We start from the raw sequence: 69,059 nt of genomic DNA, 5'->3' as shown, positions 1-69,059 counted from the left end.
TAATAGATCCAGTATAAATTCCGAATCTATAGATATTAATAATACCTTTTCGATTACTTCGAATAAATCGAATATTAAAGTAATTCTTCCGAAATTTACGGATTCCGAACGAAATAAATTCGTTAAATATAACGAATTATTCGCCGATATCTCGTATTATTTAATTATCGAAAATTCAGGCTATACGGAACCGAAAATAATAAAATAAGCATTAAAAAGCCTTAAAAAAAAATAAAACCAGGCTATATACGCTAAATTATGGCAATTAATTTAAAAAGGACTTTTTAAGCCATTGATCGAAATAAAATCTAAAAAGCCGGTAAAATCCCATTATCCGTAAAATAGGTATTTAAAAGGAAAACCGATAAAAACGGAAATATCGATAAATATAAAGCTAAATTAGTTATACGTAAATTCGAATAATAATATAAAATCGATTATTTTGAAACGTTCGCTATGGGAATAAAATCTATTATTTAAAAGCTTTTATTAGCCTTAGCAGCCTATTACGATTAAGAAATCAAACAAATTAATATAATCGGTGCCTTCCTAAACGGGGAATTATACGAAAAAATATATATTACCCCTATAAACGGATTATCCGAATTCTTATCCGAAAACCCGGATTTAAATAATTTCGGATAGAAAATCAACGAAAAAGACTCCCAGGTAATCCAGCTCAAAAAGGCCTTATACGGTCTTAAACAAAATCCACGCCAATAGCAAATTACGCTAAAAAACAGCCTGAAAAAGCTTGGATTTAATCCATTTATTTCAAACGAATTAGCTTATTATAATAAAAAATCTAATATTTTTATTATAATTTACGTAGATAATTTCCTGATTTTTGGCCCTAATTTACGTAAAATCAACTAATTAAAACAGGATATTTCGAAAAAATTCGAAATAAAAAATCTAAAACCAGTCTTTTATTTTCTCGGTATATAAATTAAAAAAAATCGAAAAAATAAAACCATTCGTATAAACCAAGCAATTTACCTTAAAAAATTATTAAAAATTAATAGATTTTCCGATATAAAACCGGCTAATATACCACTTAGCCCTGGATTCCCAAAATCGTTATATACGTCAAAAAATAAAAATAACGAAAAACCGGTTTTAAAGGAATTTATCCATTTATATTAGCATTTATTAAATAGATTAATATATGCTATAATCTAAATTAAGCCCGACCTAGCTTACCTTATAACATATCTAGCCAAATATATACAAAACTTATCGAAAACCACGATAAAAAGGGTAAAAAGGGTATTTAATTATTTAAAATCCTATTACTACCTTAAAATTACCTTTAACGGGAAAATAAAACCCGGATTAATAGGTTATTCCAATGCCGATTTTGCTAATAATTACGAAACCCGTAAATTAACGTCTAATTATTTATTTATTTTAAATAACGGGCCGATAAATTAGAAATCGAAACGGCAATTTACGATTTCTTTATTAACTACCAAAGCCGAATTTAACAGGTTAAAGCAGGCTACCCATAAAACAATATAATTAAAAAATCTCCTTACGGAAATCGGAATTAATATAAACACCATATTAATTAAAAAAAATAATACAAAGGCCATAAATTTAGCATATAATCCGGAATATTATTAACGTATTAAATATACGGCTATACGGTATTTTTACGTACGATAAAAAGTTAAAAATAAAAATATTCGAATCGAATATATTTTAACTAACAATATATTAGCAAACGGCCTTATAAAGCCACTTTTTAAAAATAAATTTTAAAAATTTATTAAATTATTAAATTTAACCGATATTATTTAATAAAAAGAGTATTGCACGGATATTAATATAGCATCGTATAATATATAAAATTAGCTTTATAACGCATATTATATCGTTATAATAGCTATAAAACCTATCGAAATATCGTTAAATAACAATATATAGGAAATTAATAAAATTTACCCTATACTGACTTATAATTAATATAGCACCATTTATAGCCACTATTTACAATGCTATATAGTTAACAAGTTATTATAATTAACTATTATAGCCACTATGGCTATTGGAACCTATTGGAATCTAATAAAACGTTCCACTAGATCCAGCCCCACTAAGTGTGGCTAATGCACCTGGCCATAGTGGTCCTAAGGTTATAAAATAACCCATACCATAGAAATCCATAGATTTCAATAATTTCTTCGATTATAAATCAACCTTATTACTAATTAATTTGATTTATAATCCAATTATTAGTAATATATTCCAGAATATTCCTTACGGTTAATTTTATAAGTATAAAAAATAGTTATTCCTCCGTAATTAGTTATTTTTTCCTTAAGCTTTAATAAATTAATTATATAGCCTTATAACTACCCTCCACGGCCTGATTCTACGAATCATATAAACGCTTCCCTGTGCCTAAGCTTATAATCCACCAATCATACCTTAGAACAATTAAGCCTTAATAAAATTAAGTCCGCTTATTTATTTATTTTTTATTATATTTTTATTATTATAGGCTTTAATAAATATTATAATTTTTGCGTTATTTATTTTTAATATTACCGATAATAAAAAATTTAAAGGATTTTATTTTCGAAAAATAAAAGCTAAAGGATGCTTTTATAAATATAACCGCTTATAAAATTTATTTTAATTATACGATATAATTTATCGATTAGCTTCGATAATGCGATAATAATACTATTTAGCGTTTATTCGAAAAAATTACAATAAAATATTTTTTTTAATATATTACCGATATTAATACTCCTAAAACACCCCTAAATATTTTTATTTAATTTTTAATTAATTTTTTTTATATTTTTTAAATATTTTTAAATTATTTAATTTAGTAATATTTAAATATATCCTTATATATTTTTAAATATTTAGCTATATATTTATTAATATTTAGCTATATATATTTAAATATTTAATAATATATTTATAAATATTTAAATATATAAATTTAAATATTAGGCGATATATTTTTAAATATTTAGCTATATATTTTTATATATTATTTATATAATTTATATTAAATTTATTTTTTTAATACGTTTAACGTTTTTTTATTTTTAAAGTTTTTAGAAAAAAGGGAAAATTTTGGCTAAGCGATATAATTTTTATACGTATTAAGCCGTGCTATATTGCCGCTTTATATTTATTTACCCTAAAACTCAATTTTATCGCCGTTTTAAATAATACGGCTTATTAGCAATATCGCCCGCTAAATAGCCAAGGTCTTTTTAATTTATATTTTTTTAATAGCAAAAATATTGCTAAAAATATATATTTTAACTATTATTATAATATATTTAAAAAAATATATAGCTTTCGCGCTAATATATTTATACGTTATAATATTTAAGCTTAATATTTATTAATAATACAAAATATTTAATAGCTATTAAAAATAATCCTAAAGTTTTAAAATATCCTATTAAGGCTTAGCGCAAAAATATACGATTTATTAAATATAAGCTTTAATTACAACAACTTTAAAAAAAATTCGACCGTAAAAATAAAGCTTATATAAAATAAATAAATAAAAATAAAAATAAATAAAAATAAATAATAAATAAAAAACGAATATATTTGTTATTAGTTAAAGTAATACGTTAAATATATAGCTTAAATAAAATTTTCCTATATTAATAATTATAAAAATATAAAAAATTATTTTTTGCAATTAATAATATTTATATTTATAAATACGCTTATTAAAAGGCGTTAATATATTTCTTATTATTATAATAAATAACGTATATAAATATTAATTTTTATTTAATAATATAATTTTTAAATTATAAAATAAAATTATGGTTTTATAAATAGATTTAATTTTTTATCCGGTGTTTTAATAATACGAGGCTAATTATAATATAAAAAGTCTAAGCTTTTTTATTATTTAGAATTTAAATTTTTAATAATATAAATTAAATTATATTTTTTAAATTTTAATTAAGGTTTTTTAAATTTAATTAGCCTTAATTTATTTTTTTCCTTTATTTTTCGCTATATTTTTTCTTTTTTTAAAACGTTATTTTAAGATAAAGCGTCGCTATTTTTAATATGCTTTATAAAATCCCGAAGCTTAAATTTGCAAATATTGCGACGCCGAGCTTATTATTTAAATCGACGACGAAAATTTACTTACGCTTTTTTTTTTTTAATTTTAATATTTTTAACCTTTCGTCGGATATTTATTTCCACCTTTTTAATCCCCGGAAACGCTTGCTTTATATTTTCCGGCTTTTTTATTAGTACGATACGGCTTTTTAAACGCCGGGGATTTTAAATTATAATAACGTTTTAAATTTTAATTTTTACTTAATGCGTTTTAGGGGTAATTTAGTATAAAACTAATTTTTAAAAAAGCAATAAAATTTTAAAGCGCCTTTTTTTTTTACTTTTAGCGATTATTTTAAAGTCGATTTTTAAATTGCTTTTTAGTATAATATTTATAAGCTTATAAAGCCTAATAAACGTATTATAAGATTTTTTTATAATGCCGAATATTTAAATATTATTTATACGAAAAAATTAAAAAAAACTAAATTATATTTAAAGCTAATTATTTTAATTATTATAAATATATTTACGTATTATTTTAATAATTTAATTTTTTTATTATTATAAATCGATTTAAATAGTAATTTATCGTTTTTATAAAGCTTATTAAAAATAAAAAAGGCAAATTTAAAAAAAAGGCGATTATTCGCTATTTCTTTTAAAATTAAAAGCGGCTAATTATTATCGAAAAATTACGTATAGCTTATATTAATATAAAAATAATAACGCTAAGCCTTAGGAAAAATATAAAGCTTTTAAAAATTCGCTTTTAGCTTTTTATTATTATATTCGTTAATAAGCTAAATATTAAGCTTTTTTTGCTTAATACGCTTATCGATAAATATATAAAAAAATTAAATAAATTTTAGGACCGCGTTTTTAATTAATATATTTAAGCGGCCCGTACCCGCGCAGGTTTATCGGCATTAAAAGGAAATAAAAAGAAATGGTTTATTATTAAAAAAAAATAATTAAAATTTATTAAAACGGAAAAACGGATAAATAAGCTAAAAGCCGAAAAATATTTTTAAGGCGTAATAGCCGCTAATAAATTTGCTTAAAATTATAAATATATTTTAATTAATAATAATAATAATAATAATTTTATAAAAGCAAATTTATTATTATTAAAAAATATAAAAAAAGGAAATGCTATAATTATAAATAAAAATAATAATAAAAAGCGGAACGAAATAATAAAAAAAGCTAAAAGCGAAAAATAAAGATATTTATTAGCATTTATAATAATACGCGTTATTAGCAAAAGATAAATTTAAATTAAAGAAAATTAAATAAAATAAATATAAATATTTTTATTTACGTTAAAATAAAATTAATTTATTTTTTAAAATGGAAAAAAGGAATTATTAATGTTTTTTTTTTAATATTTGCAAATTTTTTTTAAATTATTTATTCGTATATTTTTTAAGGTTTATTAACGCAAAATATTTTTTTATATATTAATAAATATAAATTAGGTTTAAAAAAAATTTATTATTATTATTAATATTATAAAAGATCGCAAAATATTTAATTAAATTTAATCGTTTTTAATTAAAATAATTTAATATTAATTAAATTAAAGGTATATATTTTTATTTTAATATTTTAATCGTTTTAATAAGCGATTTACCTTATTTAAATTAATACTTATTTTATTTATACGTTATCGAAATTTATCTTATCCGCTTAAATTTTTATTTAATAATTTTAAATAAGGTTTTATCTTTTAATTTGCGTATTTTTTTAGCTATTAACGCAAATAAAGATATTCGCTTAATAAAAGTTTATTTTCGCGTCGATAATATAAAAGGGAATAAACGAAATCTTTTATTGCGCTTTAATAAATAAATATAATATAATCCGGAAGATATAAAACAAAATTAATGCCGTCGGCCGTTATTAGCTTTTTTATTTATTTTAAACGGTTTTAATTTATATTAATTTTGCATTTAATAGCGCGAAGGTTATTAATTTAGCGATATAAAATATTTAGCTAGCCGCTTACGATATATCCGCGGTTTTTTTAAAAGGCTATTATATAAGAATTTTATTCCGTAATAAAAATATTTAGCTTAAATCGGATTTAAAGCATAAAAATATATAAAAAAGCAATTTAGTTTAATATATTATATATAAATTATTATCCGTGCCTAATTAATATACGGAAATAATTTTATTATTTTATTAATTTTTAAAAAATACTAAAATATAATATTTAAATATATTTGCTAAAAATATAATCGTTTTTTGTTAAGTTAATTTTATTATAATTTTATTTATTAGTTTACGGTATTTTTTTTATAATACTAAATATTTTTAATTTTTAACGGTTTAAATCGCTATTATAATAAAGCGTTTAAATCGAATATAATAGGATTAATCGGGACGTATTTTTTATCGTAAATATAAAATTCGATAAATTTATTTATATTACGACGCGGCCGTATTTTACGTATATTTATAATACTAATAAATAATTAATAATATAGCTTTGCGATAATAAACGTTTTTATACCTTAATTAAAGCGTATTATTATTAATATAACCTATATTTTATTAATAGCTTTAATATATTATACGGTAATAAATTACGCTATTAAAGCTAAAAAACTATAATAGCTTTATATAATAAAACGTAAATAAGCGTCGATACTAATATAAATTTTAAAATTATATTACGCTAGTTTTAGGTAGCCGTCGATAAATTAAATATAATTAAAGCCGGGGACCGTTTATCCGCCGCGTCGGTGCAAAATTTATTAATAACGCTTAATAATTGCTTTTTTTTAATATTTATAGTATAAAGGTATTAAAGTATAATATAAAAGGTAAAAATTAGCATACGTTCGAAAATGCCTATATAGGCTTTGCCGAAAAAGTTTATAAAATAAAATAGCGGATTAAAAATCGCCGAAAAGGAATTGCCGTACGTTTTCGGTTTGCTGCTTATATTATTTATTATTAAAACGTCGAAATAAATTAAGGCTTTTCCGAGTTTCGATTACGGTAATTCGCGATATATAATAGCCGTTTTCGGTTAAAGCCCGATAAATTTATTTATCGGAGAATTATGCTTAATAAAAATAATGCCGAATATCGTTATCGAATCCTGGTTTTTAAATAATTTTAGGATAAATTACGTTAATTTTTTATTTTTTAATATATCGCTATAAAGTCTAATAATAAATTAAATAACCTAATTTTATTTTAATAATATTAATAATAATATTAAAAGATATTTTATTGCGGTAAGCGTTAATAATTTTATTTTTTAATAGTTTAAAATTAAGCTATAATCGTATTATTATATAATAGGTAGGCAGGAAGCAAAAAGGTTAAGTATAAAAAGAATAATATTTAATTAAATTTATTTAAATTTAAATAATTTTAATTAAATTTTTTTAAACGCGTTATAAAAATATTAGCTTATTTTTAATTTAGTTATTTAATTTTAAATTAAAAAGCTAAAAAAAAAAGGGGAAGCTTTATTCGCAAATTTGGAAAAACTCTTTTAATTTTAATAATGCGGCATTAATAAAAATTAAATAATTATTAGCTTAGGATAAAAGTTATAGGTTCGGATTTAAATTATAGGATAAAAAGAAAAAATACCGCATAATTAAATATTTTAAATATAAAACGCTTATATAAAAATTCGGATAAAAAAATTGCTTATATATTTAGAAATATATTTTATAATTTATTATTTTATAATTCGTATTAAGTATTATTATAATGCCTAATTTTTATTATATGCCGTTTATATCCGTATTATTAATGCTATAATAATGTTAACGCTATATAAATGCTTATATTATAATTATATAATTTTATTTATTTTCCGCTTAAATATATTTAAATATATTTTTTTTTAAAAGGCGAGCCTATTTGCTTATAACTTTTATTATATTTTTCTAAAATAAGGTCGTATTGCTTTTCGAGCTTTCCTCTCGGGCATTTGCTTAAAAACTCTCGAATAAAGCTATTAAATCTATTTATAATTATATTTTTAGTAGTTTTTTCCTTTTATTTAGCGCTTAATATTATCAATAAATATTAAAGTTAAATATTATAAGCCGTAAATATATTAAGGCAAAGCGTGTATTTTATTTTTATGCCGCTATAATAATAATTAAAATATAAATTTTTAATAATATTTACGCCGGCCGAAATGCATTTAATCGTTAATTTTATATTATTCGTTTTTTAATATTAATTATAATAATTCTAATTATTATTAGCGATATATTCGTTTAAGGGAGTAAATAAATAATACGCTATAATTATAGCGTATTTAGCCTTAGTAAAATGTATTTTAATAATCTTATTTTTTTTAATTCGCTTATTTCGCTTAATTTTAAATATAAAAAAACGCTAAACGTATTAAAAGAGATAGATTTAATATAAATTATATAAATAATATATAAAAATATATAGCTAAATATTTAAAAATATATCGCCCGATATTTAAATTTATATATTTAAATATTTATAAATATATTATTAAATATTTAAATATATATAACTAAATATTAATAAATATATAGCTAAGCATTTAAAAATATATAAGGATATATTTAAATATTATTAAATTAAATAGCTTAGAAATATTTAAAAAATATAGGAAAAATTAATTAAAAATTAAATAAAAATATTTAAAAGTGCTTTAAAAGCATTAATATTAGTAATATATTAAAAAAAGAAAAATATATTTTACCGTATATTTATTAAGCAAATATCGAATATTATTAAATTTATATTATTAAAGCTAATCGATAATTTATATTATATAATCGAGGTTAATTTTATAAGCTTCGAAGCTTATAAAAGCTTTAGCTAAAGCTATATTTTTTTATTTAAAAGCCGAAAAGGGTTTAACGTCGTTTTTTAATTCCGGTATATTCGCGGTAAATATAACGGTAATTACTAAATTAAATTAGGTTTAAAATAAAAAAGACGCGCGGAAAAAATTACCGATAAAAATAGGCCTTTTTAATAAGGCTTAATTAAATTTAAAAATTTTTAATTAATATTTATATAAACGCGTATATATTTAAATAAAGTTCGGAAATAATACGGCTTACGCACGGGATAAAAATAATATATAATATAAAAGAAAAATATAAAATAATATTAGCGGTTTATAACTAAATAAAAAAAGTATAATTAATTTAATAAATAAAATTTATAGGCTATAAACGCGATTAGGGAAAAAAGGATTATATATTTACCGAAATTTCGGGACCGGGTAAACCCGTGTCCGTTAGGACCGCGGGGTCTATGTAGTAAAGGCAGGTAGGGCAAAATTCATTTTGTTACAAACTGAGCTCTGAACCGTCGTAGCTATAGAAAAAGAGGTCGAGCGCCAGACTCGCTTAAATGCGGGGTATTTGGCTCTTGGTTCACATGGCATGTTGCCATTTCATCACCGTCACATTCAAGGCTCTGTTGCTATAGCCAATACTTTATGCAGAGAAAAATTAGGTGTAACTGCGAAAATGTATGATGGAAATGGTACAATAATTGTTGTATGAGTTGAGTTGTTCACATCCGACAGTGGTTAGATGGTCACTTTGACTTACATCTCTCGTTTCGGCCCGCATCCAACTAAAAAGCCCAGGATGATATCAGACAAGATCAATCCCATTCTCGTTTCTATTCCGCCCTCTTTTAGCCCTTGCTCTCTTTTCAGACTTGTATATCATTAACAGAGCCCAAACTGTAATAGTAAGCACCATCATTGGCAGGCAGATCCCCAGGAAAACCAGAAAGAGTTGATTTTTGAATGACCATGAGCTACCTACAGCTTCATCTACAAAAATCGGTGTATTGAAGAAGGTCTGGGTGTGCTAATTAATAAAGGGGATCTCAAATGACTCCAGGATGGAATGAATCTTACAGCAAGGAATGTCCCAGGTAGGAATATCAACGTGAACAGGGTGATGACGTTCATGGAAGCTGGGTCCTCGGCCGTGGTCTTTGCAATGTCATACATTCCCTTCGCTGTTTTGGCCATCCACTGCGAAGTAGTTACCATTCTTTCCGAAGAGACCTGTGTATTCATAGGAAATAATTTTTCTATCCCTCTATTCTCAACTTAAAGTATCGTGTTGTACTTGGAACAGATTGAATACACATATCCCACCTAACTCGTATGAAAAACCATGCTTGTAAAAACCAATACACCAAGAGTGATGCGCCTTGGCTAATACGAAGCATTTTTTGCCAATTAATCGCGCTCAGGACCTCTCTTGGCTCATTTCTGCTCGCGGCGCCCCAATGGCAACCACAAACGTGAATTTCGACTTGACTTGGAGGATTGCTCCGAAGCAGCCGCTGAAAATGGACTGTGGCTGCCGCCAGGACTCCCGCGACTATCATCACTGATACTTGCACCGGATCCACTGGTGGGAATGGATTCCTTAGAACGGTCCTTGCTCGGCCAGTGCCGTGGCAGCCGCGTGGAACGACCGAAGATGACAGCGGCGTCGCCTAAGACGCTATGATCTGCCAGATCGATACCTGGATGCGTTTTGCGGCCCAGAGTAAATTCTGGAAGAAGTACCTGGACCCTGTCGCAGTTCGCTCCAGAAGTACTAGCGACGCAGCCGCAATCCTCGAAAAGCTGATGGGGTTTATGCCAGTAAATACCGTTCGCCAATTTCAATGGTGTGGCCGATGGATCCCCGTATACATCGGAGATCTGCTTTAGTAATTGTAGGCGGACTGCTAGGTAGTCTATGCCACGAGGGACCTGAGCCCAATTGAAGCAGCTGCTTTCCTCATGTATCGGTTTGATAATCTCGCCAAAGTCTCTTGCCAGAAATGTTACAGCCTGGATAGCACGAGTGAAGTCGACCCAGCCTTTTCCACTTGAGGTCAACTTCACTGATCGTGCCTGGAGTACTGGTTCGCTCAAGAGATCGACAAAGGACCACCCTTCCAACATCCCACGATCAAAGCGCAACTCAATCCCAGGTGATGACTTGAGTTTCTCTTGGTGATCATGCATCTGCTCGAAAACGTCCCAGAGATCCTCAATCATGCCTTGAATAGTCCAGTACGTGACCTTCTCTGTATCCCTGACAGCTCCAGGTGGACCCTCGCCTGCTTCACTGAGACTCTCGAAAACCCTCATTCTTCGAAAGTCGATGTTTAACAATGCTTCCATAGAAGCAGCCGGCCCGCCATAGCCCTCTGAGTATTTGAACGCGGATGGTTCAAACAAACGGCTTTTATCGTAGGGCGGCTTCGTCAACTGACAGCGCAATGCGTGTAAAACAGCACTGGCACCGTCTATAAGCCATCCTCTGTGGTCAAGATCGTCATACAAAACCACATACATTCTGCTTAGACTGTAAATCTTCCTCTCAAATGGACCCTCTCTTTTCAGTCGCAGGCTGTTTGCTCGTTCACTCAAAAGGAAGCTAGCCCCGCCACTGATGTATTTTGATACGGAGAGATTGATACCGCTAAGTGCAAAACGAGGACCAGATACGGTTTCAGAGCGGGACCTTGTTATGTCGGCGTATTTCGCGTTTCTTGTTCCTGCAATGTGGTAAGCAAAGATTTACATCAGCAGTCAGTGATGGATCAGTGATTCACCTGCTTCTTGAGCCGCAGCTGGCGTCCAGCCCAAGAAATGTCGCTTGTCTTTCATGTAGCTCAAATCCAGTTCTTCTGTATGAATCGACTTTGCAGCGGAGAACGGAATTCTCGAAAGGTCGGCACTTTCAATATAGTGCCAAGTGATCGACAAATCGTCGCAGCTGACAGCAACCAGAAGACTTGAAAATCCCTTCAGTACGATTTTATCATCGAAGGTAGTGACTCGCTGTGCACCAGCTGACTGTGCCATTACTTCGAGAGCAATCTCCATACCTTTCTGTCGAGCGGTCCGGTTCGCGATTGGAAACCCGGTCACGATATTAGAGGATCTGAGGAGAAGTTTCCAACAATCATGGTTTGACGGGCCCAAGGGAGCGATCCGCTTTCTTTCGATATTTACTTCAAAAGAAAGAGTTGGTTGATGATCGTTGCGAAACTCACCATCATTGGAAAGACCACGATGAATCAAAAAAGCAGATGAAAGTAACCATTCGTCGTCTGCAGGAAACTGACACACGGCAGCTATCCAGCAAATCTGGGCACCAACATCGCATAATCGTAGCTTAGGAGCACAGACTAACACGGAGGTTGTCTCCTTCTCCACCCGGAGTCGTATCGTTCCTCCGTCGAAAGAATCTGGTATTGGTAAGTAGAGTCGGAGTGTTGAGCAAATATAACATACCCTGGGCATCATGTGTTTGATTTCGTTGGTAGGCATCCAGGCCCTTCTGTAAAGCGGTGAGTGTGGCTTCGCCACTTGATGGCCAAGTCTGGCGCATGTATTGTCGGCAACTAAGCATTTGGTGATTGTCTTCATTTCTGACGACTACCAAGACGTCGCCGAGATTGCAAGCTGCTGCATCACCAAAGTATTCTTTAAGAAAAAGGTCTAAACGGCCGCTGATGACAAAATCAGCAGACGCGACTTGCTTTGGGCTCGCACGTCTGTCAAACTCGGTGATAATGCAGTGGTTCAAGATGGAGACATTCTCAATCCCCGCAAGCTCCATAGTAGCCGTCAACTGGTCGATGAGCCACCGGAAGGCGTCGCTTTGAGTGATAAACACTCTCGATTGTTCAAAATAGTGACTTTCGTCACTTCCTAACGGAAGATTGTCCTCTTCTATGAGTTGAGGCCATTGTGTCTGATCAGAAAGCCAATTCATGATCTCGTCTGACCCCATACCTTCATGCGTGGATTGGTTTACAGGTGTTGAGTTGCCCGAACTCTCGATAGACCCCTCAGTGCTCCGAGCACCAGTCAATATTTCCCGTGAAATGCGCCTGAGTTATATGAGCATAACTGACCGACTTTTACATAAATGCGACATTGGACATACCGCCTCTGCTGTCTCAGGAAAAGAACACCTTGTCGTTGAGATTTGGATTCGGCAATTGGTTCCAGCGTCTCAGCAACCGTTTTCAAGAGCGCTTCCACTGCATACTCCAATTTCTCCCCTTGCTCAACGCCGTTCAATGTAGTTGGGGCAAGACGACTTGTTATCTCGTCTACAAAAGCCCGAACAAGAGCTATCTTGATGTCGACGTCTCCCTCAATTGTTTCAACCGAGGATCTGATGGTAAGCCTGTCGGTGTCTGTCATTCTCTGTACTGTGGTTGAAATTGTCGGAAGTGAGGCGTAGCCAGAGTCAGACGGGATTGTGCCAGCAGCTGTATGGCCACTGCTGCCAACATAGAAGCTTTTGTGCGGTGGACCGTCTCGGTGCTCCAAGTTGAATGGTGAATATGGACTCGGTGATGCAAGGGAACTTGACGGGCCCCATTCGGGTTCGGCGGGCGGGGCAGAGAAACCGCCAGAGAAACCGCCAGCAAACGGTGGAGTGTTTGATACACGCTGCTTCTTGAGCTTAAGGATAAGCTTCTGAAACGCAGCTCTATTATCCATGGGACTCGGGCTGCCAGTAGGAGCAACCGCAGCAGTATCAGCGGCGACATTTGCACCTCCAAACTGAAGCAAGGGGTTGATCTCCTGGGCTGGTTGAGGAGCTGCTGCGGGTGTTGACAGCTCCATCTGTCTACCATATTGTGAGGCGAAGAAGCTAGCAAACGTTGATCCTCGTGGTGTAGAGGCCTGTGATCTTTGGTCCGAGTCGACTACATCCAGAGCGATATGATCTGACCGTTCCCCTTTTCTAGAGCCATCGATCGACGAGGGTGACTGCTCCAGCGGTCTCGGTACAAGTGATGTCGGTACGTTGAGCCATTCTCCAGAGCGAAGACCCTTGACATCGTCTTTCTGAGCCTAATAACACCGCGTGAGATGAACAACGTCAATTATCATTGCAGGTAAGCATTGGAAAGATTTATACCTGAGTCAAGCCACGAGGTAGCACTACGGCATAGCTATCGTTTCCATTGTCCTGGGATAAAGTCAACAAGAAGATAATTCACATTTTCCTTGTCGCCGGGAAAGTGGTGTGAATACTCACACGCAAGTGAATGAATGTGCTGGGGAATTGTTCTTGTAGGTACTGCTTCAGCTTATCCGAGGGCAAATTGTACGAGCGTACATACTCCACAGGCATGATGAACGTTATTGCCGGCTAAGTACCTAATAATGGCCCCAATGTGTATAGATTTGAACGCTGGGTTATTTCCGACCAAAATCTTCAACACTCGCTTAGGCACATATTTGGCCATGAAATCTAGCAGTTTCGCACATTCAGCACTAAGCAGAAGGCTCTACAAAAGGTATTGTCTGAGCTGCGAGGGAGTATTTATAATGGTCCGATAATGCCATACTGACAGGGCGGGGCAGGCTGCGATGATCTGGACTCTGCACCCATGGCATGCGAGATGCACGGCTTGCATGGGATGGATGTGGGCGAGCATCGTGGCACATCTATTCGCCAAAGCATATTTCACCAGGGCGGCAGGGTTGAGGGAGTACTTATCATGCACTTAAGTCAGCTTGATCTATCGGGTTTTATTGGTTGCGCCTCCTTGTGGTACCGCAGAAAGAAGAACTGTGGAACTAGAATAGGACAGAACAGAGAATTCCAAAAAAGAGGCGGAGTGAGTGTATTGATGATGGGAAGGGAAGATTTCCCTGTGGTGCCCAGGTAGCTCTAATCGGTGCCCCTCTAGCTGCTAGAATCGCACCTTCCAACATAGAGAACCTCCATATTCGCCATCTCTGACCACCCCATTGGCATCGGCAAACAGTTCGATAGCAGCACACACAACAAGGCAGGCTGGGAGCCCGACGTTCATTGATCACAGCGCCCGAAACTCGTTATTGAGCTACAGAACAAATGCCAGGTCTTTGTCGTACAAATTGTGGCTGTGACTTTTCTGCCTGGGAAAGAGTCCACGCAGCAATATCTGCTCGTCGCAGATACAAACCCAGTGTACCATCACCGACGTAGCCGTCAACCACCTTCATCGGCGGTCCATTTGCCAAGAAACCGACACGAAACAAGGTCCAATCAATCTGATCGCCTTCCTCCCCAAACACCTGAGAGACACCGACGACAGTCTTCCAGACCTTATTCGCCATTGCCCAGAGCGCGGTCACGGCAAGCCATCGCGAAAGGCTGAATTGATCATTCGGATCTTGGACGCTAAAGGTGCTGAGTGCGATGATTCGTTTCACGCCTTCGCGGCGCATGGTTGACAAGATGAGCTTATACGCAGGCACGAAGACTTCTGTTGCGGTGGCGGTAATCCCTGAAGGGCCGACGAGGGAGATAATCACGTCCTGTCCGCTGATCGCAGTACACAGGGACGGTTCATCGTCGAGTGCGCCTTCAAAAGTCTTTCCAAAGAATAAGTCAATGCAACGTTTTATTGTACCCGATAATGGCGAGGCTGCACGTACCGTGATGTCGGCGTTGTTGGCGTGTTCTGGCAGCGTCCGTCTCCCATAGGTGGTCACCTGCCAGCCTTTTTCTAGTGCCTGCTGTACAACAAGCTGACCAGTGGCTCCTGTAGCGCCAAGTACAAGGAGTCTCCCACGGGCCATTCTGGACTGCTGTTATCGCTGTTATTGCTTACTGGTCTGTCTTTCCTTGTGATTGATGCTACATGAGATGAAGAGATTCTCCAATTGCCAGAAATGCCAGAGATGCGCCCAAGATCAAGACGACTGTGCCTCATTGCTGGCATTGTTAGCCAAGCCTGATTACCATGGGCTCGGTGGATCCAGGGCATAGCATAACCAAAATCAGTCACCCGTTCTCCATTCTACAAGGACATTCCGAAGAAACACAATTCCAGAAAAAATTGAAAAGAGTGATACGAGATATAAAAGATACCAGTATAATGATCAAGAGAACCCGCCCAGTGTCGAGGCGAAACGCTGTGGCATTGAGATGCCTTCCTTAATGCATGCTATCGCTTCCTGGGTGATGACAGTTTAGAGCGCTGCAGGGTTCACACCCTTGAAGCTGCCATTGTTGCCCGCCAAACCGCCGCCCCTGCCAGAAGCCTAATTCCCCGACAGTGGCTGGTCCTAACCCAACCCTTGCCTGACAACGCCGCGCTCACCTATTTCTAGATTCGCTACATGCAATGGCCGTTGGTGCAAATCGTGCCATGGATGATCAAATGCCATTCTTGAGCGCCCAGGATTTAAAGACCATGAAGCTGCCTAGATAGTGGCCTTCTCGCCGGTTGCTAGCCCTGGCCCGACAGTCGCAACATACTCTTTTACAGTATCACCGAGCCCTACCATGCAAATCGTCGCCCAAGCAGCAACACCTATGCGTGGCACGACACCACGGAAGAATCCACTTATACCAGAAGACTGGAAAATGTGCTTGGCAGTCGTGGCCATGGTAGGTGCTTGACCGACGGACGGGTCACGCTTGAGTGATTGCATCTCGACTCGCACCACCTCGAACGGCTGATTCCAGCAGCTCAAAGCTCCTCCAACGGTCGAGGCTACTATCTTTTCTGCAGTGCTCAGCTTGGTGTCGGGTGATTTTCTACTGAATGAGCGAATAGGTCCCTCTGCGAGTCTGGAGATGCCGATTCTCGACGACCATCCCGTGATTTGCCTTAATGCGACGGCATTTACGCCGCGGTTTACTCCTCGAATACCCTCTTTTCGAATAATTGATGCGAATATCTCCAGTGTACCCGGAACTGCCACTCCAGGTGTAGTTACTTTGGGTCGTGTCACCTCTATCGTCTTCATACACGTGGTTAATCCTGGGCGCTGCGTTAGTTGATGGCACCAACACTAAAAGGGATTATGGCATGTACCCATGGTCAAGTAAGCTTGGGCGGCACCTCCACTAATCCCACCCAACACTCCAGCCAATACTGGGCTAGCATTCAAGTATGTCCTGGACATGTGATCGACTTCATTCGAAGTGAGGAACAGTATGGAGCCTTTGGTCAATGCTTCAAACCACGCCTGGAATGTCCATTAGTTCTGTGTATACTCGTGCTTGTCAAGTCAAGCAGATATCATGTACTGACCCAAGGGATTAGACCTTGATAAAAGGCACCAATTCCACCTCTACCCCAAGTAAACTTGACTGCATCTCTCAATGAGTGTCCACGCAACCTGTTCTAGTGTCAGATATCACTCAAAGTAGAATGGTGTTGCTGTACCCACGTGAGTCTTCAAAACTTCCATCGGTTGTCCCAAAGTGGTGACTATGTTGAAGGGAGTATTGTCAATAATTTGTAACAACGTTATTGAATCAAGAAGTGTATACCTTGAAAGACGTTCATGAAGGCGCCCACTGCCAGGTTCCGCCATGGTGTTCGCTTGTGCCCTTGCACATTACGTTCAGTAGCCGCCATGTTGAATGCGCTGCCCAGCAAATCAATTTCAAAAGGGATGGAAAGCTGTATGCTGGAATACTATCATATCCTAGGTTTTGAAATACCCCAAGTGTTCTTCTACCTACTGGCATGCTTTTAGCAATGAACCACAACAGGCAAGTCAGCAACAGTGACGGATCCATCCGCTGACGCTAAGACAGCACCCGGGCTCATTTACCTGTGCCTAAGCAAGCCATCGGTTCTATCCGACAGCCATTCTGGCCAATCCGCTTGGAGGTCATGTCATCAACGGACTTGAGATTGCTCAATTTCAAAATGTGTATTTTATTCGAAATTTCAGTCAATTGATGATTCTCCTTCATTTACTTGTGTAATCTGCATTTGCAGCGTCAAACATGACTATCGTCAAGGTTCTGCAGCGTGTCGCGAGACAACGACCACGGCATGTCGTGTCACTGAGGCGCGGGCTCGCTAGCGTCTCTACAGCGCCCATTGAGGCCCCGTTGAGTCGCTTTGAACCTGACCTCAAGGTTGACTATACCGCCTTCACCAACAGAGTTGCAACTCTGAGAAGACAGTAGGCTCTTCTTGTTCATAATTCGCGAAAATTGCTAACCTGTATGCAGACTTGGCCGGCCACTGACATATGCGGAAAAAGTTTTGTTTTCTCATTTGGATAGCTTGGAGTATGACCGCATTGACCGTGGAAAGACGCAACTATCCCTCAGACCCAGGCGCATAGCCTGCCAAGATGCCACTGCACAAATGGCCTTGATCCAATTCATGTCTGCTGGACTAGATGCGACATCAGTACCCACAACCGTACATTGCGATCACTTGATAGTTGGCAGAGACGGCCAAGACAAAGATTTGCCCAATGCCCTCACAACGCATGGAGAAGTTTATGACTTCATGTCAAGCGCATGTCGGAGATACAACATGGGCTTTTGGAAGCCTGGCGCCGGAATCATACATCAAACCGTTCTTGAAAATTATGCATATCCCGCAGGCATGATGGTTGGCACGGATTCTCACACGCCAAATGCAGGCGGACTTGGTATGATCGCTATAGGCGTCGGTGGTGCTGATGCCGTCGATATTATGGCGGGCCTGACATGGGAACTGACTGCTCCCAAAATCATTGGTGTCAAGCTGTCTGGCAAATTGTCCGGCTGGGCGACACCTAAAGGCTAGTCATTTGCTTGCAATTGATTGGTTTCCCTCTGCTAACCCGGATACTAGACATTATCAACCAGCTAGCGAGCATACTCACTGTAAAGGGGGGAACTGGTTCTATAATCGAGTTTTTCGGAGAGGGTACTGCCAGCTTATCCGCGACCGGAATGGCTACTGTGTGCAATATGGGTGCAGAAACTGGGGCGACGACCTCAATCTTTCCATATTCGCAGGCCATGTCACGGTATCTGGAGGCCACTGGACGCCCCGAGCTAGCCCGTTGCTCTCAGGCCCTGTCTTCAGAGCTTCGTGCCGATGCAGACGCCCAGTATGACAGGATCATTGAAATTGACCTGTCTACTCTGGAGCCCCGTATCAACGGCCCCTTTACCCCTGATCTCTCGAACCCGATATCAAAATTCAAATCTGCTGTCCAGGAGAATGACTGGCCCCAGAAGCTGACCGCCGGGCTAATTGGTTCATGTACAAACTCGTCGTTCGAAGACCTATCCCGGGCAGCCAGTCTTGCAAAACAAGCCTTGGCAGCTGGATTAAAGCCAAAGATGCCACTGCTACTATCGCCAGGAAGCGAAAAGACTCGAGTGACACTCGATGATGCAGGTATCACGCAGGTCTTTGAAGAATTGGGCAGTACAACGTTGACGAATGCTTGTGGACCTTGCTGCGGATCCTGGGATCGCCAAGATATGAAGAAGGTGAGTTGAAGAAAAACGCGAATACTGTTCTTCAGACACTGATAAAAATCAGGGAACACCAAACTCCATCATCACATCGTATAATCGCAACTTTACAGGACGTCTCGACTCCAACCCCCAAACTCACATCTTTCTTTCTTCACCCGAGGTAGTGATGGCCAAGATATTCTCTGAAGACCTTGGCTTCGACCCGACTAGGGACTATCTTCAAAGAGAGGATGGAAGTGAATTTCGATTTAGTCCTCCATCTGGAGATGCATTGCCCAAAGCCGGTTTTGCAGATACGGACTATGTATACACAGGACCATCTGGTGATCGGCAATCAGTAGAAGTCCAGATATCACCCTCGTCACAGCGCCTGTCGCGACTTCAGCCCTTTGCGCCATGGTCGGGTTCAGACTTTGTCAACTGCGCCGTTTTGATCAAGGTCAAGGGGAAGTGCACAACTGACCATATCACTCCGGCTGGACCATGGTTCCGTTACCGTGGACATCTAGAAAACATCTCAAACAACACTCTTATTGGCGCCGTCAATGCCGAGACTGGAGAAGTCAACAATGTTCGGAACGTCCTCACTGGAGAGGATGGCGACGTTCCTGGCACGGCCAGATACTACAAGCAGCGTAATCAGCCGTGGGTCGTTATTGCAGACCACAACTACGGCGAGGGCTCCTCGAGAGAGCATGCGGCCCTGCAGCCACGATATCTGGGCGGTGTGGCCGTCATTGCCAAGAGCTTTGCCCGCATTCACGAGACTAATCTCAAAAAGCAAGGCATGCTAGCTCTGACATTCAAGCATGAGAGCGACTATGATAGACTGAGCGGTTCCGACCGCATTGATATCCTAGGGCTGAAGGAACTGGCCCCCGGCCAACCTGTGCGCATTAGAGTCACACCCGCTGCTAAAGGTAGTGAGCCTTGGGAAACCGAGTTGAATCATTCGTTCACGTCGGAGCAGGTGGAGTTTTTCGAGGCCGGGAGCGCACTCAATTTGATGGCATCTCGCCTCAACGTAGGGTAGAGAGAGTGTAGTCGCAGTTCCAAGGCCGTTATAATAGTATCAATAAAAGATTATAAACATCTCAACGACTTTTGTAAGCTTGTTAGTCCGTGAGAAGTCCAGCTTTACAAATACTTCATCCTTCAAGATATGTATTGGTTTGAAGCCCTTGTGATATGAAGTTTTATTTCTTTCGCAGAGTAATGGAATATTCTTTGTTGATTTGGGCGGTGATTTTCTTCTGTTTCACTGCAACTTGTTGTAACATACACTTTTCACGATCCTATTCGGGAATATTTACACATTTGAGGACTAATCCTGACGGGCTATTTCCAGAATACCCTACCCTCCATCAACCTCCGAGCGGTCCGAAATACACTTGCCACTTCAATCTCACCGTTTGCATTATATTTTGCGTCGACGTCTATAGACCCACTGGCATGTTGAATCGTCAATCCAGTATCCCCAACCTCTTGCCTCATGCACTCAGCTACTGTGCTACCTGGCAACTTTGCCGCCGCCGCCACGGCAAGCGCCACGGTAACGGGAATAGCTTTGTGCGGTTGGCCGACCGACATGGCACGAACAACCAAAGGTCCATTCGCTTCCTTATTGGGGGAGATTATTGCGATTTTTGGAACGCTCCCAGGCGCTTCTTCTGGTGTTGCTGCAAGGCCCATATTGACGGCCGCCTGTCGGCGAACTCGATCCAGAGTGTCCTTGAGCGTAGGATGATCGTCAATCTCCTGAGGTGTCAAGTCGCCTTTGACGCCAAGGTCAGATGCCAGAACAAAACAGCACGGGTTGGCTACGTCGATACAAGTAGCACTGATTCCGTCAAAGGTGTCTGTAATGTTGCCGGTGGGCAGCAGCTTTCCAGTGCGAGAGCCAGCTGGCTCTACGAAGTCAAGCCGAATAGGAGCCGCGGTTCCCGATACCCCATCAATTGAAAAGTCTCCGTACGGAGTGGCCTCTCCATCCACGACTGGGAAAGAGGCGTTGATAATCTTTCCAGTGTTTGTATTGTGGATCCGCACGGTAAAGGACTCGTGAATACCCTCGGGAACTTGAACCATGCCGCTGTCTACGGCAAACGGCCCGACAGCGGATGACATGTTTCCACAATTGCTAGAGTAGTCGACATGGCGATTGTTGATACCCAGAGAAACAAAGGTGTAATCAACGTCTGCGTTGGGGTGCTGGGAAGGACCAACGACACAGACTTTGGAGAGACTCGAGATCCCCCCTCCCATGCCATCTAGCTGTCTTCCATACGAGTCGGGGCTCCCTATCACGCCTAGAAATGGCTTTACCCAGTCGTCTCTATTTGCGGGCAGATCCTGCTCCTTGAAAAAGACGGCCCGAGAAGTGCCTCCGCGATAATACGCAGCAGGGAGTGAGTTTTGTCTGCTGATTGTGTGATTTGCGCGATGGCTCCATCGTTGCTGGAAAGACATCATTGTTGCACACCGTGGGCTATTGCTGGTAAGCCGTCTTGAAAGGAGTTGTGGGCCCTGGCGTGCGAGATGCGACATTGCTGATGTGATGTGGTGCCCGAAAGCAAGGTAAACGACCCTGCACTTGTGTGTGGAGGATGAGTACACTAAGAAAAAGTGTTGAATTCGATAATGATTCTTGGCACCATTATTTCGGAGATTTTGCTCTCTTCGCGATGCGTGATGTTAGTGCTCGGTTACACCCGATTCTCTCAGGTGTTCTCCACATCATCTCCGAGAAGCGCCAACAAGCTTGTCTCTAAGTCGCCACAGAGACACTAGTTTATTCTTGCGAATCCATGTATCTTCGTGACCTTAAAATTTGCTAGTTGTAGAATTATAGCACTGCCATATTACGCTCCTTCTCTAATAATGAATGACTTTTCTCAGCTTGTGCCCATGAGAATGTAGTGTAGACGCCTGAAATACACTCCACTGAGCTTTCGTGGGACACACTCGTGCCCTCACGGTTGAGGTGTGTAAAATCACGTCCAAGATCTTTCCACCAAAGGCCCGGTTTTCAATTAATAAAAAAATAGAGAAATGTGATCAGGAACATGCGATGCCTGATGACAGTTGCCAGACTACTGTGGAGAGCGGTTTTCGGGACGTGCCGGACGAGTTGCCAATATCATGGACCAGCCAATGTTGGGGGAGCAGTCTAATTCCTGGGGACACGGGGTAGGTTTTTGCGGGGAAAGCGACTAGCAACACGATTCAGGGAGTCGAGGTGAAGCATATAGAGTCTCCTGAAGTCCCTGGTAGCACAGAAGAAGGCCATCATACCTGCGTTTCCATCTATCATCAGTCGTAACACCTTTGTACAAGCATTCATCCACATAGCTCCGGATGTCACAATGGACACTCTAAAAAAGACTTCGCTGTTCAAATATGTACACGCAATTCGAGCCCTTCCCAAAGGAATCTTCAATATCAATTTGTTTTTGTCTGCCGCCTTTTTTGCTACTGCAGGAACCCCAAAAGGTAAGCATTATTGTGGTGCTTTTACAAGTTGTACTATGCTGAATATTATACTGACACTATTCTCAAGGATGGGACGAAGGCTCAGCTGCTGCCATCACTCAGTTAAAATCATTCCAGACCGAATTCCACCTCGACTCGACCAAAGATAGCCAAACAATCTCGAACCTAGTATCCTTCGTGAACCTCGGTGCCGGCATTGGCGCCTTACTGTCATTCCTCATCAATGATAGAATAGGCCGTATCTGGTCCATGAGACTATATCACACAATATACATGATTGGCACGCTCATTTCATGTTTCTCGTACGGAAGCCTTGGGGCCCTATACACGGGTCGCATCGTTGCTGGTCTCGGCATCGGTGCGTGCACAGTAGTAGGACCAATGGCCATAGCAGAGATTGCCCCCAAGACCGTGAGAGGTCTCATGACGCTCTGGGTGAATGTTGGCATGCTAGTGGGCCAGACACTGGGCATATTTACCGTCTATGGCTGCAGCATACACATAGCATCTACATTGCGACTCCAGAGCCAGATTCCCTGGTTTGTCCAGACTTTTGTACCGGCTATTGCTATTCTCCTGTCTTTCTTCGTTATGGAGTCGCCCCGCTGGCTGGCGATCAAGAACAGACCCGAGGAGGTGCTTGAGGCACTGACGAAACTACGCGGACTCCCAGAGTCCCATGTTTATGTTCAAGAAGAATATCAAGTCTTGCGAGCACATATCGAAAGCGAGACGGACCAGTATGGACAACTCAGTCTGGTTTCTGCATTCAAAGAGACTTTTCTTGTCCGCTCAAACCTTCGTCGGGTCCAACTTACAATCATTGCCTACATTCTTGCACAGTTCTCTGGCGCAAACTCCATCACCAACTATCTTCCCACGATTCTCGGACTTGTCGGAGTCAAAAGTGACAACACAAAACTGCTGTCTTCTGGATTATATGCGGTTACAAAGCTCATTTGCACCGTCATAGCCTCCCTGGTCTTTGTGGATATGGTTGGGCGGAGAGGGTCACTCTTTACTGGTATTACTGTCCAGGCAATCTGCCACTCGTATCTGGCTGGATACCTGCGCTACTTTATCAAGAGTCCTAGCACAATCCCCACCAGTGCATCAGACGGTGCCATTGCCATCATCTACATTCATGCTTTCGGCTGGGCAGTCGGGCTCTACACCCTTCCCTACCTATTTGGCGCAGAGCTATGGCCGAACCGTATTCGCTCTTTTGGCGGTGCACTTTCGCAGAGCTTTCACTGGCTCTTTTACTTTGCCATTACCAAGGCGACTCCGAGTTTGATTAGTAGCCTCAACACCTGGGGTGCTTTTCTCTTCTTTACCGCTTGGTGCATCGTCGCTCTGGGGTACACCTACTTCTTCGTACCGGAGACGAGTGGACTGAGTCTGGATGATCTTGATCGCATCTTTGAGCGTCATATCTACCAAATGAGACAACCTTTGAGCAGGGAATTGGAAGATGGTGATATTCAGAAAGGCGGAGAGACGCAACACGTTGAAAGGAAAGATCCATCAGCGTAGGAGGATATGGCAGAAATAGTATTGCTAAGAGATTATAATAAGTAAATAAACTATATTGCTAATATTAAAAGGCAAGCCAAACCAAGCAGATATTACTCTAAGGAATATTTGACTGCGCCGTAATTCCTGCAGTAGGATTATACCTAAAAACCGCGTTCGTAGAGATGTTAATTAAAATAAATTATATAATATGGTGCAAGTTTTTTTTTTCAAGGTATTATAATTATCGCACGTGTCTTTTGCACCAATTTCTCCCATGGCAGTAGCCAAGTTAAAAATGTCCGATTCATGCCAACTACGACTTTCTCAATAGAAGACTCGTTTGGGATTAACAACCATCATCTTGTGCCAAACTTGCTCATCCCCAACCCATTCTCGTAGTTTGGTCAAGATGGCCGCGTCGTCTATCTTCCTGAACTCTTCAATCTTTTCCAAATTCTTACCTCCTACTCTGTTGGCGCCCTCACCAGTATGCGGCCAATCACTGGCCCAGATCAGACTGTCGGGAGCCTCTTGGGCCAATTTGGAAATGATTGGGGCCATGTCGGCATAAGTTGTGGCAGTTTCATCTGATGATCGGTACAGAGCAGACACCTTGATAACTACCCGCCCAAGTCTCGCGAGATCCAGTAGTTGCCGGAAGCCGGGCTGATGTAATGCGTCTGCGGGCGTTGCCGCCTCTTGCAGCTTGGAAGAGCCCAAAAGACCACCGATATGATCTGCAATGACTTGAACAGGAAGATCGACAATGATGGAATACAGTCCTGCACACACTTTTAAGCTTAGTCCCATGCGTCAAGTACGGTAGATGATGCCTACTTTCCCACATTGACCCGCGGCAAAAGATTTGCAATTTCCAACCTGGGAGAGACTGGATTAAGTTGGCAGCCTTGTGCATATTCTTGTACAGTAGCTCCATGTCAACGTCGCGTCCATCAGACTGTAGATTGAGCCGAAGACCACGAATTCCTGCAGCATGCATATCTCCAAGCGCACTCTCTGAGACGGAATCCAAATCAACCACGGCAATGCCCCTAGCTATAACCGATGCGTCGAGTTGCAGTTGACCTAGGGCAGCTAGCAAAACCTTGTTGTCGGTTCTATACGGTGATGGCTGTACCAAGACGATATTTGTCGATTTCCGTGATGTTGTCAAAGAAGTGAGAAATCCAAGAAGGTCAGAAAGCGGTGCATCAGCAGGAGTATAGGCTCGCGAGGGGTGGTAGGGGCCCAAGTTTGGATCAAAGACGTGCACGTGGGTGTCAAACGCACCGGGTGGGAGGAGGCTCGTTTGGGCGGCCTGGTTATCTGACATGATGAATGAGGTGGTCCAGCAAAGCTGATAAATGAAGGGGATGGTGGATGAAGTCCAGTTAGGGGAATGGAGAGATACGCAGGAAGAATACACCTTCAGTTTCGGTCGGATCAGTAATCTGATTTGCATTTCAATCATTTCTATCCCCGTCAATTTATTCGCAAATACCTATGCTAATGCAGAGTGCAAAATCGCCATTCAATCGTAGCCCGAAAGGATTGGCCGGATCGTTCCGACAGTGCATTTCCTCCCAAGGGCGGGGGTACTGGAGTCCCCACGAATAGCTCATTTTTAGCATGTCGATCCACTAACTTCTAGGTTAGGTGGCAGGCAGTTTTGGCTACTACCTGTAGATTACATATGTACTTTCTTCCGATTGCCGAAACTTGTCAAAGGTGCTTGAGTCTTGCAACATGAAAAGGTCGCCAGTATTGTACGGCAGAAAAAGCCTATGGTTATCATTCGTTCATGTCAATTTTTCCTTTCCCCAATCTCTTGACCTCAATTTACACCAACTACCAGTGATTTCTCGTCAGCCAACCTGCCGGGCCACTACAAAAGACTAGCTGCGCAAGAGACCATGATACAATTCTAATAACAGGGTAACCTCGATACAGTGGATAAAGATAACTGGCTCAAGATTCATGACGTATGATGAGTTAGGAGAGATTTGCTTGCTTAGGAAGCGGCCAGGTTGCTGGACGGGAAAGAACGACAAGTCCCATCAGTTCAAGTAAACAAAGTCAGCCGGCCTTTTCAAAATGTACCTACTTGTTGCTTTGTACTCTTCAAATTCTCGAAATCGCTTTTGCTGCTTTTGCATTAATTGTATACATGCTTCAGAAAAGCCAAAATGACCAATTTTACAAAGCTTCCCTACGAATTACGCCTGGCCATTCTCGAGCGCCTGATCAAGGATGTGCGCAACAGCAGCTCGACCTCGACAGATCGCCTATCGAAATTTGCTACAGTTTGCAAAGAATGGCGGGACGTATTCGAGCAACAGACATTTCGGCAGCTTATTATATCTCCTCCACGTGTCTCAGAAATGGACCGAAATATCAGACATCGTCGGAAACTCATCAAGCACATCCATTTTTATATGCGGCTGCAACCCTACCCATGTGGTGCATGCCGAGCAGGTGAATCACCAATGAGAACTGCAGGAGTGTGTACGTATCCCACGGTTGATTTCCATTGCTAATAGGTCAGTAGTATAACAATATCACTAGTTGGGCACTAAAAGGTCTTTTCACCAACTTGTCGCGTTGGAGCCCTACTGAACATGATGGCCTGACGTTGGAACTGAGCGTCTTTTCGCCGAGTGACGCGGAGCATTGGTTCGAAAATCACCAATTCGAACCCTTCTTCTATTCTGATCAGGATGATTTCGACCAGAACCCCTGGGCGAAAAGACTGCGCCCAAGGACTGTTTTGACTGGTGCGCCCGAATGGATGCGATCTCGCAACCCAGTTCTTCATGGGCTGTTCTACATACGCGAAAGATTGACAGCTCATGGAACTCCTATCGACATTACTCTTGATCTCCCAGAGGTGATGGTCGTTACACGCCTGCTTTTTCGGAGGCAGTGCTACCGGACTTTCGCAAGCAGGTCAATCATCACTATGCTTCAAGCTTTGCCGAGATTGGAATATTTCCATCGAGAGACCTGGCGCTCTCTTTCTCACTTTCCTCAGATGGCACCGTCGAAAGAATACAAATGTTTGTGACCAAGTTTTCACGTTCGATGCCTTTTGCTGCTCTGACTAACCAAACAATAACCAGGGATGGAGAGTCTTTTCCATTTACAGCATTTTCCCATGCTCAAAGAGTTGACCTTATACGAGGACTGTGACGGATACTACGAGACTCTCGAAGAAATCATCATACCTGAACTTCCACTAGTGGCTGCCGCGATTTACCGCGCCAGTGCACAATTGGAATCACTCGCGGTATCTTTTCTGATTGACGCCCGAGACTTTTTCTCACATTATCTGCCAACCAGAGATCCAGCACTTCCCAGATTTCCTCAGCTCCAATTTGTCAGTCTAACGTCGTGCGAATTAAGCCTACGCAACAGTGACGAGCGCCTCAACAATCTACTGCACACTGCCGGCAATGCAGCACTTGAGATGCCGAATTTACAAGTGATGGAGCTGTGGAATGGATGCAAGATGGAAGCTGCCATATTCCGTTATCAAAGAAAACCATTCAGTACCGTCGGGATAACATGGTTGAGCTCTTGGAACCATACACTCAATGCCAAAGTCGTGGCACGTTGGAGGGAGGTCGCTCTGCGTCGCGGGTGCCGAGATGTTTCAATAAGTGTCGGTTTGATACCCGCTCCACCGCTTTGTCCTGGATCGATGCTGAAATATTTGCACTTGCGGCATCGAATCCTGAAACCTATCTCATTATGGCAGGTTCAACAAGAGACCGCCGCTGTGGACAGTCTTTTCGCCCGCGAGGGGGCGCCTTGAATAGATTAAGATATCGGATATAACACAAGCGTTATATGACACTTGAATACAAGAATCAAAATCCCCATTTCTTTTTGTTCCAAAGTGGATATGGTTGGCGAGTCCATCATGTGACAGCTAGGTTTCAGTACGTAAATTCGGCTATTTCCGAAGGCCGAAAGTTGTGGTTATGCTTGGTCCTTGACTCGCCAAGCCTTCACGGCGGGGAAGACTACGGCTATCCAGTCATTTGTCCTCCCCCATTCGCACCTCATCGGCATAAGCGATGATCCTTTGGCAAAATGTCTTCACCGGGTTCAAATAGAAATGCATCGCGAGCAAATTCCCTTGGCAGCCCCCCAGCCCATCGGAGAGGTTTGAAGAGGAGTGCGGCTGCTTGCGAACGCTGCCGCCGGAGGAAACAAAAAGTGGGTAATATCGGCATTCTGTTCCGCCCCAGCCCTGCCATGGTAGTAACTGCTGCCAGTGCGATGGAAAACTCCCTATCTGCGGCCCCTGTGGCTCGGCCAGAGCCATCTGCGTGCCTTCGGAGCGATTGGTAGTCCGTCCAGACTTTTGTAGTCACTGCGTGGGACTCCGAGAGAAGGTAGCCCGGCTTGAGGCCGAGGTGCAGGCTCTAGAGTCTCGATCATTGAACGAGCACCAGAACGGCGACGGAGATTCGCAGCAGCACCTTGGCTACACCTCCTCGGAAGGCCAAAGCATCAGCGCGGCCCCGTGTCGCAGCCTCGACATAGCTTACACGGGGCGGATACTACGCCCAACCTTTGCATCAAGACTGAATGGACAAGAAGTAGACGACGCATTCAAGAGCAGTCCGTGGCATCTGTGGAGAGATGACCCAACCACTGCCGCCACTCCCGGACTTGCTGAACAAACAGCCTGGCCTTTGGACGCACATGCATCAAAGCTGATTGACATTTTTTTCGCCCGCCGATGGCCGTCTCTGCCCATTCTACACCAGCCTACATTCAGGCAGAGGCATTATGAGCCTCTTCTGAATGGCAAACCTGCAAAAGACCTCTCTCACTTCCAGGTTTACATGGTTCTCGCCATTGCTGGCGCAGAAGCGCCGTCAGCAAACCGCAGCCAAACCTTGTCGCATCAAGATTTCTTTCAAATTGCCATCCGTGACTTGCACCTGATTCTCAACGCTGATGATCTAGAGTGCATCCAATGTCTGTTATTGCTATGCATGTATGGCAGCAACGAGCCACAATCCGTCAACATGTGGTATACAAGCGGTCTGGCACTACGCCTTGCCATTGGCATTGATCTACATCGTGCCGAGACCACCTCAAAGCTGGATCTACTCCACGCCGAAATGTCCAAACGCATATTCTGGTGCGCATATGTCATGGATCGCAGCATGGCAATCGCCATGGGCCGGCCATTGGGTATCCAAGATACGGACATTACCACTCCACTGCCATTGCAGCTCAGCGACTCTCAATTGATGGAGCTCAGCGAAGGCCCCGTGATGGGCAATTTGGTAGCACAAAGTGATGACATGTCAACATTCATTCACGTAAGCAAGCTTCGGCGTCTCAATGGCGAAATTTACAAAAGCTTTCACGCTCCCGTTATAAGTGGCATGGCCGACGTCGCTCTCGACACTGTCCGATCGGGGTATCTCTCGCGGCTAAACGACTGGATTGCAGCGTCGCCGAGATACTTGCCAACGGCCTCAATGTTCCAGTCTCCCGAATGGTTCCAGATTGCCTATCATCAAGCCGTCTTGTCGCTCTATCGCCCTTCGCGCGGCGCACCCATGAGCTCAATCGATAGCCTTCGACTGTGCATGGACTCGGCAATCAGCATGGTCGGCTGCTACAATGCATTGTACGCCAAGAACAAGATTGTCTACACCTTTCTCGCGCTAAACTCGGTCTTCATGGCTGCCGTCACCATCTTGTACTGTATCCGTGCCAGCTCGGCTATTCGGGATGAGCTGAGCAAGTCTGTCGCCGAGGCCAATATTTCATCTGCGGTGCGCCTCTTGCAGAGTCTGTCCTCTGGTCGGTCAGTGGGCAGCAGATGCACGGAAATCATTGAGCGGCTGAGCTCAGCTGTGCTCACCGTCTTTGATCAGCCTGTGCAGTCAGAAGAACTGGTCGATGCAGAGTTTTTGTCCTGGTTTGGGCTCAAATTTCTCAGTGTTCGCCCCGACGAAGGTTTCCGGGCAGAGGACATGGGTGTCCCTGCTCAGCCCACTCCAAATTTTGACATACCGTGGAATGACTTGATGGATGCGGGATATGAAATGATCAATACCACTTATATGGACATGCTGTTCTAGGAGCAAGTTTATCTTTACAATGTAGTCAGTAGCCTCGAGGGTAATTGAAGTTACATTTCTACCGTCTTCTCCCTCCATTCCTGGCCACAAGCATCAACAAGCAACCTCCACCTATCACTAGCAAAGCCAGGTTAATGCTAACACTGACCACTGGTGCCGTGTTTGATGCATTGATTCCATATGCGACACTTTGACCGAGAGACTCGATCCCACGAACTACCCCGGCAAGATGCGCGTTATCCTCAAAAGTCTCTGATATCTGCGAAGCATTCCAGTACAAATACGTCTGAGCCGACTGCATCGCCAGAAAGAGAAGGGCGACCGAAGCAGCCGTCTTGCCGTATCCCGCGTCCAGCCAATCGAGCTTGTGTGCTGGCGGTCGCAGCGCATTGTATGCAAAGTACCCCCAACTGGCGGCGCAGAGGACTAGAACTAGCACCGTGGCGAGGAACAGCTTCAAGGTGCTCCCGCGTCTCTTGAGACCGGAAATATCCGAGACAATTGCGACGAGAGCTGATCCAATGACGGATGCGACCGCAGTCAAGAGAGATACCAGGGCTCGTCCTCTGACAGAAAAGTGCTTCGTGACATATGTGTGGGCAAAGGAGTAGTAAAAGTACGCAAAACAAGCATACGGTATGAAGAGAAGCACATCTTTTCTCTTGAACTGGGAAAACAGTTGCGAATATTGCTCCTTGTAGCTCGTCATTTTACCACCACTTGTCTTGTCATCAGCCACGGGAGTTCCGTCGCGATGAAAGACATTTCTCGTCGGTGAGATAAGCAGAGCAATTGGCAGACCCAGACACATGATGGCAATCGTGACATAGTACACGTCGTAGCCGACGTGACCCGACTTGTTGTCCTTTGCGCTGAGGCCGAGGTTGATCGAGGCCGAGATGACGCTGCCGAGCTCCTTGAAGGCCACCCACGTCGTGATGCTCCGCCCTCGCCACTGCTCCCGCGGGTACCCGATGATGATGAAGCCTTCGGTCGCCCAAAAGAGACCGCTGCAGGCGCCGCGGAAGACGGCCGCGAATATGAGAAACCACTGCGTGCCGAAGCGGGTGTTTTGGTATAGAGCTGCCGCAAAGATGGGGTCGCCAATGGTGCCAATGGCCAGGCACCATTTTGTGCCAATCTTGTTCACCAGCGGGCCGCCCAGCAGACACACGATGCCCATGAGCGCAAAGTTGATGGCTGTGGCTGCATTGGCCACGTAGGGTTGTTCCTGGCCTGCGCCTCCAAGGCCTTGCAGAGCATTGAAGGAGCCTATGGTGCATGAGGCAGTGGCAGAGACGAGGAGAACCTGCGAGCTGACGGACCGGAGGTTCCATGTGCATCGTCTCGAAGGTTTGTCGGCACGAAGCTCCTCAACTCTGGGACTTCCGGGGTCTGAATTCTTGTTGCTCGAGTTCATATTGGCGACCAAAACTGATGGTTTCACTTCCTGACTTGGCTGTCCCCAAATTCCAAATTGAGACTGGATCATGGGGAAACAATCGTCTATATACCCATGGAGACAATTTTTTTTATCAATCACAAAGATAATCAAATAGTTTGATCTGATAAGATCCGGCCTCGGATATCACGGGACTCGGCACCATATTCCGCTAGTGACCGGGCCACCGGCTTCATCCATCTGGACCAAAAAGCTTGATCTAATGTCCATTGACAGGGGTGGACTTGGGCCGATCAGGTACTAGAAAACTTACTGCGCACCAATTGATAATTGAGAGTGCCGAGTTTCCGCTTGGCATTGTAGTTTCGGTGCATATTTTGTGTTTCCGTACGCGAATATGCTCATGTGGCTAGATATTTGGCAAATGGCAAAATCTGGCGGAAAGCAAGGGTGCTAAATTGTGGCCCTATTTGGTCGTAGCAATGCCTTCCAGCTCACAATACTTCGTATCAGCGCCACATATGAGGGTTCTGCCCCTCGAAAAGGCTTTAATCATTCGCCACAAACGGCATCGTAAGATAGCCGAGTGTTTCTTGTTCTTCAGTGGCTCCTGGAGGAGGCACAATCAACCGCCAATCGTCATGCTGATTTTCGGGAGCCGCTCCATCTTCCATCCGAATATTACATTTCATCGCCAGCTGCTTCAAATCGGCCTTGGAGCACCAAATTTTGTGACGGATAAGCAATTCTTCGATCTGTGCGTCATTCAAGACCTCTGTTCCTGAATCTTCCCATATCTGTTCCAGTGGCCATCTCAATACGCCATCTTGGCCAATCTCACCCAGTTGGACTTTCGATTCAACTGGCATCTTTTTCACATCTCGTACCACGATTCTGGTGGGCCCTCGAAATCCTGTCACCCAATCATCTGCTTTAGCTGTGAACAACAGGATGGGCTTTGGCGTCTGTACTACCCGATCACTCTGGCCATGCAAAGAAACAAATTCTTCCAGGTCGTGGCATAGGCCTTTAGCTTCAGGTATAGCTGCCAATGTACGAGCCGCGCATTGGATCAGCCACAAGAGGCTTGCTTCGAACAACATATGCACTCGTGCTACCTCCATCGACTGTGCTGCCGATCGTTGTGTTTCATTTTGCTTGACCAGCACAGGCTGGGACAATTGCTGGGGAAGCTCCCATATTGATTTTTCAGGAAATTCACCAGATCTATACACCCACGGTACAGTTGCAAAGAGATCACAACCCAGTCTTGTGAGAAGTTCTATAAGGCGCTTGACTACTGTAGTCCGAGATCGTTGCATTTCGAGCAAGATCTCCCTCAGAATCTCCTGAGGGGTAGAAGATAAGGATATGTTGACCAATGGTGAAATTTGTGAATGTTCCCATGAAGGAACAAAACATCTGGGCAAGCAAGGATTCATTTTGCTCGTAGATGTAAACAATGTGTTGAGATCCGGGGAAAGTGGGTCGAAATCGTCATCCTCTAATCCGCACTCCAAACTTGCTCTGAACACAATAACGTAAGCCTCTGGCGAGAAGGTGCGACCTTGACTGACTTGTGCTTTCATCCACTGAACCACCCAGTCGCCGTGGCCCCACCGTGCTGCAAAGGCGATGAATGGATAGATGATCAAGGGATGGACGGGTCTCCACTGCCCAAAAATGGGGTTGTCTGGATGACCCGATAATCGATAATAGACTCGATGGCACAAGTCAATTAGGTCGTATCGCTGCGGTTGACCCAATGGCGACCCACGCTCAATAAGAAAACGGAACGATCTGAGGAAATAGCCCAAATCAAGCCATCTCTTCGGTAAGCATTGGCGAGGGACTTGCCTCGGTCCCCTAAAGACCACTGACCTCGCTAGCGCCGCTAGCAGCACTCGGAAATCAGGGCCAAACTCGCCCAAATTGTTGCAATCCACAACGTGTTTGCCTTCAGCAGTCTCGCGAAGGAATTCCCTTGCTGTTCTATGAATGAATGCAGCTTTCTTACTCAAGACCATAGGTTCGACATTGCATGGAATGCAATAGCCTCGCTTGTCTTCTTGCAGCTCCACCAGTCCCGCGCAGCTTGACAAGATTGTTCTTTCTGTATCTTGACATAGTTCGAGCAGTACTTTTTTCTCATTGCGCTCATCCCCCTGAATGAGTACGCGAGCCAGATCTGTGTCCAAAGCCAAGCTCAGATACAAAAGATCCTTATCCGTTCCTTTCATATGATTCAAAGGACCTTTGAGGTGATTATGAAAGGTCCCTCTATCCCAAGTTTCGGACAAAAGAAGTGTGAAGATGTTGCCAGCCCTGGTCTGGTATCTCTTTTCGTCGTCTCCTAGACGGCTCCAAATAGATTTAAAGTATTCGAATAGCTCCGCGGGCATGTCATTGAGGCGATCTTCTAGCTCGTCCTCGGAGTTCCCGTCAACGAAGCCGCGCTTAATGCCATCAACAGCCAATCGAGCCCAGAGAAAGACTCCGTCTGCTTTATTCACAATTGTTTCGACAATACCATACAAGAATCGCCCCGATTTATAGTGTTCAGAGTTCATTGCATTGCTCAGTGAGTCTAGAGCAAAATAATGAATGTCTGGTGCCGTCAGCCTTTGGAGATGGAGTTGCCTGGAGCTAGATAGGCCTTTCTCAAAGATTTGCTCCCTGCGACTTGATACCACCAGTCGCATATTGGGCATCGCCTCGAGCTTTCTGATTACTTGCAGTAGTTCTCCGTGCTTCGCTACTGGAAGATGCTCATCAAGCGCATCTATTAGCACGTAGATGGAGTAGTGGCTACTCAGCAGTTGTAAAGCTTCCAGGACTGCATCTTGCAGCTCTTCCATGCTCCATTCTGTGTGCGTGTCTTTTTGGCGCGAGTGGGGAATCCTCTGGAGTATACTATCAGACGCCTCGCTCTCCAGAAGTTGATGCAAGAATGTCAGAAACATGCCCTTCATGTCATTGTGCCTCGATCGTGTGTTTGTTGTTCCGAGCCAGAAGAAGTGGCGAATGACCAGGTGAGGACCCGGAATTACATCCATGCTTTCCATTTGCTGGAAAAGAGACTTCATCAAGGTGCTTTTACCGGCCCCGGGCTTCCCGCTTACCCAATACAGTTTCGAATTGAGTTCGGATATCAACCAATTCTTGAAATCGCCGAAAGTCTCCTCGCGCAAATTCCGAAGGTATTTTGGCTCTTCTTCGATGCCTTGATGGCTCCCACCGGCATACGTTGCGCTGTCCCTGTCCGAGGCACCCGCCTCTTTCTTGATACGACCCAAAAGCCACTGTAATGAGCTCGGGTGAGCTGTTTGTAGGTCGTTGTATCGTTGATTCAATCCAGGAAACTTGAGACTGGCTTTCAAGCGAGCAACCTCTGCTTCAAAGATTTGGACGCTTCTCAAAGCAGCCACTTCTTGCCGCAGAACAGCCTGAGTTTCCTGATGAAGAGACCGATTCTCAGCCAGCAGCTCAGACATCTGCAGCTCATGTTTGGAAACGGCTTGGATGAAATTTCGAAGACGTGAATCCAGTTTTCCAAAGTCCTCAAATCGCTGCACTCGCTCTGCTTCGCCAGACTCGTAGATTTTGATCAGAACCGCATTTTGCATCGTGGCCTGGCAATCATCCAGCGACTTCTTGAGCTGCTCAATGCGATTGTGCCGCCAAGTGCGCTTGGTCGCCGACACAAGCGACTGCAAGCCATGTTTGGTACGAGAGGATGATCCCGGTGGAGCAAGCTTGACAATCTCTTGCTGAAGCTCCGTGGCAGCCTTGGCACATTTGTCCACAATCTGAAAGAGCAGATCATTCTTTAGCGCCGACTGGTGAGCCTTTTTCCGCGAATCTTTGAGCTTCTCTGCCAGGAGGAGCAGATCATTCGCATTGGCTTCAGCGGCCGTGTCTGGCTTGTGATTCTCGTAAATGTCGCGAAATGACTGGTAAAATTTGTTACCAAAGTCAATCACGGTGATGATGTTGCACGCCAAGGACAATGCATCAATCGACATGGTGACGCCTCAAAAGGCAGATCAACAGAAGGCGTGTTGAGCCGCGACAAAACAGATGGTGTTCCTCCCCCAAGTGTGAGCATCACAGGACTTGAATGCGGCAGAAAGGAAGTAAGAGATGGAAGGAGTTGGAATTTGATCTGCGGGGTAGTAGTGAGATGGATGCTGTGCTGTAGGCAGGCTGTGTGCGACATGAGATCAGTCCACCGAATAAGACCCTGACACCGAACTTGGGGCAATGGGATGGAATTCGCAGGAAAATTGTACACCAAACCTCCTTGTAGGCATTCGCTGCGCTGTAGCAATCAAGACATCGAGCCAGTACTGAGCAGATTATGAATGGTATTCCCATAAATAGAGGATACACGGCAACCATGTTTCCTGGAAAGCCAAAATAGGCCTAATATCATGTTGCAAGCGATATATCACTCTACACTAGCCTGGGCAGGGTGTGGAAATCCTACTTTTGGCAGTGCAACCTGGCGGAGCATCGCGACGGATTCAGAGTACATACCTAGGTAGGTAATGTGTACCTTTGCGACACTATCACGTTGCCTTATCTATCCTGCGCCTTCATGCACGACTTCAAAAGGTATGTCGAATTCACACAACGTGCCCTATTGGCCTTGACAGAGCAGCTTTCAAAGATTTACAAGGCAAAGTGGCCTGAGCACCGTGGCTGAGGGGCAAAGAGATGGTGGAGTGAACTTGATTTGGGCGCTCTGCCATCCAGCTTCCGCCCTCGCAGCCTAATGCATCATCTTTCATTTTCTGATTTTGGAGACGCCCAATGAGATGGCCGCATTGGCTGCCAAGGCGAAAACAAATGCTACGTGTCGGATCCTGGTGCATAAGCCGTGCATATTCTGGTTTTGAAATGGACCAATGATGTTGCAGCTACAGCGTCATTACCTGATACACAGCACATACATTGCCCTCATTGTTCTCATATGAGGCTGCTGTACTTCAACATCTGGGCAGCCGTTTCCTTGCTTGTGTATTTCTTCGCTACTGTCAACCTTGAATCTCTTTGCCAAATCACATACAACTAATAAACGCGACCTCATTACAAAATCCACAATACCCCGTCAACGTAGTGTTGGGTGGTCTGTCGCAAAGTTTCCAACTACGTGCTAATTTCTTGTTACATTCCACTAATCCTTGACGATGACCCGGTCGAAAGATTGGGAGCCTTACCGGGACGAAATCATGCGTCTTTGGATGGTGGAGAATCTCACACTTGACCATGTGGCAGCCCATATGTTACAAAAGCACGGATTCGATCGAAAGTAAGATGAAAAAGTCCTTGCTTTCGGATACAATCTGCTAATAACTTTCCAGAAGGTCTCAGTATGAGTACATACTCAAGAAGTGGAAGGCTCGCAAGAATATACCAAGCAGCAGTTGGAGCTATGCAAGCCATGCCATTGAGAAAAGACAGGCGCAGCAAAAGAAGTCCCAGCTCCAATTGAACGGGTTGCCGATTTTGCAAAGTCGCATGAAAAGAGCCCTCCAGAGAAACCAGCCTGGCCTATCACTGGCTCGCAAATACGGAATAGGTATGTACAATGAGAAAGTTTTCCCATCACTTTAGCTGAACAATCTTGGTAGCTCATAGTCCAGAGCGACCGGATGGCTGTCCAATCGTGATGGCGAGTCCGCCAGCTTTGGAGAATAGTCAAGTATTTTGGCCAAAGTCTCTACCGTGGATTCAGTTCGATGCCGGGTTTCATATAGGTACGGTTCATGATCATGCCTTACGGCCAGATTGAAAGACTTATACGTTGCTTAGCTCTACCAATTTCGTCGAAGCTTTTGTGTTCACTAGCAGAAGTAATGAGCATTTCCGGTTCAAAATCCATTTCAACAGTTCCCAGGCCGATGGAACTCGCTCGTGCCCTCTTCGCAACGTCAAACCCAAATCAGTCGTCAACATGGGCAGCTGATCTCATTCGGATGCTACCATCTCTGCCAAACACCTCACACGAATCCATAATCTCTGACCTCATGGAGGATCCACGCAAGTTGTCAGCGTATTTCTTGAAAAGCTGTCTATTCCAGCTGTCAAACAAAATGCTCAGTTCAAGCTATAGTGAAGAACAAAAGAATCAATATCGATCCCTGCTTACATTAGTCTTCGAGTTACGCCGTCTCAGTGCTACCGTCTTCAATGCACTCATGGCTGCTACGGACCCAACCTCGAAAGCCATCAAAGAGACTTTGTACAGCGCTGCAGTATCATGGGGCAATATAGACCTAATTGAAAGCCTCTGGAGAAGCGGTACAGATCTGAATGTCTTGACTTCGTTGGAATTAGGGAACGGTGAAATGCACAACTTAGTACGAGGAAAGGCGGCTCTGAATAGTAGGTATTTGCCGATCAATCAAAGTACTGCCTTGCAGTATGCAGCTTCAACTTGCGACTTGCCCATGGCAACTTTTCTGATTGAACATGGGGCCAAGGTGGACCTTGGATCACCTACACCTCTTCAAGTTCTTTGTTACAGACCTAAACATCAGGACACCTTACGATTCGCTACTCTTCTCTTGGATAAGGGCGCCCGATATGACCAACAGTCATTTGATTGGTTTCTTCCACCGCTTATGGAAGCTGTCTCACAAAATAATAGAGATCTTGTAGAATTCCTTATACAGCAAGGTGCTCAAGATACGGTAATACAGGTCCCTCCTGTTGAGTCTTTGGCCGATGAAGGCCAAAGTGATTTCCAGCTAGACCCGCTTCCTTACGTCACAGGTGACTACGAATACCAAGTCAATGTCTATGGACAAGTCTGGGAACAAAAAGTCACAGCACTACAACTTGCTATTGTTTCCAACGAGATTGACATTCTGGCAATGATTATCGCTGCAGTCTTGGAACAGGAGAATCGTCATGAAATATTCGAGGAGGGGTTCCTTACTGCCTGCCTCTCGGGAGATGAAGCTACTGTGCATAGACTGTTGAGTCTCGATGCACAAATCCTCCACAACCAGAACTTGGTGAACTGGGCCTTTATTGCGATAGCCTGGATTCCGGACTGCCGGATCGCGATTCATCTACTAAAACACGGTGCCGCCCCATCCGAGTTTATCACCCCAAGCGTTTCACATCTTCAAATGGCGGCATTATATGGGAATGTCCCGTTGACAAAGCTGCTAACGTCTTGCGGGTTCGACATCAATTCTGGTGAGGAGTTGCAGTTTGAAGCTCTTGACGAAACTGACATGGATGACCGACCCGATATTCGGAGTCCCTTAGAGTGTGTAGTACGCATGGGTCATCGCGTGGCTGCAGAGACCTTGCTAGAGCTTGGAGCCGATGCTGGCGATGTTGCGCTCAAAGATTTCGTGGAGCTGGGATCCATCATCCTAGTACACACGGCACTTCTTTGCTGTGAAGACATCGATGGGCAATTCAACGAGGATTTGCAAGATGCACTTGACATTGCCATTAGTGGCCGAAAGGGACGAGAAATTGTGCGTCAAATTCTTGATGCCGGCGCTTTCATTTCAGGTCATAACTTGGTCGAAGCTATACGGAGCAGCGATGAAGAAGTTATACAGCTACTCTTTGCACGGGGCGCTGACATATTCGCAACCGGTGAAAACGGTGAAACCGTACTGGAAGCTGCCTATCAAGTAGGCAACATGACCATGGCTCGGCATTATTTCAGCTGTGGTGGTATATACAGCTCGAAAGCACTGCTACACGGTGTGAACCGGGCTGTCACAATGAATCTTTACCATGGGTTTGAGGATCTCCTGGCAAAGCGACCACCTGGCCCAGTGGATGAATACGAAGCCACTGGCTTTGTCCTCTCAATCCGAGCGGCTGACGCTTTCTTGATCAACATTTTCCTTGGTGATGCCTTCAGAGCGAGCTCGGCACGTTCTATTTACTGCTGGCACGCTGGTCTTTTACTAGACTCATCCATGCCAGAGGACGAAGACCAAGGCCTGATCATCACTTCGAACGAATCATGGAGAGGCATGAAATACCACAAGTGCTCCAGTCCTTTGTACGTTCAGCGGTTCAAAGATAGGTGCCTCTGTTCACCAATGTTGCTGGCAGCTCTTATGGCACAGGATCGGCTGATCAGGGCAATGCTTGACCACGGCTATCAACCAGATCTTTTGCTCATAGAAACCATGTACAACTACAAGCCAGCTACCATCAGCTACGGAGTCAGGGAGATGTTAATGGCAGCCTGCCCGATGTCATCAATCAAAGAGCCGTCCTGGCATCGCTGCCTGCTCTTGGCCGCCATCAAAACCTCAGCTGGCCTTGAAACAATTAGTCTACATCTATCAATTCTGACTTGCCTTGATTTTTATGAAATTGTGGATCATCAATCATACTCTCCACTCCAGCTTGCAGCTAGTATCGGCGACATAGACTGTGTGAGGACGATCCTGGAGGCGGGCGCAACCGTTGATTGGCAAGCATCAAGCGGTTATTCTACAGCTTTGTGCTGCGCATTGGATTCAAGTCACTGGAAGATTGCATCACTGCTGATAGAAGCCGGAGCTAACATTGACGCCGATACTGTGTTTTCGGACCTACTCATTGGTGCCGCAACATGTGGGGATCTAGAAAAGGCCAGTTTTCTTCTAGAACATGGCCTTGATATCAATGCCTTATCGCATGGCGAAAGAGCCTTGGAAAAAGCAGCAATGAACGGAAGAATCGACATGGCAGAGCTCCTGCTTTCGCATGGGATTAATATTCGAGGACGCCAGAGGATCCATTTTGTTCGGGCAGTGAATTTTGCCATCCAGGGATGCCACTACGCAACGGCAAATCTCCTCAAGGACCATGGAGGGTGGGACCCCGAGGATTCTGAACTTGCTCGAAAGCCTCGAGCAACTGATCGATTTCACAGCTGCGCTCGTTTCATTTACGATGATGCATCTTTGGAGGGATGTCGCCTTTGCAAACGGCCCGCTGGCTGCTATCCGCAATCAGGTTCCCCGGAAGAAGTATCCAACCCTGCCTCATTCATTGATTGTTCAGTGACGCAGTCCAGAGAGTTTTCAAATGCTGCCCAAGAAATACCTGGCGATGACTTGTTTATGTTGGGAGATGAGTTCCACTTTCTACAAATGACAGAGTGGTCTTTTGGGCCGTACACAGCCCTGGATAGGGAGCGCGACGAGATGGCCAGGAGGATGCTCGAGGAGTATGAAGAGCACATGCTTGAGGGGACAGGGTGGTCTTTGGTTCCATACACAATCACAGAAGACAACCACAACTTTGAGGACTCTATCATGTTCGAAGAGTAGAAATTGTTCGCACGCTCATCCTATTTCATTGAAGGGGCACGGCGTTCTGGAGTTCGGCTGGAAAACTTTCTTACGCCATGCCCAAGGTCTTTCAAGGTCAGGTATTCACATTCCAAGGAGTATAGCAGAGTCAAGAAGGTTTTGATGAGTTGATATGCAAGACTTTAGCATTTTGCTCCTAGATGAATGAAAGGTCATTTGTAATCTTGCACTCAGCTGTCAATTGAAACCGTAGCATTCGACTCAATCGAAAAGCTCTTCAATAACTGGTGGTTGCCCCTTGATGTGGTGTAAATCTGTCAAAGATCATGTTACTGTATTTCATCTTACAGTAGAGCGCAAACCTTCAATTAAGCCCCGCCAGCAATCCAGCAGCCACATATGAACAGCTTTAACTAATGCACTGTAATCACATTCGCTCCGAGGACAAGGCTCAACAGACAACTCTATGAGTGGCTAGTCTGACTTTCCATCTTTGTCTTTCAAGGGAGCCACGGCAGCTTCCTTGTCATGCCCCCCAAGGAGACTGTAAACAGCTTTCGTCTGAAGAGCCATGTAACGACTATACTACGGGTTTCTAGAATAAACCTGAGTATAAGGGGTGTTGGGGTTTATGCTAACAGGGAACGTTAGACGAGATACTAAGCTGAGCAAAGAGTAATAAAGATGATCATAAACTGATGTCACAAGTGTAGTCGTCAAAGCGTATTGAATGCTTCACCTATGGGTAAGATAGATGCTTAGATTGATCACTGAGGTAATGACTGTCTATGTAGGAAATCCTTCTGTAATATATATCCATTCATTCCCTCACTGATGTTCCTTGGATCATAATGCCAAGCCGACTCCATAGTCCTGGAGTCGATGGAGTTCAATGATCCCAATGATCCAACCGTCTGGATCATTGCCAAGACTGTGATCCTGTCAGGCAGCTGGCTGGCAGCTGTCAAGGATGGTGGTTCCTGTCTTGACTTGTTCCCGGCTTTCGGTGCTAAGCCCCTCCCTTCTTTCCTTAAGCGCCAACACATTTGTTTGTTCTTATGCAAGGGTGCATGTTCGTAACAAGCCATCCCTGAGTGTGCATGTTGGTCCACCATCTGGAGAGCCACCGTAGGTCCCTTGAACACATGCCGTTGCCAAAGATGCCAAGCTAATGCAACGTAGCTTGTGATGGCGACAATAACAATACTGCAAGTTTTGAATGTTAACTGAGTGTGCTTTGATTAGCAGCTTCGCGTTGGATCTTCTTACCCGACGTAATTCATGTTGGCAGCAGTAACAGGCCGATTGATTGGGAAGCAAGCCACGATGTCTAGGAATATCACCCATACACAGCTTGTGATGTTGATGACAAGACCCCAGTTCCCGAGCTCAAAGTGCCGTGCAGGAAGGACGCGGGAACGACCACGCCAAGCCACTATGCCCTGCGGAACGACATATGAAGTCATCATGAAGACGATGTTGGCGCTAACCATGGAAGCAAAAGCAGTGCTCGATCCGAGGAAAATCAATCCATAAAGCTGCGCTCGTCAGCTTCCACGTTTCTGGGGCATTGTGAGTGATGGATTACCGTAGTAAAGGCTCCAGTCAGGCATGCCGCATTTCGGGGCATTTGATACTTGCGGTGGATTTGTGAAAGCCCCACTGACCAAGGGTAGCAGTTGTCCCGCGATGCAGCCCATATTTGGCGACTCGACCCCGTGATATTGGCCACGGCGCACCCAAAGAGGCAGAGTGCAAATGCAGCAAGTAGCAGAGCCGTGAGGAATTTGCTTGCTGTGGCTTGATAATAAATCTCAATCAAGGCGATTCCACTTGGCGGATTGGCAACTCTCTCCACATCAGTAATAACATACATGCACGCAACTGCAAACGGCCACGCTTGAGATGGATGTTAGAGCCGAGCAGCAAGACTTCTTGTTAAATCTGGGTCAAATACCTGTCAACAGCCCAATGATGATGGGATACACCTTGGGATGTCAGCAAAGACTTCTGCGCAGTCGCAGGACTGATGGACTCTCACAATGACCTTGGGTACGTTGACCGATGGTGCGGGAATCTCTTCGGCCAGATGTGCCCCCGCGTCAGTACCCATGAAGCCGTACGTATTGTTTAGCAGGCATAGGATCAGAAGAAAGCCTTTATTGTATGAATCATTCAAGTTTGTTGTATCTGTAAAGACCCATTCACTGGATCGATAATTTGGAAAGGCGGCAACCAGAATGATGAAAACAGTGGCCAAGAGCGTCGACACTGAGAAGTACACTTTATGAAAGCTGTCAGTCAAAGTCGAGCGTCTAGTCGTCAATGCTACTTACACAGGTACTGGTTCAGTGCTGGAAGGTAATCCATAGCAAAGATGTTGAGCAGCACAGCCAACCAGACAATCATGACATAGCAGAACAGTTGCTCCCGAGTCTGTATGACGTAGTCTTCGACATACAACTGCACAATAGCAAGAACCATGGCAGCAACAAAGTTGCAGACACTCGCCAGGCCCAACCACCAGCCGCAGGTACTGATACAGGCAGACCTGGATGAGTTAGATAACAGGTATCAATTTGGGTAAATGAAATACAACTGGTACTATAGCTTACATGTATGATGCAAATGGCGCCCACTGCTGGCTCGACACTTGATAGGACCAATAATACTGAGCCCCAGAGTTAGGATACGCCGAGGCAAGCTCTGCCATGCCAAGAGACACGATGAGATTCATGAGTGCCGCAACGACAAGCGTCCAAAGGGTGCCCGACGAGGAAGACTCGGCCAAGCTTATTCCAATGGCACTGCCAAAGCCATTCCAAGTTGCAGTCAGCGCGAAGCTCAGTGATAAGAGAGATTGCAGCGAGAAGCGCCTCGGCATTGCGGGCGAGTATCCCTGTGCCTCGAGCTGATGATCCTCAAGCTCGAACTGTTGGTGCATTGTGGTGAAGCAAACCAGGAGAAGTTCACTGAGGTAGATGCCTCGCCAGGTTCAAACGGATTTATGGGGAAACCTGACCTTTGGTGAGGGTGTGTAAGGGCCGGTGTGTAGTAACAGAATCACAACAAAAGTGATGTCCTTTCCATGCGGTCCAAAATGAAAGCTTTCTTACTACAATCCGTGGAAATCATTTGAAAATTATCAGAGCTCCAAGGAGGTTAGAACATAGGCTACTTTGATGTTAATGGTAGTGCTTGGTATTGAGATAGCGGGACTAAGCCTAAACAAGCCATTTACCCAATTGGGACGATAACCCAAGTAGGAAATCGAGACTGATTGAGATCGCAGGCTAGGCCCGCCCCGCTGGGCTATTTTGCCAAGCCGATGGGAAAGGCTTACGCTAAGATACATTGTAAAGAGCTATATAGATTTTGACAATTTTTCTTGACCGAGATGTCACATATTTTGGGGCGCTCCCAGACGCAATGGGTGCCATGTTGGCGGGGGCTGGGGCCTCAAAGCATTTTTACAGCACCTATTAGCTTGACAAAACCAAAACGGTACCAAAGCGAATCACGGTCGGTCCCGGACCCGTTGCGACAAACAACTACTGTGCCGCCAGGAAGAAAGGTAGAGAGCAAGCTAAGTCTAGACATAATGTTTGACAGTTGTATATGAGAAGAACAAAATGTAGCTGCAATCAGAAGGATCTTTTCGGCATCAGCTAGGCCGACTTTGTGTAGGTCTAAACTCAATTGTTAACGCTAATATGAGATAGAAGTGGTTGGCTAAAAAGGAGGACTTAGGTTAGCACGGATGGTCGGGGTACGGATAATGCTGGTTTCATACCATATTTATTTCTCACTGGTTTGTTCAGAATTTAGCTCATCGCAATAAATCTCCCGCTGAGTCTGGCGCCTTTTGTCCCGCTGCTTCACATCATCCAGTAATTAATCCTTGGCTCTCAATTCTGGAATCCGAACATCCGCCGGATTTTTCAAGGGCAACAAGTTTGTTAAGGGATTACAGCATAAAAGATGCATGAGGCTAGCCTCGATGGCGGGGAACCCTGTCACGGCGTGGCCAAGTGTTCTTCAGCTCTGAATCCTCTGATCTAATCGCTTTTGCAATATGCGAAGGATATCTGTGCCAAATATATGAATCACTTGCCCATGTCTCATCATGCAGCACGCTGCTCCTGTATATCAATCATTGGGGGCCTCGGAAGTTCGCCTACTGCGGGTCTTGCCGGGTAATGGTGTTAGTACTCTAAGCTGCGAGATGAGAAGCATTTCTCCAGAGCATGATGATACACCATATATCGCCCTCTCGTACGTCTGGGGCGACGACAGATCTAAAAGTCTTCTGGCTCTGAACGGCGAGCCGATGGCTATTACAGCTAATCTATCCGTGTTACTCCGGCATATCCGGGAATGGAAATGTGGGCGGAAGACTCCCGAAACCCAAAATGCTACTTTTCCAGAATCTGTCCCTCCTCCCGAGACTCTGTTTCAGGAACACGAGTGGATTTGGGCCGATGCTTTATGCATAAATCAAGCCGACATTGAGGAAAAGTCGAGTCAAGTGCCACGTATGGGTATGATATATCGGTCAGCAGCGCGAGTTGTAATATGGCTCGGAGGTAACGAAGGGTCAGATGAAGAGGGGCAGATCTATGAAATATTTGAATACGCCAACAAAATGGCGACGCTGTCTTTGTCTTACCAGGACATTGAATCCTGTCGTCCATACATTGAGAGCCTGCACCGCCAAATTGGAAACACGACCAAGGTTGAGAGATTGTGCAAGGGCTTACTGGGCTTGTCGAAACGGCCATGGTTCTATCGGATCTGGGTCCTGCAAGAGGCCGCCTTGGCAAGAGAACCTCCGATTGTTATTGCTGGTGGTTCTGCAACGACATTCAACAATCTACATACCTTCTGGCTGGCAGTACAGACGTACTTGATGGACGATGTGCTTCGACTCTGGTATAGCATGCCACGAGAAATGGACAATCTGGTATCTCTAAGAAGATTGGTCCAGAACTGGGCACAAGAGGGGGAAACCATGCGAGAAAAGTCTATCACTGATATGTCCAGCTTGGTGTCGAACAGATTGTATAGATTGTTGAACCGTCTTGGGGGTCAGTATCGCTGTACGTTGCCGCAAGATATGATATACGGCTTGTTGGGCATGATCAGCATCTCTGACCTCTCGTGTCTGCCAAAGCCAGATTACCGCTGCCCCTGGCCCGAGGTGTTCGAGGACTACGCTCGTTGTCTCATGGGAAATACGGGTGATTTGACGCTACTGTTGTCCTTGTCCCAAAGTCTAGATGATTCACCAAGCTGGGTGACGGATTTTCGAGGGGTCAGGATCTCGACGCACAATTATGGGGTAGAGAGATCTCCTTTCACTCTGGCCAACAATCCCTTCGCAGGCAAAGACCCGCGTCGGATGAGACTAGAAGGCGTGGAGCTATCTACAGTGGTCAGCAGTTATCGCGCACCGTCTATGGATATAAATGGCGCAGGGGAACAAAAGCGCTCGCAAAGGGCTTTGCTATCCTTTCGCCAAATGGACCGATTCATATTCAGACGCGCCTGTTTGATTAAAAACGCTTCACATAAAGACGTCGTCACAAGCTGGATCGAGTCTTGGATCAACTTTCAGCGAATTCCTTCCCTGCTACCCGAACTGGACACGATTTACGAAATCTATGACGAATTTGCCAAGAAGGGTTTTGATGGCGATCACATATTCGCTTCTGCCTCATCAGACAGCTTGAAAGCGCAAAATACTGCGTCAATGATATCGAGCTTGCTTAAAGCCAGTAGCGCCGGATCATACTTTGTGACTACTGACGGCATGATTGGTTTGCTGGCGAAATTCAGCGGCAGAGCCGAACAAGGAGACAAGATCTGTGTGTTCAAAGGCTTGGTATATCCAGCCTTGGTCCGTCCACTCGGCGACACATACAAGTTCATTGCATCTGTCAATCTGAATGATGGAATAAAAATGTACGAGAGGCTCACTCCTGAGCATGCTTATACTCAAGAGTTCTTTGATAGCCACTATTGTCAGGAGTTTGTCTTGGTGTGATGGTGTCAGAACCCTGCAGGGTTATTGTTAGGTGCTAGGCACCACCCTAGGTACTAGTACCTAATTTTCCCTGCAGTTGCTACAGCTTTCCGCCTTCTTCTGTACTTTACTTTTGCTACGCTTTGCCACATCTAGATTGAGAGATCATTAACGCCTGATAATATCAGTCTCGTGGCCTGTAGCTAGCTTATATCATCGTTTCCATTCAAACTTTCGTTTTCCCTGCATTTCCGTAAAGCCACTGCTACTTACCACCCAGGCACTGGCCTTACAAGGGCTGGGGCCTCAGAGCATTTTTACAACACCCAGCGTAAAAATCATAGCAAAACTAGAGCGAATGACGATCGGTCACGGATATGATGCAGAAAGAACTCTCTAGGGTATTAACACAAGAATAGATAAGAGGGCAAATTACAAAATGTATCTGAAAGCGAGTATATCCAACCAATAACCTAACATTATCTCCCACGTCCAAGACTTGTCCTTAGCCGTCAATGAAGCAATCCCAATGCGAATAAAGGTGGCATTGCTAACCAAGTGAAGCTATAGAAGCAACGTGAAGCGACCAACAGCAGTACTAAATATATCAAGAGTCCTTCTTACCCGAGATGTTCCTTCACGACTTCGATAGCAATTGCCCACCTTAATCGTCATCGCATGAACACGTATCGGTAGATCCTGTGAAATTCTTTCCACATTGGGAGCACTTGTTTTCATTAACAAGCTCTTCTGAAGAGGTTTCATCTCTATGGATTTCAGGAATCATGCTTGAGGCCGTCATCTTGGTTGATGAATAATGCCAGTTTCGAGTTAAATTGTGTAAGGGGTGGATGGTAGTGGAAGTCGGAAATGATTTTGAATGTGTCTTGCAGAAGGATAAGAAGAAAAACATGTCTGAGAACATCATTACAGGTTCATTATATAGATGGAGTAGACATTTGGTGGATCCATAGATAAAATTTGCTAGTGACGACATGAAACCCTTGTGCTGTGGCATTAGTTGAGATGAACAAAACGGCTGTACGGCCTCATAATTGATTTATGACTGTTGCATTGTAATTAAATGCTTTCACAAGGACATAATTTTGTTGTAGCACAAGTTCCAAAGGTGCTGAAGGGCTGACTACAGTACCGTGTAGCCGTTTCATTCTTTGTCTCCATTGTCTGTCAATGGAGATCCCCGAAGATTGAATTGCGCCTATTTATTTGAGTCAGGTTTGAGGGGAACTCCCCGACAATAAATATATGGCTTCCCTTTCATGCACAAGTCATCGTCAATTTCGACCCCTAACATCCCGTTTTTCGATATTTTTCTGCAAACGTCAAAGTTGCATCTGGGACCGGTTCTTATTGCTTGGATAACTCACGAGGCGGAGCCCGCGATTTAGGTTTGACAAACAGCAGCATGCAAGCACAAATGATCGCCCCTGACGAGCACTTGCTCAGCCGACTGTTCAATCAGCATCAACCTGCTATCACAATAATTCTCCAGACCCAGCAAAAATGTGTTTTTAAAGCAGAATTTTCAACAAGAATAGATTTCGACTTGACTTCTAAGATAGTTCGACTGGAGATTAAGAACAAAGAATCCCAATCCTTTGGTGAGATAGCACTTTTGCAGCATTTGGCCGCTACTGTCATTCCAGACCTTGTTCCAAAAACTCACCAAGTTGGCATCATTGAGGACTCTCTTGGAAGAGCATTGCACTTTTCAGTCACAGAGTTTGTAGAGGGCGATACGCTGCAAAATGTTTGGTCGAAATTGAGTGCCGATGCTCAAGACTCGATCGTTGTTAAGCTTGGTGAAGCACTTGAGAAGTTGCATACTATCCGACCAAGCAATTTAGAATCTGAAAAGAGGCCAAAAGCTCCGCCTGGTGCAAATAAAGAAATGTTAGATAAGGTCAGCCAGCCCGGCGTGTTTGGAGGGCCTCACACTGGGTTCATTGACACTGGCTCGGCCCTGTTAGCTTCCTTCATGAACAGGCGGAAGTTGAAGAAACAATTCTGTGTTCTTGAGCCCAGAAGTAATATGCAAGGCATCATTATACGATCCAATTTCAATGATCTTGGATCATTGACCATCGACAACTCCGAGAGCGAGAAGTGGTCGGAAGAAGCCGTTCTCTGCCACAACGATCTCAACCCTCGTAATCTAATCATTCAACAGCGAAAGTCTCCTGACGGTGTACTGGAGCATCGTCTCGCTGGTATTGTGGACTGGGAGCTAGCTGGATTCTATCCAGCATCATACGAGTTGAGTCTTCATGATACCTATCTAGGCACAGCGAACCAGCACTTGTCATTTTATTTCAAGCTGAAATCATACATGAGATCTTGTGTCCCACACTCTCCATCTCAGATCAAGCTCCTCAAGGCTAATGAGCTGATCTATGAGTCTCAGCAAAGGCATCTGGCAATTGGAACCAATATTCCAGCACATGTTCGAAAGAGATTCAAGGACTACTTTCGCCTTGTTCGAGACAATGATCCTTACATTGGTTGGACTAGTGGCCTCGAAGACATCGAATTTCCTGCTTGGGACGATGCAGTTGCTCAAAAGATGGAGGACGATGTCATCCAAGAGATGATTATCAGAAGGCAGCATGCCAAAGCATCAAATCACAACTAACCAAAAAAGGATGTGATTTGTACCATGATCGTATTTGAATATATCACATGTTGAATCGTATATCTCAAGGAGTCTACCACCAGAAATTTAGAAAAGACAGTTTCGACAACTTGCAAGCATAATCTGCCTATTAGGGTGATTCAGTATCATTTTGAAACTAACCATTGTATCAGAAGCTAATTACAAAAAATGATTTGCGAGTTTGGAACAATTGAAACTCTGTCAATCTCAACGTATGCATATCCTTGCTGAATGAAATCCGGATCGCATGAGTAGCTGAGCTTTAAAAGTGCCGTAGTATGTCGTTGCACGACATTCCGCGTTGTGATCTCGAAAAAGCTCTGAGCCGTTCCATTGGCACGATCAAATACTTGCCTGGCCACGACTGATTTGCCCCATGTAGTGATAAAATGACAGTATCCAGGAACTGTGGGGTTAGGTTCGGGACTGACCAGCGCCCCCCGAAGTCGGACTTGGACTGTGTAGGTGCTGCTGGTGTCTATCGCGGTCATGACTTGCTGGAGGTAGCCTCCGGCATCCAAGTCTCTGTATTAGAAATCAGATGACGTGTCTAGTACAAAAGCTCCGGCTTATACTCTATCACCCGAGAAAACAAGAAAAGGCCAATCTTACACCGTGTTGTCAAGAAATATCGCAACGGCATCCATGTCATCCGCATGTGGACTATACCAGGGCGCTTCATGGAAGAACTCAAGCTCATCGGGATTGGTAAAGTCGCCATTTGGAACGATATTGATACCGCTTGTAGGTCGACATGTCCGAGTAGGATTCACTATGACGGTAGTGGTGGTCTTTCCATGATCAGATATGCCAAATTATAGTCCTCGGTCATTTGAATGGAAGGCTTACCGTTGTTTTTATTGTTCTAGTTTGACGAATAGACCTGTTGTGGCATCCAGTCAGTCACATGTCTCTTTTTCCTCTTGTTTGACTATAAGGACTTGCTTGGTAATGGTTTGAGTCGTGGTGGCAATGATGCCAGTCGTCGTCTGCAAGTTACCCACGAGACAGGAGCAAATGGGTTTCGCCTGTGAAGGGTTGCGCTGTTGCAGGCTCCGTAAGACGGCTTGTTGATCTGGCTGTGGTGTAGTATGAGAAGATGTGGTTGAAGAGACCTTCGTAGTGACTGAGCTATACGTTCACGTGATTAGGGCCACGGCTTAGACAATTTGAGTTGGTCAGGATTTTGCCGTTTGGCGTACTCGTGATTGTTACTATGCGAATCTCCACCATCCCGTGTCGCCGAGACCGACTTGATTGTAATAGTGCTAGTTCGTGCCGTGTCCTGACACTATGTTAGTGATCATATACAAGGTATGGCACTATAATTGGAAAAAGATTTGTAATGGACCCACTGTTGAAGTAATCGTCAATGTATTAGTAGTCTTGATATTCTTCGGTACTGTGGTAGTCAATGTAAGCTTAATTGTCCGCGTCTGGCCAACGGTGCTACCAAAACTAGACATGCAGAACCTGGAGGCAGGGCGATAACCAGACAACACAGAGACTGTGCTAGCAACGGAGCCAGTTGCGCATACCCCTTGGGATGTCGATTTGCCCAAGACCGACAGCGAGCTCAAGACAAGTGGAAGCAATAGGTGGATCAACATGATGGCATATATGTGAGAAAGGCTAGAGGTTAGTTTCTATAAGGAGGGGGGTCAAGAGAACTCAGAATATTAAACAGAGTGCGGTATTTGTACCTCAGCACATGAGCTGAAACTGATGTTCTTTTCACTCTTTTCTTCTTTTTCTTCTCCAAGTATATCCTCGAGCCAGCCCCCCCCCCCCCCCCCCCCCCTACCAAGTGGCGTGAACTGTAAATACCAGGCAAGAACCACCAAGGGTGGAGGACCACCAAAGTCTACATTTGAATTTCCCGGATTTTCGAAATGCTCTCCAATGTAAGTGTTGCTGTCTACATATAAGGTGGTCACTAGACGCGTTGCAGAGATAATTCGCCCGTGGACGATACCTGGCTTCTAAGAGGAGCCAATACGAGTCGCTCTCGCAATCTCTCGCAGCTGACCGCCGTTGAGACGGCAAGTAAAGGTCGTATAAGGTTCGAATAAAGACCGACACGGGAACTCCTCTGGGAAACTCCGGGCTGGTGGCCCGCATATTCAAGGATTGATTTTAAAACATGATGCGGAACAGGATCTGACTTATTCGAATCAGAATGATGATTGTGAGAATGCCAAGAGCAATGTCTGAATGCTCCTTTGAAGACTTGTCAAACGTGTATCGGTCAGGGCGGACGTAGCGAGCCGGTAAAGCAAAATGGGTGGGGGCATGCCAAGCTGCATGCAGGTCGGGAGAAGAAGCTTACGTTGGATCTCAAGCAGCGTATTCTTTCCGTTTGTAGTGGCAAAGATAATTGTTCATCATGAACCATCCAAATATCTACCAACACCGTGATTATGCAAAACAATACCTCCGACTTCTCTTCACGACAAGACTCGGTGTTCGGCATCTTGGAGCCAATCTTCTCGCAAGGCGATCATATTCTGGCAGGATTGACTAGGCCTAGAGCAAGTTCACAAGTGGGCAATCATAGCTCCTTTGGGGATTCGAAGCGAGTTCTTGCGTAGAATTGTTGACCCAGAAGTAGCTGCCATCTCCAGTACTGTCATTTCATTTTGTGTTGTTCTGACTTCGCACGGATGTTGACCTTGTTAGTTGTGCGCAATATCATTCTCAGTGCCGGTAGGAGCAGGTTATGTGCAGCAGATCATGATACGCATAATAATGCAACTGCCCTTGGCCCTGCGAATTCATAGGCGGCACTACTCTATTTGCCAAGTAACAGTATAGTCACACACAGTGGGTCGATGCAGGTATGTGTGGTACGGATACTACTCTGTACAACTCGCACATGATTCCCGACATCCGGAATGCGTCGGCTCAGGAACATAAACCGAGCCGGTCAGTTGCGAGTTCCTAGTGAATCGGGCTCTAAGATTTCCGGTGAAAAACTCCCACTTTGGGTGGCCTTGATGATATACTAATTCGTGTTAGCTTGAATAATAACGAGAGAACAGGAATGTTATGTGACAATTCATTTTCTAAATTGGGCTTTTCTTTCAACTCACAATATTGCCAATGATAAAAGTCATCGTAAATGGTCATTTCATTATAACAGCATTTGATTGGCGTTTCTCGGAAAATGTACCCTGGGGCACAGATCATGTTTTTGCTCAACGGTCGTGTACACGTTTACTGTGACTTCTCTCATGCTCGTCAGAACATCACTTACTTTTACGTACATGAAAACTATTCAACATGGAAAAAAAATCAGAATGACTCATCATGATGGATAGTAGGTATAGTCTGGGGAGCTGGTGCGGCTTAATGTTCATCGTTTCGCCGTCCAGTAAGATCACGTCGACTTCATTTCATCTTACGAGCATGAACGAACGAGGCAACCACATTTGCCGATCTGTCTTGGTCGCATAGTCCGCTGATGTTTGACAGAAATCACGAACACACTATAACATACTGCATTAAATTCCATCTTTGAGTGTATGGACGAACCAGCGTCTTTTCATTCAGTATAAAGGCCACTGGATCTCCTCTACTCAAGGGAATCGTAAACATTGTGAGAAGCACATCTACTGTCCAAACACTCTCAACACATATTTCTGTGAGATTCTCAAAGCCTCGAATCGACACGATGAAGTTCAACCGCGAATTCATTCTTGCCCTGTTTGGTGCGACAACAATTGTCTCTGCCTCCGCCAACCCTGAATCTGCCAGGGTTGCCGAATGTGGAAGTTCTGAGAATGTAATGTCGATTCCCGAAGGCGCCAACGCCTCCGAGTATCGTTCCTGTCTGAATCACCCAGCTGGAAAGGCAGGGCCCACCGCGATGGATTCCCTCGAGAAGCGGGACTGCTGGTTCGGCGGTGACCATGGTTGCAAAAATGGTAAGATAATGTCAAGTTCTTACAGTTCACTATCCGCCCTTATCTCATTCTTTACACCTTTACTTTTCGGAATTGTAGACCGAACCACATGTCATGCCAGGGTACTGCTGGAAACGATGGGGTGATGATCTGACCAACGGCTACTGGTGCTGGACTGCTTTGAACGGCGGTAATGGGAACTGGATCCAGTGTTCGACAGACAGCCAATGCACTACTATCGTGGCTTGTGGCCTGGGTGACTGCAAGGACTGCGGATGCAACTGTTAAATGGATTGCCTCGATGAGCCAGAAAGATCCAAGTCAATCGGTCTTTCACGGACATGGGTAGTATCTATGGCGGCTCTACCACTCTGGATTTTACGTACAGCTTTTTAACGCTTCTCTTTTGTAGCCTTTCAGGATAACATCACACTCTTTCATCAATAAAAACATCTATTTTGTACTTGGGACATTCTGAATTAATTCTATAAACTTTTGACACATGGTTTGGATTAAAGTCTACATGAAAGAGTGCAGTGTTTGCCACATTCGACTCTTATAATAAGAATGTGTGACAAGCGAATATCTAAGCTAAATATATTGGCTTATTATCCCGTGATGCAATCTGTATTTTTTCTTTTGATTTTGTTCTTTTCTTTCTCATCCCAATCATAAACAGTGCGACACATTAAACGACCACGGACTTCCACTAAATTCTTGCTTGACTTCCCCATCGCCCTCTTCTGAGCTCTCGGGCTCAACAGGCTCACGTCGTCTATTTGTCACAATATGCTTGTCGCATACTCAAGACACTCCTCTGAAATACCCAGGGTAATTGGTAACTGCTCTGATTCGCGGACATGATCGACTCTTTATTCGTGAGAGTCCTGTCCGGGGTTGACGCTCTCGTACTGGAAGAACTTGATGACCTTGTAAAAGCCAGTGGCAACAAGGGTACCAATGATGGGGCCAACCCAGTAAATCCAGTGCTCGGATTGGAACTTGCCAGCAATTACACAAGGCCCCAAGCTGCGAGCTGGGTTGAGACTGCCGCCCGTGTAGTAGACACCACCCAGCTCGGCAATAAAGAGGGCTAGACCGATGCCCACAGGGGCGACAAAGGTGGCTCGGTGCTTCTCGGCTGCCAACATGAAGATGGTAAAGACCAGTTCAAAGGTCAAGATCGCCTCAATGAAACATCCTTGCGCCAGATTGACGCCTGGTGCCAAAGTCGTGCTGACATTGAGCTCGGTCGGGAACATGCAAGCGGCTAGTCCAGCTGCGGCGATGCCTCCGGCGCACTGGGCAGCAAAGACAAAGACACCGCGTAGAGGTGAGATGGCGCGGATGAGAACAAGGGCAAGCGTAACCTGTATTCAATTGGTCAGTCTTTGCCAAAGCTCATCAATTCCTTTGTTGCTCGGGTGGACTTACAGCAGGGTTGAACAGTCCTCCGGAGATGCGGTAAAAGACCCAGGCATTGACCATGAGAGAGAACCCAAAGCAAAGTGCAATGTATGTCTGGACTCCAATGTCGAAGCCAGTGGAACCGGTCGTGGTGGAGTTGTCAGCACCGCTGCCAGCTGGAATATTGGCAACTCCAGTGCCGACAAAGGCAAAGAAGAGAAACATGGTGGTTCCTACAAACTCTCCAAGAGCAGCAACGGCATCTTGTCATCATTAGTCATTGGACTCTGTCAGTGTTTATATACTGTGCTTACCATCCTTGAAACTCGTGTCCATGATGTATGCAAATGGAAGAAGCATGACCTGACGCTTGTCCTCCTTGGACAAATCCTTAAAGTTCAGGCCCTCATCCATTCCCGCATTTCGAATCTGCTGCGTAAAAGTGCGGTTGAACATGGAGGGACGGCGGGCATTGCCCGTACCAGCTCCTGACTTGTCATTGATGGCTTCCTGAGAAGATCGGTGTTGTCCGTTGGTATCGATCGAACCGAGGCCTCGCTCGAGGTCACCTCCGTAGTCGTGGACTGAAGTATCATCTTCATTCTGGTGCTTGTGGCCAATTACTGTCGGAGTGTCTGCATACCGAACAGAGCTTTGTCGGCTGTTGGGGGGCTTGGTGTGGGGAGCATCCGCTCGGAGACCTCCATGGGAGTTGTCGCTGAAAGGGAAGGACATCTTGATGATGCTGATGGCGATAATGGAAAGAGATGAAAGAGATTCAGGTGACTTTGGGTGATCGAATGTGCATTGTTGTTGGACTCGATAGAACAAAGCGCGCTTTGTCTGTTCTCTTTATAGATCTCAAGAGTCTTTGTCTCTGGACCCTCGACTAGTGTATCGACTCTCATTACAGGGTCCTTCGAGGGAGGATAATTTGCCTCACGATGATCCTCGCTATCACGAAAACTCCAATGGGGGTTGATGCCCAAGCATGTCACACTACAGGTCGACGAAGTTGTGTGAGGTTTCACATCATGACAAAGTCTCAGAGTGTAGAATAGAGCTGTAGACAAGGTAGTATCAGCTCTTGACAGCCTATCATAACCGGTCACTCGGGTCGTCTCTTCAGGCAGTGATTGACATGCCTATACTGGTTGTGATCTACATTGGCCCCAGATTAACAATGCAAGAATCAACTCCCTTGTCGAATAGGGGGTTGAGCTGTCATCTATACCGGGGACGGCCTTGCAAGTTCAAAGAGCTGATGCTAGCAACATTGTTTGAAGGAGTGTGGCAAGCATGGTGGCTTGCAATTATGGCTATCAGAAACTCGAAGAATCATTGGTGGCGGTCATCGATTTGATACTTCCATGATCACCAAGGCAAAAATACTATACGATTTTACATGTATGTTGACGTGATGAGAAGCCCTCGGGAATGGTTTATTCCCGGTCGCCATCCGGATTGCCTTACCCAGTAATCCCTAGAAGCGATCGACGATATACTAGATTAATTTCCGGGACGAGCGGCATAGTTGATTGAATACCCTATTCGGCCAAATTCTAGATGCAAATGGCCAATCCATCTATAGTGACCTCTGTCGTAAATCCAAGCCATTCGCTAAACACTACAGGACAGACTGACACAGCATCACTTTGCATAAGAGAGACCTGTAATCCATCGACGTCATCTGCTCATGAGAGCCATCATTATTTGGATAAACTGACTCGCAGACCCTTTCAATCTGTCTTGTTATCTCGATAGTCAACCTCGAGGCTCTAGGATTCCAGCCAAGCACTGTCCGCCCCCAAAATTTCAAATTTGCATAATGATGAGAATAGCACGGATATAATAGCAAATCCCTACAGAACAGATAAAGAAAGATCAGAAGCCGGGAGATTATGTCGACCGGGTTCCCTAGAATAAGCAAACCCACCCCCGCAATCGTTGAAGCAAAGACAAGGTCATGGAGGACCGCCCGCAGTGGCGGTTGCACCAATGACGGCACTCGATTCTGCAGTCACACCCTGATATATTATGAGCATAGGATCTGGCGAATCCCTGCAAGACAAGCGAGGCTTGCGTTGGGCGGAGATCCCACGCATATCCAACAAGCGCGACCAATCGCCTGTTTTGGCTATATTATCTCGTGTGTAAATGAAAATCCCCTCTGAACCTGCGGCCCATGAGCAGCTCCACTGCGGCGCGTCCCGAGGGAGCGGCTGGTTCTGGGGTCGAGTCCAAACCAAACAAGGGACGTCCCTGATTTCCGGGTCAGCCATGGCTCGGGGATGCTGCAGATCCCTTTATTGCCGATCCTTTGTTTCAATCCCCCCATAATCCCTTGTGCTTGCATGCTGGCAAGACCACCAAAATGAGATTGTCGCAGGCGGTGCGTGCACAAATTGTCCATCACCGTTGATATCGCCATCGCCAATCCTCGGGATGACGTCTGCATCGCACGATTCTGCCAGCCACATACGCCGTGAACAACGTTGGAGTTCAAGCCGATGGCAAGTGTATAAAAGCTTAGCGCGCGACGTACGTAGATTCCAACCTCTATACACGATCTCGCCAATCGAATACGGCTGCTTCTGCGTGGCGCTCTCGCTTGGTGTTGGAGTTGCGAGGGCCAAATCCATGCCCACCACAATATACGATGTACACTTATCAAGGCGGGCGATAGCTGCCATGGCGCATCCCTGTAGCCAGCAGATATCTGAACAGTGAGTGTGCGAAAGCAAGTGGACTGTGAATCTGGCCGGTCATGCCGATTCATGCCTTCCTGTTGTTTACTACATCTGATCGTTTCGCAGAGTAGCCGAATTTCCGTCAGGCAGCAATCCACACCCCATGACTCCAACAGAGTAATTGCTTTCTTCCTTGCAAAGACGAACGTGTCTTTGCCTTCTGGGGCAGTAGGTATGCATCCCAAACGATGACCCACTTTCAAGTCCCCAGAGTATTTTCTTATTCTTTATACCGACCCAAGGCGATGATGAAGAGATCTACGCGTTTCAGAACCTATACGGGCGCCGAATTGCGAGCTCACTTCACGTAATGCTATCACGACTCCAACTGTGGCTGTGACTTTTTCAGCTTTCTAGGATATCAGAGGCGATGTCTACCAACGCTTAGAGCCCATCTGCTTTCTCACAGCCTTATCAAAGAAATACAGTCATGGGTTGTTGAGCTGGTATAGCAAGGTCGACAGCAAGGAAGAATTCATGTTTTCCATTCACCAAACCACTTGCATTTGTAACCATGACCGAATAAACAATACTTCCAATAAGTTGGCAAAGCCTGCCATGCGTACCATTTCCAACAATCTTGATTGTTTCTCCCGCTTTAGACGAAGCACAATGGAGATACCTAGAGTGAATCACAACACACAAGTTACATATGCAAATGTGGCGCAAAAGCACGTATGCCAAGAGTTGCACATGTCCCATGTGGCCTTACGAAAGCTTGGAGGTTTTCTTTCCCAAAACTAGACCCTGGGACGATTGGGCACTGTTTTTGGCCAGTGGGCTGGCCGGGCGGCACATCAGGTCTCGTTTATGATTTGTTTTGCATCTAATCTTTTGCTTTGTGGTGCTTCATTATCAGCGACCGTAGGGTCCTGCCGGGGGGAAGGGGGGGGGGGTTGGATCAATGAACAGGACCAAGTCATAACATTACTTCATTACTTATACAGCAATTGAAATAGTACAATTGCCAGCACGCCAATCCACCGAAGCAGACATGTACTCATTCCCTCTCTTTCTAAAGTCCACGTCCAGCGACATGAACAAAAATATTCGAAACATTCATTCGCCTTTCTGTTCCAATGGTAGGGGTTCGAGTAGGCGTAGAGACTCACACTCTCCAGTGTGGCATTCTGCTTCGAAGTCTAGAACTTTGCATACCTGGACGTAATGGAAATTCTGGATAATAGCAACGACCTCATCTAGCTATGTATGGTAGCAAGTTGGACACGTTCGCACACTGCCTAACCCTAGATAGCTTCGCCACAGTACTCAATAACCCTAGACGACGACTACACCTCAAGGCTGCCTGAGATATGATTCTTTGTGGAAATCGTACTATATATGAGACAGCCCATTTTTTGAATTCATATCAATCCCTTTGAGCAGACTCACGACTAGAGTTTATGCTGTTATATCAGATACCGGTGCATTCACGCTTCTCGAGGCAGGTAGCATACATGGTCGGTCTTACTTCAGCCGTTGCTGGTCATGCCAAGAAACCATGTTAAATGATATTATTTGGACGTGCTCCAATATTGCCCAAGGACTCCCCCAACCAGTCTCGGGAAGGGCCAAAACGATGCTAGCCCCAGGTCTCTGCTATGCACTGTTCCTTCTGCAATACCGAGCTATGTTTGACTAGTTTTTGCCTGACAGTACTTGTACTGGTACTATGTGTCTCTTCATGTATCGCAGGTCATGGTGTCTTCTTCCCAACCCCATGCTTCCACCAGATGGGCTTGACTCGCTTTCGTGTCCCACATGGACAATGCCTGCGCATCACTCAGGAAGCGAATCAACTCCTCTTGATCGGCACGGTCCTCGAACCTATCGCCAGCCAATGCAATGCCCACAGCTGCCCAGACCGAGAGTGGTACGCATGCGGGGTTTCCCCTCGCAATGCCTACAAGCGTTCGAGTGTGTTTTCGCATTTCTTCGTTCTCCGTCCTGAGAAACATCTTCCGGGTTGGTCCCGTTCGGGGCATATGAGGATTGTAGGCAAGTAGGAGAATTCTGATGAGGTAGTAATTTTGTAGCCCTGTTGCTACAGCATCATTCAGTAGCCAAATCGTTGAGTATAAACGTTTGGTGGGGTTTCTGGATCCTTCGCTATTTAGAAAGCTCTCCAGAGTGCTATTCTGTCCAGTTTCAGGAACCTCTCCCACGTAAATGGGGTTGAAAGTCGCGGGCTTGGAGTTGAACCAGCGCTCTGCGTAAGCTGTAAGCTCGTTAAATCGGATCACGGACTGACTACTGCTAGTGGTATTCTCTCCGTAGCAAAAGTCGAGAACGTCGATAGCAAATGGCATAATACGATTGGCCCAAGTGCAATCGTCTCTCGGGCTGTCGAGAGATCGGTTGAACCTGAGCGAAGAAAAGGCCGGAAGTACTGGTCGCTGTGACACCAATGCAATGAACAGCTCTTGACGTAGTGCGATCAAAAAGGCGGCGCCGCGTAGACCATTGAACTCGAAGGAGTTGAACAGATTGCTTGGGTCAGGTAGAATCGGGTCTTGAATTGCGTCTGACCGCGACGCATCGATGAATAAGTGAGTTCCTACCAGATGTGTTTCGCCATAATGGCCATACAGAGGTACTGTTGAAATGTTAGTCAATAATATGACTAACCTAGGTTATTCCGGGTTTCCAATTTCCGCGAACCTACCTTCAAGTTCCTCAAACGATCTAAGTAGCACTACAGCAGCAAACAGGTCCTCGTTGACAAGCGCGGCTGGTTGATCAAGCATGGGGACTAGACTATTCAGACATCTTTGGTAGTACTTGGCGGCGATAAAGTCGTCGACGTCGCCAGCAAATTTTGCGCTCAGAGCGAACAAAGCATTCACTAGGGGCTTGCAGGACATGGCCCTGACAGGCAGGACAGTTGCGAAATGACGACTCGCATCACACATGTCGAAACGACGAGCGCCATGTTCGATCCATAGGTTGAATAACTTGGCTTCCATGGGATCTCGGAGTGGAAATACGGGGAGATCAAATGCCGGATCGGAAGAGTTCATAGTATGAAATGCTGGATGATCCGTACTGCCAGGTACCGGCATGGCCGTTCCACTGTTGCCCAATGGGCTTGCGCATAATCGTTCTTGGTCAGATGTCGCTTGGACCACATCGCCTGAGAAGGGTTTCCATGATTGACGACCAAAATTAGTGTTCTCGATCTCGAAAGAAACATGCGTCTGTCTCGTGCCGTCCGCGACCTGATCAAACGGCGGGGTAGCAACTATGGACCGGCTTGTCCCATTGTGAGGCAATAACTCTGATTCTCCAATAAAGACACTGGAGGGGTCGACTTGAACATCATTGTTCTTATGAGCCTGTAATATACTCTCCGATTGAGAGAGGTGATGTGAAATGTCCTGCTCGAGAGCTGGAGATATGGCCGTTTCGTCCTCGTCATAGTGTGAGTCAGGACTGTTCTCATAGATGGCCGGGATATGCTGGCTTTCGTCGACGAATTGCAATGGGCCACTTGTCCTACACCAAGGTTGGTTGTCCCGGAAGCCAGATCGAGAAGATTTGTAGTTGTTCTCATTGATGTGCCTGGGCCATAGAGTTAGAGCCGACTGCGTTCACGGGGCGCGTATCACGTCATTCATGGGCAAGGACTCGAATAAAATCTACCTTGATTGATGCCAGTGCTTGAATCTAATCTTGTTGGGCCGGACGCATTCAATGTCCTTCTTGACGCATCGGCCGCATCTGGGTTTGGCTTCGTCGCCTACAAGGTACGCAGTGGGTTAGCTCGCCTCTCAAGCACCGGGTAATTGTGAGCTGGCCTTGGGAGAACTCACATTTTAGATGCCTGCATCGCCAGCCAACAAAGTGGTCAATGCAACTATCAACCGACGAGATGTTTGCTGTGTTATCTAGTCATTCGGCGCGACATACCTTTTCCGGCAATGCTTGGTGGGATAACTTGTGTTAGATTTTGCTGATCTCTTGGTGACCCGACTGGTGCTGGAGCTTACCTGACACCCGTCCCCAGAGCGCAGGGGATTTGTAGTTGTGTTTCCAGGCGTCATAAGCCCGTTATGTGTGAATGTAATATATTATTTCAAGCCGCATCTCAAAGTGAAAGTGAGAAGAGCCGCGGACGAGAAGTCTCAGAGACTTTGCCCAAGTCCCTGTGCGAGCGATACCGTCTAGGCGCTGTATTTAGACTGCATCATGGCGGGGTTAAATCGGCGAACTTGGTGCCATACGACACTTAGGGGATTCAAGCCCCGCTAGCGAACACCTGAGCGACATGGCGGGTGTCCAATGTTGGTGTGCATCTTTTCAAGACAGCTGATGTCGGACTTTTCTCTCCCTTTCTTTTTAGCGATTCACATGTATCTAAATTGACTATTAAAAATGCTTCGAAATCAATTTCTCTCTCAGAAAAAACGTATAGATATCAAGTAGCTAGTCTAGCAAATTGTTACTCAAACCTCCCAACTCACGTCTCCAAACCTTTAATGGTAGTTCTTTCATGTGAGTAGTGGTGCCTTCGTACTGCGTAGGCTCCCAATCTTGACTTGGGAGAGCCATGTCATAACGGTGCATCACCGAAGCAAGCAAGACTGTCTGTTCCAGATATGTAATGTTCCTCCCAATACATCCCCTGGCTCCAGCGCTAAACGCCACGAATCCAGCCTGGAGCTCACGGCCCTTTTCGCCGAGCCATCGCTCGGGAATAAAACTATCGGGGTCTTCAAATACCTCTGGGTCGCGATGTGCCACCTCTGCCGAGATGCTCACCCCCGTGTCCCCCGCGATGTACTCCGACGCCACCATCATGCCCTCGGCCGGGGTGCGCCGGGGGAGGTTGAACGACACGGGCGGCATCATCCGTAGCGTCTCGTCAATCACGGCCCGGAGGTAGGGAAGATGCTTGACCTTGTCATATGGTGCAACCACCTCGTGAGGATCCAAGACGGCATCAATCTCTTCGCGCAGCTTTTTCAAGGCCAGCGGGTGCCTCAGCAGTAGATAGACAGCATTCGACATGGCAATCGCTGTCGTATCGCTCCCGGCATTCATCATGATGGAGATCTCGGCGACAATCTCGCCCCAGGGCAGATTATGCGCCTGGCCATTCTTGTCCTCCATGATGACCTGGAAGAAGTCGTCCAGCTTTTCGCCTGCCTGGTATCTGGCCAGACGCTTCTTGGCGCGGTGGTAGAGGATGCCGTCCCAGTCCTTGTTGAGCTTCCACATGCGGGCAAAGTCCTTTGAGACAAGCCCTGTCAGCACCTTGTTGAAGTTGAACCAGTCGTAAGCCCACACGATGCGCGATTGTGCCGTTGTCATGTTGTGCAGGGACTTTCGGTAGCTGGCGCGGAATAGAGTGCCGTCCATGTGCTCAGCTACACATTCATCTGACCCTTGGTCGAGAAACCCAAGCCTCTCGGACAACCCAATGTCGACGATTGCATCTTCGGTAAAGAAGTTGGCATAGTTGAAATAGTCGAATGTGAGATCCTCAGGTGCAGGTGAGGTGGCCTCTAAAGGTGAGGTACAAGCCGCATCGCATGCCTTGATAAAGCGTTCTACCTTGTCGGCTACCTTGTGTTCCCAGGTCTCGAGATTCTTGATCGCATAGGCGGCGGCTAGGTTCTTTCGTTTGCGGGCGTGGTCGTGTTCATCAATCACGTCGACAAGGTGAAAGTGAGTACCGGACAATGTAGAGTAAAAGTAATCTTTCGTGCAGGGCGTGCCATGGCCGTAAATGTCCTAGGCAACATGTTTGAGTACAGCGATTTTTTTTTTGTCATAATTGAAAACATTGACTGACCTTGATTGCTTGTACACTCTTGAAGGACAATGAATTAGGTCCAATCCGAATCACTGGATGCTCCTTGTGTAATTCGGCGAGTCTCTTGGAGCGTCTGCCCTTGAAGGCTTCATACATGAAACCAATGTTTGTGACACCTGCAAGCCAGTTGACAGAGGGATACTTCCGTAGTCCCTTTCTATCTCGGAAATATTGGTAAAGTGGAAGGAAGACAAGGTAGTGCACAAGACATGCAAGCGTAACAAGAGGTACAATGGTGGCATACATTTTGAAATCTTATACTTGCGGTTGTGGTAGTCAACCTGATACAGTGGCAGTAGTCCGAGGAGCCTTTCTCATCTACGAGAACAGCGAGCCTTGAAATAAGCATACGAGCGTCGTCTCGTCATTTCAATGTATCTGCTGTCATGTCTCTTGACGTCAAGAGAATGCAGTATACTCTCGTGACTATACTACAATATGCCTAGGCCTGATTTGGCAAGTCGACACTGCCTGTCCAGATTGATGTTTGAAGGTGGTTTTAGTCGCTATGGGCACATGTTGCTGTGGCACTGTCACACCACCTCGGATACGGTACCTATCCCTTTAGAGAGTGGCCATGTCCTTTGAAGTATACGTGGGTAGACAACGTTGCCAATAGTCGTGCATACCTAATCGAGGCTCTGTTGAAGAGCTTGGTGCCAGACTCTAGTATGCGCTGGTCGTGGCGACTCTTTTGCCCAAAGCCCGAACAGCGGCACGCTTGACTTCTCTGGTCTAGATAGGCAGAAACTGCCGGGCGCTATCACCACTAGCTAGTCGGTGGGTAGCAGAAACCCGAAACTGCAGGTCGTCCCGCACTTCCGCTTTGTCTTTGCCAGCACTTTACTACCCCACCACTCGTGCTTCATTGCCCAATCTTGGTGCTTTATAGTCTCGACTCCCTTGTAGTAAGTAACAGTATAGCATGCGAATACTTATTTCTATATTCGCGATATCATTCCCAGGTCACTTGACACCGCGAAGTAGGTGATAGCCAAGGATAGGATTTGAACGAGATTCTGGACAATGCGCTGTTCATTCGAAGCTCTAAACTACATGTAGGTAGTATGGTGGATGATCGCTAAGGGCTTCCCCAAAAGCTGGCGCAAGAAAACGGCATATTACTTCACGACCGCCCATCCATGTTATCTTTGTGTGACTTTAAGCACCTCAGAAAATCTCGTTGGTTTAGCAGATACCAAAGGAAGAAGACGAGAATTGTCGCAGGTATTGTAAAGGCCCAATAAACCCAATGATTACTCTGAATCACGTCGTCGCTCTGCCAATCAAGGGAAGGGATGGCGAACAGCGCCGCCAAGAACGTAGCTGGCAGGAAAGCCATTGTCATGATTGCTATCGTCTTCATGTCTGAGCTGTCTCTCTTGGCAGCTTTGGCGATTTCATGGCTTGCCTCGGCCTGCTGGACGCTGGTCTCTGCATCCCTGTGAGTCAGAAGTGCAAAAAGCTTTCGTCTTGTCAGCTCCGGGTCTGGAAATTTTGGTCGCGAGATGAGCTTACCACGGCCGATAGTCTCTCCGCCCGGACAATTACGTAGTCCATGTACTCATCATACGCGCGAATTCTGCTAGTCATGAGCGGTACGGCCTGGGCCAAGGTTGTGCTGCTATCAAAAGAACGCTGCCGCCATGAAATGTCTGAGTGACCAAATTGAACCATGTGTGAATCCTTTTGGGTTTGTTTGACTTGCTCAAGCATCAAGCCAACAGCACGGAGTGCACGTCTATCTCCCGATGAATTGATGAGTATCTCACCGGTCTTTTGGAGCTACGTAGTGAACTGGTCAATGTTGCCGGGGATGCGTCTGGGCGTTTGACCATAACCGTAGCCAATAGCTACTTCAATCTCGCGCATTTGCCGCCAGTCTTCTTGATATACATCCAGGCCTGCGCCAATCGCCAGACTGAGAACATATCCTAAATAGATTGGTGAGGAAATGAATGCCTTGTGCTGCACAATGATCGGGAGAAGACCGGAAAGTCTACTCGTCTCGCCGGGTTTGCGGTACAGACGGTCAATGAAGAGTGCCAAAGTACTGCACGTTTTGTAATCGTAAGCCCACACAACAGCAAAGACTCCCCAGCCAAAGAAGTGTGTCTCCCTCATGGACTCTTCATTATTTCCAGTAAAGAAGTGGTATCCATCGTAATGGTGCAGGAGCAACCACACGGCGCTGTAGTCTATGCCAACCCGTGATTCAAGGAGACCCTCGAATACGTCGCGCCGCATGGCCAAGCCGCCTTGGGCACTGTTCTTTATTCCTATGATGACAAGGCGTGTTTGGGTGCTCTCCGGGCGCTCACTTATATCGTCCCTTGGCGTCCCGCAGTTCACAAATTCCACCAAACCATCTGTTCCGATGGTGGTCTCGTGAACAGTCACTTCGGGCCCCGCATTATCTCCTGTATGTATTTGCGTAATCGCAATCACTTGATGTTCATGTTGCTGTCCAGCTGCAAGAGAGAAATAACCTCGATCGTTGAGCTGCTCTTTGCACATATTCTTGAAGATATCCATGTCGTTTTCAGAGTCAGATTGAGCCAACTATTGAATACCTTAGTTGATAATTGTGCGCATGCCGCGGGAGGGGAGTGATAGCAAATCCGACAGCTCAGAAGCGACGAAAAGCTGACGTTTCATAAGATTGACAGAGCCAACGGCAGCCCGCAGTGTTACAAAGCCTTGTCGGAAGAGGATCCCAGCCACCTACATTTCGAGCTCCATGCTCCACTATGAAACGACATATACGTACCTATTACTTCGCAGATACATACAGATACTCAACGAATTGATCCATCAATTCACCCACCTACCATGACCTTGTCCATCCTCAACAAGTGTCTTTCCAAAAATGATCTGCAAGTTGCGATATTGAATTTTTGTCGCGGCCGGGCCTCAACCATAAAAGATTGCTCACTTGAGTGACTATGAAAATTGAGTATCCAGGAATGGGTGATCCGCAAGGCCTTCCCAGAAAGAAGCCTCTGAACTCCAGAAGTCTGGGTCCAGCTCGGGAATGTAGAGCAACTCATCGTCTTGCGACTGCAGAATTTGTGGTGAATGAGGTACCTCCTGACTTTCTTCACCGCTGTGGATAAAGTCCAAGAATCGATGGATTGTATGGGCCGCCTTCAAAAGCAAAGCATAGTTGGGATCTCCAGGTTTGACTACCGTTCCTCTGGTAAGCTCCGAGCCAAATACAACCAAATCTTGGAAAGCTTGAAAATTCAATGTTCGCAATTTGTCGCTGGCTGCTGGTTTTCTTAGAGTCGCCAGAATAATGATTCCTGCAGCAGGCAAACCATAATAGGCAACCTATTTTCGATCAGTTAACGTGCATATTGGCTGAAAAACTTGAGAACACTATACCTTCCAGGAAACAGTAGTCCCAGAGTTAGCAAGCTCATCCCGTATCAGAATTGTTTCTACCACGAGCTGGAGCATTTGACAGGCAACATCGACCAAGGCGTCATTGGGTTCGTTGAGACGGGGAATCGGCACTCGACTGAGGAGGAACAGAACGTGTAAATGGTTGAGTCGTGCACTGATGAGAAAGTCGCGATGGATAGGATCATCAACATTGTCTCGCATATTGGCAAGCCGAAATTGAGGCGGAAGTGCCTCCCAGTGTGCATTCGCCTTAGCTCGAAGGGCACTGCAGAACGGAGTCAGCCTGCTTTATGCATTTTGCCAAGTGGTACATCCATGCTCACGTACTCGACTTGTTGCGTGCAATCGCCGCGGTTACAGTCGAATAAGAGCTCCATGATATCTTCCTTGATATATGCACACAGAGCCGACCAGCGTGTTTCAGCGCCGTATGTGACTTTTGCTACATGATCCCATGTGTATGGTGGAGATATTTTTGAACCAATTATTTCAATTGAAGCATTGGACGAGGAGCTCTCAGGCGTCTGGAAATGACAGAAGCGTTTACTCATTCGCAAGGGCCGACCAAGAAAGAGAGATACATTCTTGTCCGCAGAATAAATCCGCGCAAACGCCGTTTTCCGCAGCTCGGTGAGAAATCCGGGTGTGTCTTGTCGGCAGTCGAGGTTTTCATGGTATCCAAGAATGGTAGTGGATGAGATGACATCGCCTAATTTCCGCCAGTATTGCTGGCCTGTACTGGGATTAGTGTCCGATCATCTAGTCTTGATGCAAAGGCTATTACTTAGATCGCCGTTCATGTGTGAATGAACAATACAAGTCTCGTATTGTAGAACAAGCTGTAGGTCGTTGAGGCAATCCAGAGTAAGACAAATTTCGAGTGAAAATGCTATCACTTGTTCCAGAAGCATTCGAAAATGTCGTTTCCGTGGCTCCGCTGTATATAATTGGGGAAAGAATGGAATATCCATTGTGGCACGAAGGACTGCAATCAGAAAGATGCCCAATGTTTCCCAACGGCTGTTTTCATTGATCATTTGTGCTGTGTAGGTTGACAGACTTGTCGTCTCTGAGAATAGAAGAGTTTGCCTAGTGTTTTGAAGCAATTTGCGAGCAAAAGTCAAGTGCCAGTGTTCGATTTCAAGATTTAACAAAGATGACCAAGCTGAGTGAGCACATATGTCCACCAGTGGCTCAGCTAGAGCGAGATTGGTCCCTGTAGCCCGCCAGAAAGCGAGAAGATCCTGCATAGCAAGTGGTGTGAATGCTTCAAATAGTTCTTTGAGCATGTCGGCCCCTCTGCTGAGCAAAGTATGCGAGTCATCAGGGGCGGTCAGGTCCGTCGCGAATGTTGAATACTGGTCGCATGGTGACGGCTGGGGATCACTGTGGCCGCTTGTGAATATTCGACTATATATGGCTTCATGACTTGTGTGGCCCAAGTGTCCGGGATCTGGGTAAGAAGTCCGCGTACGACTAGGAGATAATTCGTGGGGAGGCTGACGAGGCTGTCGACTAAAGAAAATTCCATGATTAATTAGCCTAGTAAAATCGTTCGAGGTAGAATGCAATACCCTGATAGCTGAGATTTTCTTCTCGAGACCAATGCCGACCGCTGAACCCTTCTGAAAGGGTCGCTGCGATACACGCACCGCTGGTCACGACCTTGATCTTTACACCGTGTGCAAATGGGCTGCTTGTGGTCGCAAGCGAGTTTGGATCTCCTGCACGGATCACAAGCAGCTTGTCTCGAGGTCATCTCGAGTATGGATACAGTGATGTAGCAAGAGGAAGTATAATGCTGCAGCGAAAGGAATACACAATCTCGGAGTGAGAAGCGGGCCTTGGAGAGAGAGTCGGAGAGAGAGAGTCGGAGTACGCAGCGGTGCCCCGCCGGGGTACTGGCCTAACCTACAGGACTAACAATGGGGCACTCTAGGC

General features: G+C 44.8%; 20 protein-coding genes across 20 annotated transcripts; 8 read left to right on the top strand and 12 right to left on the bottom strand.

Moving 5' to 3' along the window:
* Positions 1–10,324: 10,324 nt before the first annotated feature.
* On the bottom strand, positions 10,325–14,222 carry PFICI_09511 (uncharacterized protein; the record flags this gene model as incomplete). The annotated part of the gene is made up of 6 exons (XM_007838092.1): positions 10,325–11,616; positions 11,674–12,312; positions 12,359–12,960; positions 13,017–13,939; positions 14,007–14,057; positions 14,127–14,222. 6 exons carry the CDS (start codon positions 14,220–14,222, stop codon positions 10,325–10,327), a joined length of 3,603 nt encoding a protein of 1,200 aa, XP_007836283.1.
* Positions 14,223–14,932: 710 nt separating this feature from the next.
* Positions 14,933–15,661, bottom strand: PFICI_09510 (uncharacterized protein; the record flags this gene model as incomplete). Its single annotated transcript, XM_007838091.1, has 2 exons — positions 14,933–15,454; positions 15,518–15,661. The coding sequence occupies 2 exons, from the start codon at positions 15,659–15,661 to the stop codon at positions 14,933–14,935; spliced, it is 666 nt and encodes a 221-aa protein (XP_007836282.1).
* Positions 15,662–16,288: 627 nt separating this feature from the next.
* PFICI_09509 (uncharacterized protein) lies at positions 16,289–17,454 on the bottom strand (the record flags this gene model as incomplete). The annotated part of the gene is made up of 5 exons (XM_007838090.1): positions 16,289–16,851; positions 16,906–17,059; positions 17,125–17,217; positions 17,264–17,304; positions 17,367–17,454. The coding sequence occupies 5 exons, from the start codon at positions 17,452–17,454 to the stop codon at positions 16,289–16,291; spliced, it is 939 nt and encodes a 312-aa protein (XP_007836281.1).
* Positions 17,455–17,831: 377 nt separating this feature from the next.
* Positions 17,832–18,630, top strand: PFICI_09508 (uncharacterized protein; the record flags this gene model as incomplete). Its single annotated transcript, XM_007838089.1, has 2 exons — positions 17,832–18,013; positions 18,063–18,630. 2 exons carry the CDS (start codon positions 17,832–17,834, stop codon positions 18,628–18,630), a joined length of 750 nt encoding a protein of 249 aa, XP_007836280.1.
* A 149-nt stretch (positions 18,631–18,779) lies between these two features.
* Positions 18,780–20,349, top strand: PFICI_09507 (uncharacterized protein; the record flags this gene model as incomplete). The annotated part of the gene is made up of 2 exons (XM_007838088.1): positions 18,780–19,328; positions 19,381–20,349. The coding sequence occupies 2 exons, from the start codon at positions 18,780–18,782 to the stop codon at positions 20,347–20,349; spliced, it is 1,518 nt and encodes a 505-aa protein (XP_007836279.1).
* Positions 20,350–20,654: 305 nt separating this feature from the next.
* On the bottom strand, positions 20,655–21,785 carry PFICI_09506 (uncharacterized protein; the record flags this gene model as incomplete). The annotated part of the gene is made up of 1 exon (XM_007838087.1): positions 20,655–21,785. One exon carries the CDS (start codon positions 21,783–21,785, stop codon positions 20,655–20,657), a length of 1,131 nt encoding a protein of 376 aa, XP_007836278.1.
* An 896-nt stretch (positions 21,786–22,681) lies between these two features.
* PFICI_09505 (uncharacterized protein) lies at positions 22,682–24,344 on the top strand (the record flags this gene model as incomplete). The annotated part of the gene is made up of 2 exons (XM_007838086.1): positions 22,682–22,808; positions 22,876–24,344. 2 exons carry the CDS (start codon positions 22,682–22,684, stop codon positions 24,342–24,344), a joined length of 1,596 nt encoding a protein of 531 aa, XP_007836277.1.
* A 306-nt stretch (positions 24,345–24,650) lies between these two features.
* PFICI_09504 (uncharacterized protein) lies at positions 24,651–25,659 on the bottom strand (the record flags this gene model as incomplete). The annotated part of the gene is made up of 2 exons (XM_007838085.1): positions 24,651–25,108; positions 25,164–25,659. 2 exons carry the CDS (start codon positions 25,657–25,659, stop codon positions 24,651–24,653), a joined length of 954 nt encoding a protein of 317 aa, XP_007836276.1.
* A 2,762-nt stretch (positions 25,660–28,421) lies between these two features.
* On the top strand, positions 28,422–30,439 carry PFICI_09503 (uncharacterized protein; the record flags this gene model as incomplete). The annotated part of the gene is made up of 2 exons (XM_007838084.1): positions 28,422–28,547; positions 28,607–30,439. The coding sequence occupies 2 exons, from the start codon at positions 28,422–28,424 to the stop codon at positions 30,437–30,439; spliced, it is 1,959 nt and encodes a 652-aa protein (XP_007836275.1).
* Positions 30,440–30,497: 58 nt separating this feature from the next.
* Positions 30,498–31,859, bottom strand: PFICI_09502 (uncharacterized protein; the record flags this gene model as incomplete). Its single annotated transcript, XM_007838083.1, has 1 exon — positions 30,498–31,859. One exon carries the CDS (start codon positions 31,857–31,859, stop codon positions 30,498–30,500), a length of 1,362 nt encoding a protein of 453 aa, XP_007836274.1.
* Positions 31,860–32,389: 530 nt separating this feature from the next.
* Positions 32,390–35,866, bottom strand: PFICI_09501 (uncharacterized protein; the record flags this gene model as incomplete). Its single annotated transcript, XM_007838082.1, has 1 exon — positions 32,390–35,866. One exon carries the CDS (start codon positions 35,864–35,866, stop codon positions 32,390–32,392), a length of 3,477 nt encoding a protein of 1,158 aa, XP_007836273.1.
* Positions 35,867–37,075: 1,209 nt separating this feature from the next.
* On the top strand, positions 37,076–41,149 carry PFICI_09500 (uncharacterized protein; the record flags this gene model as incomplete). The annotated part of the gene is made up of 4 exons (XM_007838081.1): positions 37,076–37,155; positions 37,208–37,425; positions 37,478–37,603; positions 37,659–41,149. 4 exons carry the CDS (start codon positions 37,076–37,078, stop codon positions 41,147–41,149), a joined length of 3,915 nt encoding a protein of 1,304 aa, XP_007836272.1.
* Positions 41,150–42,396: 1,247 nt separating this feature from the next.
* PFICI_09499 (uncharacterized protein) lies at positions 42,397–44,075 on the bottom strand (the record flags this gene model as incomplete). The annotated part of the gene is made up of 6 exons (XM_007838080.1): positions 42,397–42,669; positions 42,720–43,030; positions 43,089–43,119; positions 43,173–43,414; positions 43,468–43,682; positions 43,747–44,075. The coding sequence occupies 6 exons, from the start codon at positions 44,073–44,075 to the stop codon at positions 42,397–42,399; spliced, it is 1,401 nt and encodes a 466-aa protein (XP_007836271.1).
* Positions 44,076–45,257: 1,182 nt separating this feature from the next.
* On the top strand, positions 45,258–47,177 carry PFICI_09498 (uncharacterized protein; the record flags this gene model as incomplete). The annotated part of the gene is made up of 1 exon (XM_007838079.1): positions 45,258–47,177. The coding sequence occupies one exon, from the start codon at positions 45,258–45,260 to the stop codon at positions 47,175–47,177; it is 1,920 nt and encodes a 639-aa protein (XP_007836270.1).
* Positions 47,178–48,582: 1,405 nt separating this feature from the next.
* Positions 48,583–49,809, top strand: PFICI_09497 (uncharacterized protein; the record flags this gene model as incomplete). Its single annotated transcript, XM_007838078.1, has 1 exon — positions 48,583–49,809. One exon carries the CDS (start codon positions 48,583–48,585, stop codon positions 49,807–49,809), a length of 1,227 nt encoding a protein of 408 aa, XP_007836269.1.
* Positions 49,810–53,503: 3,694 nt separating this feature from the next.
* PFICI_09496 (uncharacterized protein) lies at positions 53,504–54,023 on the top strand (the record flags this gene model as incomplete). The annotated part of the gene is made up of 2 exons (XM_007838077.1): positions 53,504–53,756; positions 53,857–54,023. The coding sequence occupies 2 exons, from the start codon at positions 53,504–53,506 to the stop codon at positions 54,021–54,023; spliced, it is 420 nt and encodes a 139-aa protein (XP_007836268.1).
* Positions 54,024–54,607: 584 nt separating this feature from the next.
* Positions 54,608–55,877, bottom strand: PFICI_09495 (uncharacterized protein; the record flags this gene model as incomplete). The annotated part of the gene is made up of 3 exons (XM_007838076.1): positions 54,608–55,105; positions 55,170–55,405; positions 55,457–55,877. 3 exons carry the CDS (start codon positions 55,875–55,877, stop codon positions 54,608–54,610), a joined length of 1,155 nt encoding a protein of 384 aa, XP_007836267.1.
* A 3,697-nt stretch (positions 55,878–59,574) lies between these two features.
* PFICI_09494 (uncharacterized protein) lies at positions 59,575–63,956 on the bottom strand (the record flags this gene model as incomplete). Its single annotated transcript, XM_007838075.1, has 5 exons — positions 59,575–60,488; positions 60,558–61,453; positions 61,535–61,631; positions 62,356–63,628; positions 63,690–63,956. 5 exons carry the CDS (start codon positions 63,954–63,956, stop codon positions 59,575–59,577), a joined length of 3,447 nt encoding a protein of 1,148 aa, XP_007836266.1.
* Positions 63,957–64,836: 880 nt separating this feature from the next.
* Positions 64,837–66,245, bottom strand: PFICI_09493 (uncharacterized protein; the record flags this gene model as incomplete). Its single annotated transcript, XM_007838074.1, has 3 exons — positions 64,837–65,175; positions 65,229–65,451; positions 65,500–66,245. 3 exons carry the CDS (start codon positions 66,243–66,245, stop codon positions 64,837–64,839), a joined length of 1,308 nt encoding a protein of 435 aa, XP_007836265.1.
* A 408-nt stretch (positions 66,246–66,653) lies between these two features.
* PFICI_09492 (uncharacterized protein) lies at positions 66,654–67,319 on the bottom strand (the record flags this gene model as incomplete). The annotated part of the gene is made up of 2 exons (XM_007838073.1): positions 66,654–67,043; positions 67,098–67,319. The coding sequence occupies 2 exons, from the start codon at positions 67,317–67,319 to the stop codon at positions 66,654–66,656; spliced, it is 612 nt and encodes a 203-aa protein (XP_007836264.1).
* Between the last annotated feature and the right edge of the window lie 1,740 nt (positions 67,320–69,059).

Source organism: Pestalotiopsis fici, assembly GCF_000516985.1.
Source record: "Pestalotiopsis fici W106-1 unplaced genomic scaffold PFICI_Scf_6, whole genome shotgun sequence".
NCBI classification, from domain to species: domain Eukaryota; kingdom Fungi; phylum Ascomycota; class Sordariomycetes; order Amphisphaeriales; family Sporocadaceae; genus Pestalotiopsis; species Pestalotiopsis fici.
This window is presented reverse-complemented; position numbering and strand designations above follow the sequence as displayed.